Below are 69,878 nucleotides of genomic sequence, written 5' to 3'. Positions count from 1 at the left end.
CAGCTGTCGCTCGCTCTGCAGCCGCCGTTAAAATTCAGTGCACCTCCAGAGCGCGTTGAGAACGCGGCGCGAGCCCGCAGAGGGCACCTTGTGCAGAGAGACGACACACACTGACAGGGATTTCCTCCAGCCTCCTCACGTCGCCCGGGGCCGAGTCCTGCTCCACCACGACAACAACAAAGGGCCTCTGTCATGAAAGCCCCAGATCAGAATGAAGTGCATGCTGTGGCCATCACACACACACACACACACACACACGCACACACACACACGGCTGATAGAGGCTGGAGCAACTCGTCAACATCAGGACTATCACAGCAAACGCCGTTTTTACAAGGAAGGAAAACGCACTGATTAAGTCTACGGAAACATTCAGAGATACGTTTTTCTAACAAGCTTGAAATAATCAGGACAGATTTATCCCCCCCTGATGCTAGCTAGGCTAAATAGAGCTAATTGTTCTCCTCTCCGTGAATTGCCGGGTGGTTAAAATGTCATAAAAGTGTTAATTGCATTTCTTTGATTCCCCTGAGGGAAACAAATGTCTCCACTGATAGTAGAATAATAATAATAATAATAATAATAACAGCAGCAACAGCTTGGATTTACAAAGCGCCTTTCAAGAAATCCAAGGACGGGGAAACAAAGTCGAAAGAAATCACACAGAAAGAACGAAGGCCGGCTGCTTCAGTGAGCAGGCGTTGGTTTGAGAAGTTTGTTGAAAATGTCCAGAGATGCAGCCGTGCAGATGTTTGCACTGAACTCCACTCCAAAAGTCCAGACAGGAAGTGATGAAGGCGTGAACGAGGGTCTCTGCACATCTGTCTGTAAACGTGGAAGGATTTCACCGAAGGTTTGTGTTGACCTTGAAGACGAGGGGAAGCCGAGCCGTCAGGATGTTTGCGCTGAGTGCTGGATCCTGCTGTGCCGCTTCTTGTTTGTGTGCAGAGTGAGCTCTGCTGCATGAGTCCAACATGAAGATCTGTCACAGCAGCATGCTGCACCATGCAAACACAGGTTTGTTATACGTCAAAAAGAGGAAACTGAGAATCATATAGAGCAAAGAAGAGTGGATGGCCTGCATCAGATGCTGCACAGTGTGAGAGACATGCTCCTCACACACACACACACACACACACACACACACACACACACACACAGGCCTGAATCACACACACATGTACAAGCAGGAGCTGTGGACATGCATTAATGGAGAGATGTCGTTGTTGATGAGCTGGTGGGGGTTCGGTGCCTTGCTCAAGGGCACATGGAAAGTGCTGGAGAAGTGTGTGGGGGGGAGTCGTATATGCAAAATGAAAGTTATGAACATTTCAAAGGAAACGTTTCTGCACGGTGGCCTTTAAGCTCTCACACTGGATTCATCAACAACATGGAGGCCGTCCGCTTCGACCTCTCGGCTGTGTTTTTTTCTGCTTCATGTGTACAGGGCAGCACTCACAGGGTCGCCCGTGTCCTCTCCTGAGTGGGTCAACATGTTGAACACAGTGTTAACAGCGGCAGAGATAGAGGCTCGGCTCCCACCGGACCAAAACAACACGCATGCACTCTGGAGTCCACCAGGAGCTCAGGATGAAAGTGCAATCCAAACGGCATTAAAAAAGAGGGATAATCCTGGTGGAGAGAGTTACACAATACACACAGGGTGATGTGGGGGTGGGGGGGGGGGGGTCGATGTCACAGGAACACAGACCCTTTTAAATAAGGCTGTGAACTCTGGCTGGAAGCAGGACTATAAAGCTTCTGTTCTACAAGCAATTAAAAATACATGATAAGGAAAGAAAGGTTCAAAAGGCAAACAGAGTCTTTCTTTGAAGTGCTCCAATTACAAGCACTTGATGTCTTTTTCATGAAGAAACTCAGACGCCTTTTATTTTCTTCCTGACTTTAAGAATGATTCTACAACGCTTAATCTGTATTTGATTTTAATTGAAAAGGCCAATCATCTCTCCTGACGGACATGATGACGCTCTCTTCCTGTGTGATCATGAAGGAAACCTGCTGTGTTGAAGCTTCTCTGACAACAATGCAGCAGCCAGTACGTCCTAATTTCTAACTTTAGATTCTGCTCCTGAATGCTCTGGATTTGATTGGACCAGAGAAGGTAGGCGGGGCTTTGAAGGCCGTTTTGGACGCCCCTGGGTCTGAAGCAGTGGAACTTCTAATAAGCTCCAGCAGCAGAAAGCTGCTCAGACTAGGATCAATGTTGGAGATGCTTTTGAAACATGGAGAGAGGTTAGAACGCAGAAAGCTTTACAGACCCATGCAGAGCTGGCTAAACACTGAAGCTACAGTGTCCACCACATGCAGAGCTGGCTAAACACTGAAGCTACAGTGTCCACCACATGCAGAGCTGGCTAAACACTGAAGCTACAGTGTCCACCACATGCAGAGCTGGCTAAACACTGAAGCTACAGTGTCTCTACATGCAGAGCTGGCTAAACACTGAAGCTACAGTGTCCACCACATGGTGACCTGTGTGAGAGGAGGGGGCGGAGCCAGACGGCTCTCTGTGAGGATTAGAGTTTAGACTGCAGTACCCATTTTAAACACTAGAAGTCAGAGTTACGTACTGCTCCTTTAAACAGGATAACCTCGTCGTAATTAAAAATCTCTTTGTCAACAAAGGCAGCGGCACAGTGACCTCCGTTTCCATCCGAAGATGAGTCGCCAAACTCACAAACACATTTTTAAAAAACGGCCTCTGAACCATTCTTCTCTTGACCAGAAAAAAAGTTCTGTCAAAGCCAACGATCCAGTCAAATTCATCCCAACCTTAAGCCCCGCCTTCTATAGTGTGATTGGTTCTATTCCATTTCAGTTTTAAAGACATCACGCCTAAGCACGCCAAATTACCTTTAAAGTTGGTTTTGGTCGCCACACTTCCCTCAACACTGCAGGAGCGTTCTTATCAGGCGTACTCCTGCAGTATTAGCCATGACAACTGTTTAGCACATCACAACATGTGTATTTCATGTATTTATAGACTTCCATATATAGACAGACGTCCTACTTCTCCGTGGCTCTTTGAAGTTTGTTCCTTGTGAGGCTCCTGCGTTTGGAAATCATCCTGAACGTCTGATCCTACACATCACACCGCTTCTCAAAGTTTGTTATTGGATTACAGGAATTCAGTATTTTTGTCAGCTTGCGTGTGCTTCTGGTCCCTGCGCTGTTCAAAGAGGCTCTTATGTGCCAGTCCAAGACAAACCAACACGCCATGTTTCACTGTTTGTTCGGGTTGAAGCGGCATGAGTTCACGTGTTTTTGGCACGGAGGAGGACAATGTTTGCTCTGCTTGTGTGTTGAACATATCCTCCATACATACAGGCCGACATAATGAGTTTGTGCTGCCTTACTCACATATCTTCCACCACGTTTAGAACAAGTCCAAAATCAGATCTCTTAAATGTCTTAAAACAAAAACTCTGCAGGCTGTGGAAAGAAGACACAAACGTTAATGTTTTCACACCTGCAGAAAACTCCTGACAAAATCTATTTTATGTATTTCCAGCCTTCATCTGAAGTTTCTCCTGCAGACCCGCCAGACACCAGTCTGTTCCTGCAGGGGGCGCTGGAGGCTCATCGGCAGCAGCCGCCATGCTGGAAAGGCTTTCAGTCGAGCTAACGTCAGGCTGAGAGCTGCAGCTGAGGCTTCCTGATGAGTATCACACCGCGCCCACCTGTCAATCACATCAGCTACACGCCTAACTATGGATAACACGCATCATTCATACAATCAAAACGGATCATTTCAAAAAGAATTAACCGCCGTACAGTGTGTTCCCATGAGGAGAACTAATCAGACCGATTTTGTTTTCTGTACCGGGCCATAAACATGTTTATTTATGCTGTAAAAATGTCTTTTTCCCCTGCGGTGTGTGTATGTGTTGATTTCCTGTGTTCATGGCGCCAGCCTCAAGTGGACACTTGATGAACTGCAGAACGCATAGGCTTCATTTTTCAAGCGCAGAGGTCATCGCTTGGATAAGACCTCAATCATCCAGTATCTGCTTCACCTGCCTTTTAGTAGGTTTTATTTCAAAAAGCGAGCTCGCCATCATTCGCTCAAGTGTGGAGTAATTCCACTTGAGTATCTTCACTTTGACTCAAGTAATAAAGTGCGTCTGCCCACCACATGAAAAAACTAAAGTGTGTTTGGCTCAAATGTAGGACATGGAAGACATCAAATGTCACATTTTGTTCTTTCTTAGATACAATAAGAACATGTTTATTAGCTTTCAGTCAGTATAGATGACGGAGTCTTCTGCACACTCAAATATGAAAGTCTGCACTTTAATTCATACATCATAAACTACAGAAATATTTGTAAAACCTGCTGAGCCAAATTTCTTAATGAAGGCTGTTTCTCAAGGAGGAATTCTTACTTTATAACAATCTCTAATTTAAAAAAAAAAAAAAAGTAAGTTAATTAGCCCTTCTCTAGTTGGGTTTTTTTGTCCAATGTAAATAAGTTCTCTCCATCTTTCTTTATCTCTCAGCTCATCAGGTTAACGTGGGAATCTTCCCAATGATCACCATTAAGAGGAAACGGACAGTTTCACAGCAGAGAGGTTGGAAAGAAAGTGAAATAAAATGCACCTTACCTGTCCTGACTCGATGTTGTGTCAGCCCCGTCAGCTCTTCTTCATCCTTCACAGCTTTCATGATGTCCTCTAAAAAACACGTCGAATAATCTTCTCTTTCTTCTCTCTCCCCCCGCCGGAATTTTCCTCCAGAATCCAGGCGGAAGCAGCAGGTTTCCACTAAGTTACATTAAAAACAGTTAAAGTAGACTCATGAAGTCGTCACCAGGTGTGGATGACAGCCAGCGCGCGCTTCAACTGGTGACCCCGCCCACCAGCACGAGGCCGATGATTTGTAAAGCTGCTTGTCTGTCACCTGCAGCTGCGTGGATTCATCTTGAAAAGCTTCAAGGTGAGAGTGACACCTCAGATTAAAGCTGCAGTCTACATGCAGGTGGCACATTTTAAATACACATTTTGATTCTTATCAAAAAATAAAGAATAGTAGCTACAAACATTGAAAAGAAATAAAGAGAGGAAATGGGACTCTTAGCCCAAACTTCAGGTAAATCTCATACGATTAAAGACGCCTTTGAAATGAACCCTAAAGTAGCGGATAGTTAGTCTTCTTATGCCACAGATTTATTTCTCTTTGTATGTTTTTCCCCCTGAACACCTTTTTCTATCTGTAGTCTCAGAAGCTGAGTGACAGATGCATTTTTATTTTATGAGCTGGACCCTCTCGACATTTACAAATAATCTAAAATGCAGCTGTCAGATCCATTTCCTCTGCATTAGCGTGTGTGTCTCAATAACTCAGAGTATATGTTATTATCTTATTCTTACCGTGTTATCTGACATACCAACACAATATAGTTAATGCAACACCAGAGACATTAAAAATAGGCTCATTTTGAGGCAGCAGTCGCTCTGTCTGGGACTTGGCTGGTCCCCGGTTCAAGTCCGGTTGTGGACTAAGTCTGGAAGTTTGTTGTAGCTAGCTGGACTGGTGCCAGTTCACTCCCTTGAGCAAGGCAAGGCACCGAGCCCAAAACAGCTTTTATACACAAGGGGAGGAGCCATGTAAACACGGATGTAACAACAACACAGCCAGCGGGACTCCAGCTTCTCCCTCGGTGTAGACAGTCAGGACTCACTGGATTTCTGCTTTGTTTATGTGGACCATTATTCTCCCTTTAAACAGCTGCAGTCAAGTGAACGAGCCGAGTTCTGGGCCTCAGAGTTCGGATACTCGCAGAGGTGCTTAAATGATTTTGTGCCCCCTCAGGTCGATGTTCTGCACACAGAAGCTCCTCAGAAGGCGTTTACAAAGGTTGAATCTCAGAATATCTCTCTCATACAGCTTTTATTTGTCTGTAGGAGGGAGCCAAAGCTTTGATCACCAGTAGTAATTATGCACTCCGTGACTTTCTCCTTCTTTTTACCTCTGATTAAAAAAAATCAAACGCGGGAAATGTTTTCGGTCACGTCTCCAGCTGCTGCTTCATGACAGCAACTCCGCGGCAGCAGCTAAAATTAGCTTCTTGTCGTCTAAAAATATCAAGAATCAGAGGTCTTGTGTTCACAAGAGATTTAAAGAAACTGATCACGCCTTCATCTCCAGCAGGGTTCAATGGACTCTTGTTCTTGATCTACTTTTACGAAAAAAAAAAACACGTTTTGACTGCTGCTGCTACAATAACAAGAGCCAACACATTTGAGTACATAACACCAGCTCCAACTTAGTTATAGAAATGATTTCAAAGTGCTTCTGCATAACAGCCGGAGGGCAAAATGTGCACTGATGTATGTTTGAAAATATGAACTCAGTTGGACCCTCAGATCACAAGGAAACAGGTTTGCTGCCTCCGGTCAGAAGCAAACATGGTAAAGATGTATTTAGTTTGTGTGCAGCCCACAGGAGCACCATGATGATGATGTTATCCAACTGAAGTCACCTCATGCCCAAACTTAAGGTCATCCTTTCTCTCCCACACATCTTACTTTGATTTGATTAAAAATAAAGCCTCTGCATGTTTCTAATAAGCTCCAGCAGCAGAAAGCTGCTCAAACTAGGATCAATGTTGGAGATGAAACATGGAGAGAGGTTAGAACGCAGAAAGCTTTACAGACCCATGCAGAGCTGGCTAAACACTGAAGCTACAGTGTCCACCACATGCAGAGCTGGCTAAACACTGAAGCTACAGTGTCCACCACATGCAGAGCTGGCTAAACACTGAAGCTACAGTGTCCACCACACGCAGAGCTGGCTAAACACTGAAGCTACAGTGTCCACCACATTGTGACCTGTGTCAGCATCCACTCTAGAGAGGATGGGGCGGAGCCAGACAGCTCTCTGTGATGATTAGAGTTTAGACTGCAGTACCCATTTTAAACACTAGGGGGCAATTTAAAACTTAAAACTAAAATGTTTGAACGATAACTCTGATTTTGAAATCAGCAGCTCAGTTGGTGGCATAAATACATTTGGTTTTGTGTGCTTTGGCGCCCCCCAAAGGTCTCTTTGTGCAACTGTTCAACCTCCCCCTCTTAGACAACATGCATTTTATTTACGAGCAGAGGACCGGACGACGGAAAAGACATCGTAGGACTCTAAAGAACCGTGTCGATTCACAAGGTATCAACAGATTTTGTGTAAATGTGACTCTTCAAGCGTCTCCAGCGCGCTGTCAGCGGACTGTTTCCAGGTGGAGCGTGTGTTTGTATGTTCAGCTGTTGCCATGACAACCATACAGTAGGCCACGCGTTACATGCTAGCTGACATAAGTCTGTAATGTTCCAAAGTTATAAAAACAACTCAAAGCTCGACACAGAAAAAGTAGTAAAATAGATTTATTGATTCGTTTGAATCAAACCTGATGTACACTCTCACGTCCTGCTCTCTCTCTCTCTCTCTCTCTCTTCTTAGCTTCATCCGTTGCCGTCCTCTTCCCCTGAGCCGCAGCCACTGAACCAATCAGCCTGCCACTAAATAAACCTTTCAAACTTCTATTTTAAGCTGTAAAAGTTGCATATTGTTGCTTTCAAAGGTTAAAAAGAGTGTCCCGTTAACATGGAGGAGGCAAGGTTTTTTTTTTGACCTTTTACCGCAGCCAGCCAGCAGGGGGGGTGCTTAATCTCCCGGCTTTACTCGCAGGCGGCTGTTGCTCCGTCAATCTTATTGTACAAAAGGTGTAAATCCACGCACGGCCTTTTAATTTCAACGATGCAAACACTCTGAAATGAATGAGACGCCCTTCTGTTGTCTGATCGTTGAATGATGTGAGTGGCTGCTGATTTTTGGGATAAACAACAAAGAGACTTCTTCATCTAAAGCTCAAGAAGTCCAAAGGAGCTGCAATCCATCTTTTCTCAGAGCCGCCTGAAAGCAGATTAACGTTCCCCCTCTACCCTTCCAGCCTGCAGTGATTTCCTTTTCATTCCTGTGCCATATCATCGCTTCACATCTCCCCTCCATGTCGTCCACCTCTCCCGGAGTTGGAGAGATTCCCTCCCTGCCCCTCTGCTCTCCCTAATAAGCCGGAGCGAGATTCCTTGGCTGACAGCTGTTCCAGATGGCATTATTACTCCTCGGTTTCACAGTCAGCTGGCTCAGGATCCACCGCCAGCCGAGGTGGCTATCCCTCCGATGTGCCCGAGCTTCAACATCAACACCAGCATATGGCAGTGTTACGTAATGATGTATCTGTGGGGTGATATTTGATGGCGATCATCCAACAGATTCTCCTTCTTTCACTTTATTTTAGCGGCGATTTAATTGGATTAAAGCTGAATTCAATGAACACGTAGAGGAAAATGAGTTCAAAGTAAAGGTGAGAGAAAACATCCAACAGGATGGAAGCACCTGAGCTGCACGTACAAGGTGACCCTGCTTTGATTGAAACCATTTGGGAGTTTCTTGATTTCGGCAGGGAATTAACCCTAACCAAACTGGGTGACCGGGCCAAGAGGGCAACCGAGCAACGGCAATTAAAATGTAGAAATGGGTTCTCAGATGAAACGATAACAGTTCAAAAAGACGTCAGGCACTGTCCGGCGGTCTCATCGTGTTGTTTGTCTTTGAAGGATTCAAGTGAAACGAGGTCGGCCGCAGACACGAGGAGCAGTTTACAAACATCACAGGAATTCAATGACCGCTGCTGCATAGATTCTGCTCGGGGAGGTCGCCTTGAAGAATTAAAGAAAGGAGAGAGAGCATCGGACCTGCAGAGCACCAGGTGTCTCCAAAATAAACATCGAGATGTTGCAGCCACCTTACGTTTCCTGTCTCCGTGGATGGGCGTTGAAAGTCCATGACCGTCATGTCAATTTCGTTCTCATCAGATTTTTGTGCACTCATAGGATGGTCTGTGTTCTCAACTGTAGTAAATCAGCAGTGCATGTATGTTGCCTGTTCAGCAGTCTCTCGTTTTCAAACTGACCAACACTTTCTCAAACTGGAGCCGACTCTGAATGGAGTTATATGTGTACTTTTGCACGTGTTTCACAGACACAGGGGCCGACGCGTGCGTGTGTGCTTGATGTTCATGTGGCACTTATCGTATGCCAGGCCTCTTCGTGAACCCTTCTGTCCCTTTCTTTGAACCTCTTTTGTCCAATCCGACCCCTCCATCGCACCCGACACGTGGCTCACGCCCTCAACTTTTCCATCCATCCGTTTACGCCAAACCAACGCTCACGCTCACGGTCCATATGGTCACATGCCGACATCCGCAACCCGACGCACCAACGTTTACAAATTCACCCCCCCCCCCCCCCCCCCATACACACACACACACACACGTGCAGCAGTGTGCATGTGTATGTGCTGATTAGCAAATGCATGCACAGAAACACACACAAGCACATCAGAACATGAATCTGTAAAACACTCACTTACAGATACACACACACACACACACACACACACACGTCACACTCCTGAGTTGGGGCTTACTCTATTGGCTGGTCTTAACTGCTTTGTAGTATTTTTAGGCCTGTTATTCTGGGGCCTGTCCTGGCAGGCCACTGGGAGAGTATATAAGCTCCCCCTGCATGTGTGGACCACTGAGAACACACAGTGGAAACATCTCCGCCTGGCACTCCGGACAACATCCAGCAGGCATTTTCAATCCCCCCCCTCAGGGTGAGTAAACGTCGACTCTAAGGGATGTAGCCTTCAGAGAGCGGGTCTTCAACCTCGATGGAAGAATACATGGGGGTTTGTAGGGGAAACTTTTATTGTGTTGGAGGAATTCCAACGTGTGTGGTGCCTTAAAGAAATCCTTTGGGACTTTGACTACAGTTGCAGTGGAGGAGAGGCAGAGGTCAGGGTCAGCTGCAGCACACTGCCCACAGAGCTGATGGGACTGAGTGGCCTGCTGAAGGACACTCGAGCCGGGCAGATACATGCCAGCATGGGGCTTTAAATTGGGGTCGTCCGGTTGAAGGACGGTCAGTGTGATTACTCTGCCAACCGGGCTCGACCTTTGAAAAAAATAAATAAATAAATAAATTTCAACAGTCTTGTTAAAGTGCTGTTAATCCTTACTGAGATTTCCATGTTGTAAAGAATAAAAATAGACTTCAATCACAGTTTGCTGAAAGTTGTGCTGACACATGTTGCACACACAGCCATCAGTCCGAGGCCTCCTCACATCACATGTAGAGACAGAGTTATAAGGTCGGACTAAATCTGTGAAGGCTTCGACTTTTTTTTTTTAGCCTGGACAGAGACTAATGAGTCCAACCTTTGCGTTAATTTCTGGTCATGAATAGACATGATATAATTGCCAATTCATCACTGTCGTGCACGCAAAGTACGGTATGGAATATACTTCCTGCTGCACACTCGTGCAGCAGTGCTTTGGATCTTTTGTGAAGAGTCCCCACAGCAACTTAAGCTATCGAACAAAGTGCTGGAGCTCTACCTGCTCACAGGATTAAGAGCAGGGACTAAAAATAGCTCTGAGAAAATGCAGAATGTGTTCTGAATCCTGTCTACTTTCTCTCTGGTTAGGACGCCATGCTTCCAGCATAATGTCGGCTAAAGTCGCAATTCAGAAGTTTTCCTTCCCCTTCTCCTGCGCCGCACGTCTTTCTCAGCTCGATGAGGTGACCGAGAAAGGATGCGTCCAGACGAAGGCCCTGGCGCTTCACGCCCTTCAGGAGAATCCAACAATAAGCGAACCGAACCTGGTCGCAGTGGTGGGAGCGCTGGCTCATGACGAAAAGCGAGTCCAGGAGAGTCGTCCAATGGGAGCGGAGCGTGCAGAAGCTTCCCTGAGCGATGTCGTCTGCAGGCGGAGCGTCTTTGAGAAACTGACTGTAGAAAATGAAGATCAGCGTCCCGCGGCGAAGAGACAGCTGTCGTCCGAGAGCGCAGCCAGGACTATCACCGTGGTGAAGAAGAGCGCGGTGAGGAAGGAGGCCGAGGAACAGACGCACTTAAAGCTGAAACCACGACTTGGACAGCGGGCGACACCGTGCCCCGCAGCCACGGGGAAGAGGAGATGTCGAAAAGACCTCTTCACCAACACGGAGGTGTTCCACCGGGTCGACTCGCACGCCATCCGAGCGGGAGCTGAGGTGACCATGATTATCATTCTTGCATCACACGACGACGAAGGTGGACGCATTTTTAGGCAAAACGCACAACCACTCACCTTCCCATCGTTAGCCTTAAGACCGACAAACATCGTCTGATACTCTCAAGAAAACTACCATTGTATTGTCAGTCACATCTCGGCTCCTTACATACAAAAGATCGCAACACAAAGAATCTACATTTGCAGCAGGATAAAACCAAAGCTTCCTTTAAAAAAAACAAACAACCGAAACAAAGACAGCACAGAGACGGGTCTGTGTGTCCCTGAGCTCTGCAGTAAAAGCACTGACGGATGAAAACATCTCCTGCTGCATTGCAATGAAAATAAAACAAATATTGCAGCACTCACATCCTTGAGCATGAATGGTTACTCAGTTCATTCCATCCACTGAGTGACACTGAGAAATACTGCCGAATAGGATGGTTGAACAAAAAAAAAAAAAAAATCAGAAGAAAAATGGTTCCAGAACAAATTTGCAGAGGCTGCCTGTAAGTGAAAAAGTGAAACTTCCACACTCATGTATCCTTCTAACTTCTTGTGCATATGTTTCAGCTGAAGGAGAAATGCGTTTACGACGTGAAGACAATCGCACAAAGCGTCACACAAGGAGCGAGAAACGAGCTGGAGAGGGTCCGAGCCATCTGGGTCTGGCTGTGTCACAACATCGGTGAGTATTTCCCTTCACGTTACATCTGTAATGATAGATTCAACCGCAGGTCACATGGTAATCGTTTGTGTCGACTAAAACGAATTTGACCTTCGTAGAGTACGATGTGAGCGGGTACCTCGGCCACTCGGAGAAGGTGAGCTCCCCAGAGGAGGTGATAGCGACCGGGCGCGGTGTGTGCTGCGGCTACTCCAACCTCTGTACAGAGATGTGCAGGTATTCATCCATCCATGCATCCATCTATTCATGCATCCATCCATGCATCCATCCATCCATCCATGCATCCATCCATCCATCCATGCATCCATCCATCCATCCATGCATCCATCCATACATGCATCCATCCATCCATGCATCCATCCATCTATCCATGCATCCATCCATCCATCCATGCATCCATCCATGCATCCATCCATCCATCCATGCATCCATCTATCCATCCATCCATACATGCATCCATCCATCCATCTATGCATCCATCCATACATGCATCCATCCATGCATCCATCTATTCATGCATCCATCCATCCATGCATCCATCCATGCATCCATCCATCCATCCATGCATCCATCTATCCATCCATCCATACATGCATCCATCCATCCATCTATGCATCCATCCATACATGCATCCATCCATGCATCCATCTATTCATGCATCCATCTATTCATGCATCCATCCATGCATCCATCCATCTATCCATGCATCCATCCATCTATCCATGCATCCATCCATCTATCCATGCATCCATCCATGCATCCATCTATTCATGCATCCATCCATGCATCCATCCATCCATCCATGCATCCATCCATCCATCCATGCATCCATCCATGCATCCATCCATACATGCATCCATCCATCCATCCATACATGCATCCATCCATCCATCCATCCATCCATGCATCCATCCATGCATCCATCCATCCATCCATACATGCATCCATCCATCCATCCATCCATCCATCCATCCATCCATCCATGCATCCATCTATTCATGCATCCATCCATGCACCCATCCATACATGCATCCATGCATCCATCCATCCATCCATCCATCCATGCATCCATCTATTCATGCATCCATGCATCCATCCATGCATCCATCCATCCATCCATCCATGCATCCATCCATGCATCCATCCATCCATCCATCCATGCATCCATCCATGCATCCATCTATGCATCCATCCATCCATCCATGCATCCATCTATTCATGCATCCATCCATGCACCCATCCATACATGCATCCATGCATCCATCCATCCATCCATCCATCCATGCATCCATCTATTCATGCATCCATGCATCCATCCATGCATCCATCCATCCATCCATCCATGCATCCATCCATGCATCCATCCATCCATCCATCCATGCATCCATCTATCCATCCATCTATCCATCCATGCATCCATCCATGCATCCATCTATTCATGCATCCATCCATGCATCCATCCATCCATCCATCCATGCATCCATCCATGCATCCATCTATGCATCCATCCATCCATCCATGCATCCATCCATCCATGCATCCATCTATCCATGCATCCATCTATCCATGCATCCATGCATCCATCCACAAAATGAAAACACCAATAAATAAAACCCATTGAGAATCTTCCAGAAACACTTACATTACTGCGTATTTAAGTTTCAATTAGATTTTTTTTATCCATCCAGCCATTCAGAAGTGTGACTCATCCTGTATCCTTGGTCCCTCTGAGTTCAAGCTGGACATTTTTTATAGTTTATAGAACATTGAATTAATAATCAACAGCGTCAACAACCTTGAGCACGAGCATAACGACACGGGAACTCAAAACAAACAAACAAACAGCGAGCACATTTTTCTGTTTGTTTTGTGTTTACAGGGAGGTGGGCATCGATTGCCAAGAAGTTCCGGGTCACAGTAAGGGCATCGGGTACCGTCAGGGCCAGAGCCTCAAGAATGTGAAATCCGATCACCTGTGGAACGCCGTGCTTCTGGGAGGACAGTGGTTCCTATTGGACGCCTGCTGGGGAGCGGGACGAGTAGATATGGAACATGAAAGCTTCGTCAAAAGGTTTGAAATGAGGGGCCGGGGGGATAAATGTTTTCTGTGAAGTACACCCAATGCAGTAATAAAAAGAGGGATCAGGAAAATAGCTTTTTGTTTTTAACTGCAAACATAGACGCTGCTTGCAATCATAACGAGTCTGAGCTTGCTCTTTAGTGGGTTTGCACACAGCCCACACCAGCAGCGAGTGGGGTCTCAAACCAGCCTGTTGTCTCCATCTGTTGCCTTGAAGGTTCGATGATTTCTATTTTCTAACGGACCCAGAGGAGTTCATAGATTCCCACTTTCCCGATGTGGAGAAATGGCAGCTCGTGGACGTGCCCATTACGCTGGAGGAATTTGAGAGGAGGGTCTTCAAGACCTCCACCTTCTTCACGATGGGGCTCAAGCTGGTTCAGCCTCATCACGCTCACATTGTCACAGGTCTGTCCTTTGGGTTCGTTGATTCGATAAGGGGGATGAGAATTCCGGGTTTTTTTTTTTGGTTTTTTACACCTACTTCTCTGATTTCCTCCTTAAGACGACGGCGAGGCAAACGTGTGCCTCGGCTTCTCCAGACCTGCAACATTTACCTACGAGATCACGCAGCACCGGGACCTTCTCCACTGTGGAGCTTCGGAGCAGAAAGAGTCCAACAACTCCTCCTACGGCCTCCTTACCGTCTCCCACCGGAGCATGAAGCTGCAGCTGCTGCCGCCTGCGAGCGGCGTGTACGACGTGAAGGTGTTTGCCAGACCGGAATCGGCCACCACGCCTCTGTTTTGGGTCTGCTCCTTCACCGTTGAGTGTCCGACCCCGAGGGCCATGGAGGAGATCCCAGAGAACCCCTTCTTGTCCTGGGGCCTGCAGACTGCTGCGGGATCTCTGGGCGTTGCAGGAAGCAGCCAGGGCAGCGAGGTGGCAGAGGTGGAGCACGGCGTCTTTGAGTTGGCGTTGAAGACGTCCCGGCCTCTGATGGTGCTGTGTGAACTGGTGCATCCAGAACTGGAAAGTACCGTGGCCAAGCGCTGCCTGGCTACTCAGATTCAACCGAATGTCCTGACTTGCCACGTCTTGTGCCCGCTGCGTGGCTTCTACCGGCTGACGGTGTTCGTGCGGGACTATGAGAAGACAGATTTAAAGTTCCAGAACGCTGCGAATTTCCTGTTGCACTGCAAAGGGAAGGTGGTCAGCTACGACGAGCTGTTTCCCCCGAGCCTGGGATCAGTGTGCGGCCCTGGAACACGCACAGCCGAGGCGGGGCTGGTGAAATTCAGCCACACGGCTGCACTGTTGAGCACACAGCAAGGGAAGTGTAACATCACCTTCCACAACCAGCGGGACCTCGAGCTTCACACCGTGCTCAGCCGAGAGGAGAAAAAAACAGCCGGCGTCCCGCTCTCACGGCACCTCTTCTGCACATACACAGACACCAAAGTGACGGTGAGTGTCAGCCTGCCTGACGCCGGTGTGTATCGGCTGGGCCTGTACGCCAGGATCACCTCCAGCGGAGATTTCAGCCCCATGTGTGACTTTGTTCTGAGGAACAGCTGTGATCAGCCGTGCCCTCCTTTCCCCTGCGTCTACTCAGCCTGGAGGAAAGGCTGCGTGCTCTTTGAGCCTCGCGTGGGCCTGCTGGAGCCCCTCTCCTGGGTCCGCTTCAGGGTGCGGGTCCCTGGGGTCCAGAGGGTGAGCGTGGTCGGGGAGACGAAAACTGAACTGAAACTGAACAAGAGCAGAGTCTGGGAGGGCGAGGTTTTCAGCGGCAACAGTCTCCAGCAACTGAAGCTAGCAGCCGCCTCGGGGGAGTCCAGCGACATGGCTGTTTTGATGACCTTCGACATCAAGCAGACAGATGGAGAAGTGTGAAATCAACAGGATGGCAGAGTTTTTGATATGGACTCTTTCAAACCAGACTGGCTTTGAAAATATTTACAAAAACCCCAAGCTCATAATCTTTCAGGTTTACCAGCATCAGCAACACTTGTTATATGAAGATCAACATTATTTTTCTGATAGAGCTCCGGTCCCAGACGACGTCTTTCTGACAGAGCTGATCTTCAACACTGCAGTTGCTGCGAGAGCTTTCCGACCCCGATGAAAGAGACGGAGCCATCTCACAGCCAGTCCTAAAAATCGGATCCAAGATGTAAACTTTATAGAACGAGGTGGGACGATACACCAGCGAAGCCACCTGGCAATTTTTGAAGTATTTTTTAGGGAAGCTATTCTTTTATTCTTTTATTATTCTTTTTACCTCTAACCTTTAGTCGAGGTTAGAGGAACATTTAAAAAGCCTGACGATGGTGCTCAACAGTTATATAAACCAGAATGAGAGTGCATTTGATTATTGATGTTATGTCATTGAAGGTTAATCTGCTTTTTTGAAATGATGGTTGTGCAAAGGAATGAAATAAAAATGAAATGTGAAAACAGTATCCATATTTGGACCGCTCTTTTTTTTTTTTTTTACAGGCATTGAGATACAGATGACCTTATAATGACCTTGAACATTTTGAAGGCTAAATATTCTCCTCCTCTTCATCCAGTGTAAATAAGTGTCAGAGCTCCTCTTCAACATGCGTGTGAAGTTTCTGACAGGGCAGATAGCCAATCACAGCGTAGAATTTTTTGGGGGCGGCTCCTGGGATGGAATATAAGTTGAACGGAGGACGTAGCTTGAAGCCATCTTAACATGCAGCCTCCAAACATGAAGGTCCGATTCATCACAGGTTTGTTATTTTTCTAATGAACTGGCCGAGGAGCGAGAAGACGTTAAACCAGAATTAAAGGCTGCTGACATCTTCTAAATGTCTCTACAAACACGTCCCATGAAGTCAAATAACTCTCCCCGCTGTACACTGAGCTTTTGTTGCAGTGACCTGGGTCCACTTGGCAGGCTTTGGCAGACGCCAGCGAGAGCGATGACTGTTTACATGCGGCTTTCATAATAGCCCACAAATAGCCACAGCTCACTGGCTCAGTAAAGAAATACAACAATAGTGGGGCGGGTTTGAGATAAGGGGGCGGTTAGCGGTGGATGTGACGGACTTTGAGTGTTTTAAGTGTTGGAAGTGTATCTGGGTGGGCGAGGGAGGGGGACTTGAGTCGCTGGGGAGAAACTGGCGGCACAGTGGTCGCAGAGAGGCGAGGAAACGCTGATGTCAGAGGTTAGCCATGTGAAGGGCTGTATCTGCCTGGCAACAATACAAAGGACACACACACAAACTCCATCTTCCTTTCTGTTAAACACACACACAGCGTGAGGAAACTGAGGGCTCAAACTGTGTTATGTGGGCAGGATTCCTCACATTCTCTCAGCTGCCATTTCTCTTTAACAAAGTGAGTTAATAGCCAAACCACAACACACACACACACACACACACCCTGCAGACAGTTAGTGTTTAGTCTACCTCCCCCAATAACACAGAGCTCCCTGTCTCAGTTGGTGCTGATACAGGGTTTGGAAGCACAGAGGGAATCCATGCTGCTTCACCAAGTGATAAATCCACTACTATGCTGAACGGGCGGCGTGTGTGTGTGTGTGTGTGTGTGTGTGTGTGGCTGCTGAAATCTGAGCACCGAACAGCCAGCACACATTTCACAGCACAAACACACAACGCAGACCTTTGAGTGGATGCTGCAAAAAGTGAAGAAAAAAAAAAAGAACAGAACCAAGTTGGTCAACCATATAAATATTTAATGGATTACATGGTGCAATAAAAACAACAAATATATTAATATAAAAGCATCAGTCACAGGAAAAAAACAGAAGTTACAGTAGCTTTGTGCAAATGCGATTAAGTTGAGCTCACCCGCTGTGAGCGCCCTCGACGGCGCTCACACGGCGGTCAGTTTGGCACTTTCCAGGTCAGCCGATTCTTTGTTTCTTGGCTCCTCACTTCCACAGAGACGTTCACTTATTTATATACGTTCTTTTCACTGAATTTGACGGCATGTGAGGAGGGGAGAAGAAATGAGCCCCCCCCGCCGATCTAATTCTGTCATCATGACAACAAACACCTCCCACTTTGAAAAGGAAATGTTCCTTTACACAAATAACTTCTTTATTTCATACTTTGCCGAGGAGCCAGTCGAGTTTGTTTTGCCACAGATCGTGATAATAACCACCACCGTCTTCTGTTAAACAACTTGTTTTTGGGAGATAATAACACCTGAGCTGATTCCTCTGACGGTCTGCGAGGACCTCGACAGAAAAGGACAACCCGAACAATTAGTGCCGACAATCCCCCCGAGCAGTGAGTCATATTTGGACCATCAAAAAGGGATTTTTTTTTTTTTTTTTTAAGCCGCTTTCCTCACAAATAGCACATAAAATATCCGCTTCATCAAGAGGTGCCCTGAATGTCGCCCCTCTTGAGCACTGGAGCCAATCTTTGAATGTAGAAAAGCACCGCTGTATCACAGTGCAGTACAAGAAAATATCCCCTCTCATGTAGAAAAGCAGTTAACACCAAACTTTGTTTTTGTCCTATAACTTCAGCTACAGAATGGCTCGCCTGCACACACAGGATGAAGACACCAGGGTGCTCAGTCGGCCAGAGAGCTGCGCAGTGGTCACACTCAGAGGTTATGGAGGGCTCTTTGGGCCCCCAATGTGCAATGAGTAGGGGTCACCAAACTTTAGTCATCTTCCTTCCATCTGTACTCTGACACAAAACTGATTGGAGGTTTTGCATCCCGACTTGGGGCTGGACTAAGACACGAGCTTCCTTCAAGTCTGTGCACGGTTCCCTCAAACACGGAAATCTCTTCACGTGTTCTGAAACTAAATAATTCAGCGTGAATAATCCTAAGTACCAGAGGTGTTCGAGTATCAGTACTCGCTGTGCCCCCAGCCCCTTTTTTTGGTTTGTTTTACAAAAATACCTGATTCCCTGGAGCCCTCCAGCTGCCTCCCCCCGTGTGACCTGGCCTACTTTACCCTCTGGCTCAGTAAATACACATTGCTTAAAACGAACGACTCCGTGGATTCCTTTCACCAACACTGTTGAAGGACGGATCCTTGCCTGACAACACCTCCTCCCTCCTGTGACAGCGAGAGGGATGGAGCTTTAATCTCTGCTTTTCTTAGCCGTAGCCAAGGCACTGCTGGATCAGAGAAACCTGACGTCTCACAACCAATCAGATTCTCTTTTAGGATTTTTTTTTTTCCCCAACAAGAAAAAAAAAATTGCATCTGCTTTTTGCTTTTTTTGTAGCTTGTGCGAGAAGAGACGCTTTGCTTCAATTCAGTCTTACAAAAATACTATTTCGACATTTTGAGGTAATTCAAATTTTTAGCAGAAATGTAAAATAAACCTTTTCTTTTTCCTCTCTTTGTTGTACCAGTTTGGTGAAAGGCAATATATTCAAAATACATGTGGCATCATATTAACATGACATCTCAACACATGCTAAATAGTGTAGACGCACTAAGTAGTAGTATATAGGTGTTAGTGGTTATGTTAGTTTGAACATCACACACCTTACAGAACCCTCCGCTCTTTAAGGACACTTCTTCTCTTCCTGTCGGCCAATTAGGGCTTCAGTTTCTCGCTCTTTGACATGTGCGCTGGGATTCAGACTCATGGCACCTCGGCCTCCCATACGTCAGCCTCACAAATATTTCCCTGTCAATCAAGGTAACTCTCTGCAGTATTACGTAAAGACAGAGTGACAGCAACTGTTGCTCGAAACAGACTGCTTTGGGAGAACATTTCTGAAATACTGAACGAGAGGATGCAGCTAAAACAAGAATCATCGCTTTGTCAACAAAGGACTTATGTTACGTATTAGACTGCCCTACTTTAAGTAACAGCAGTGTAATCTCAATGCTCCATCAGTCATTTGTAAGCACAGCTTGGTGTTAAGACACTGAGTCAGAATCCAGGGAGAGACTGAGGCCTGAGCATCGTGTCTGTCCTTAAAGAGCTCTTTGAGGGTGCTGTAAGTAGAGTCTAGGAAACACAGGTAACAATTGCACTTCTTTGATACAGTTAGTGGACTCTAAGAGAGCTGTTAGTGTGAGTAAACTGGGGGGGTCGTGAACCCCTCCTTCACTGAACCATGCCAGGGAAACACAGTTAGAAGCACACTTCTTTGCTATGCTAGGTGCTATGCTATTACATGTAGCGTCCTTTGAGAAGACATGTAGCATGAGACGGTATGGCTTGTTCAGATCGACGGATGGGGCCAGCAGTGTGGGGTCGAGTTCATTCTCAGGATACTCGGATACTAACGGATCGTCGGAGGGAAAGCCCAGCTCACATTATGTCTGTCTGCTGGGAACAAAACACCTGATTCTTTCAATTTTACTGCCTGTTGACAGCACGGACGCACAGACATGTAAAACATGGCATGGCGTTGTTGGCAACCCCAAAACACACCGAGGTCCCGGCTGATCTTTAAATAACTGTTTGGATAAGAGTCCAATAACAGTCACTAAGTGTTTTCCCCGCCCTGCTCAGGAATTAGGTTATGGACTTGAAATACATCAGAGGCGGATGAAACTTCCTGTCTTATCCGACGTGGTCAAGATGTCCGTTTGCTCATGAGAGAATCTTTAGCAGCAGCAGCAGCGTGACTTTAAGTGACCATCAGGCTGCATGTTCACACTGCTGACCCCATGACCAACCATCGCCCTGTTCTTCACGAACTGTCGCAGGGTTTCTTCACAACTTCAGCTTTTAAATTCTTTGTTTCCACCACATTTGACCTTGAAATACTTGTGTGGTTAGACTTAAAATCATTTAACTGGGTTTTTAAATTAAAACCCTTTTTCCACTGCAGGAAAGAGCCCAGCAGCATTACGCACAGGTGATGATCTGGAGAATTTAAAAACCTGTGTAGAAACCCTGAATAGAGAAAGACATGCATAGAACATTAGTGTGACACACTTCAGAGGAGACTTCTCGTTTAAACACAGGAAGTCGAAGGCTCTGTAACGTCTCATCAACTGTTACGAAACCTTCGGACGGTACATCGCTCACTAGGAGCTCTACTCAGGTTTAATCAGACAATCTAGTATTTTTTTTATTTTTTTTTTACATTTCTTCTTTTCCCCTTTTCCTACCCCAAACAATAAAACCAATATTGGAATGTTTACTTTTATAACGGATGTTGTGACAGACTAACTTCTGACTAAGATGAGAAATAGGGAGATGCACACCTCTGTTTGCTAGCTGCATTATGTAACAAAGAAAACAAGGCTTAAAGAAAAGTTGCTGGAGTTCAAGATCTCAGAATTTAAAGTGTTCTTGGAAACCCAGCTGTTTCCTCGAACAACAACAATTTGCTGCAAGGACTCGTCTGCTTTATTGCACTTCCATTAGATTCACTTCAGGAGTCTTAAAATAAAGCACTGAGATGGCATTTAGCTATGTGATTAATGGTATCATTCATCAGTTGTTTGCAGCCAACAGGCTGTCCAATGTTTACGGCGCTATAGCCAAGCGCTCCCTCTGCTGCAGCGTGGCACGCAGACAAGATAACAGGTGGGCCACGGATTGGGTGACAACAGAGGAGGAGCGATTCTTGAGAAACCCCACCAGGGAGCCCACCAGTATCACACGGCTATCCATGCATGTCCCGAAATAGAGGCATTAATTTGCCAACTGTGATAAACAGAAACGCACAAGCTGTAGGAGTGCGTGGCTGGAAATTCCCTTCAATTGTGAAAGTCTCTGAGCTCGCAGGCTTTGTGCTCTAATCACCACGGTTTAAAGATGGACGCTGGTGTTGTGTTATGTTTCACATTTGTCTGCGAGCATATTCAATTGGAAATAACACAAGTGAAGTGACCCCATCACTTTGTCACTTTCATTTGACATACATGATACTGGACGTGCCAAAGTGCTAACTGCACAGTGACTGGTGATGCAGCTTGAAGGAAGGCAAACAGCCACGCTATGACGTAACCTGCTTCTGACGGGTGATGTCATTGTGAAAAAAAAACAGCTGCACTCAAACTTTTCAAAGAAAGAAAAAAAGTGACATAGTACATGCGGTAGAAACGTAAACCCCCCACCCCCTCCCTTCAGTGTTTCCCTTAAATAAAACCCAATGAGGCATTGGACATACACACAGATTGTATCATGGATCGAACAGATCAGCCTGTCCTTGCAGCTCCAGCTGACGGTTGAATAGCTCGATCTCTTGGTTGGCCTCAGTGATGTACTCTTTAATGAACTCTTCCATGTCTGCAGAGAGAGTCATGTAAGGGACAAAGCTGTACCATCGCCACACAACGAGACCGCTGTAGACCTCCTATTAGTATGTATGTATCACACGCACTTTGACTAATTCATGCATACTGTGTGGAAGTTCTTCATGTAGCTGATTGTGCTGTATCGACTGTTAGCTGTTGTATTTGTTTAACTCTCTGACACAGAGTTGAAAGCTTGAATAACAACAGGACAAGGAAGGATACTGGGATGGATGTCCCTTTTTTCTCCAAAGATGTCGACGTATTGATACCCGTTGTAGAAGAAGCCAGCTGGGAGTGGGTCCGAGTGCCTTTTCAGCTGAGCAGAAATGTGAAAAAATATCAAGATCACTTCAGGTTATTGACAGGAAACTCGAATGCAGGTCCTGCAGGCTCTCTTAGAATCTCGAAAGTAAAGAAAATGTGACCACAGAATGGACGTTGGATAAAGTCTGAGGAAGCTTCTGTTCAATATCAAAGAGTTTATTCTCTTTGGCTCTAGCAGTGACATCAAGGAAATATTCTTTGAAGATAGAATGTGGAGTTTTCTTGTAGACAAACCCAGAGTGTTTGGGTTTGTTTGTCTGAAGTTTTGATACATGTATTTTATTCTAAACTTAGAGAGAGAATTGTATGGCGAATTTCCTTAAAAATTTCAATCCATGTTTGCATCCCATACAATGTTTTTTCTTCTCCGTCTTCTGCCGGCAGCCTTCTGAATTCATTCAGCCACAAGCGCATATGTTCAATGCATGCATGATAGAAACACAATATGGGTACTAAACTCAGCAGGTGTAAGGCTTAAGAACACGGCTCGGAGATCTCTGCAGAGATGCTTTAATGGCCTCTGGGGAGCTCTCAGGAAACATTCCAGTTGAATCAGATTTATAAATGTTGCTGCATCTCACCAAGATTTCAGGAAGTTTCCCTGAGTTTTGTGCATGTGTAAAAAGGGTGAATAAATCCAAACACACTCACATGTATGTCCTTGATTTCCTGTAATGAAAGAGAATATTTTGTTTTCTTCGGCTTCTTCGTCTGCCTCTGTCATCAGAAACAAGAAACCAAAGACTCAGGGTTACAACCTGAATGAAATACTGGATGTTTCTCAGTCTCTGTTTGTGTTGCCATTAAAAAAGCATCACATCTACCTGCTTGGCACACAGTCTGAGCCACTCCTTCAGTCCTTCCTCAGTGAGGCCAACACCATCAAAGAGCAGAAAGGAGGACGTGTTGGTCTCTTTGGGGCCTGGGGTCACAGGGTGCAGCTTCTGGACGGGGACGATGCTCAGGCTCCCACTCACAGTGTTGTAGCTCACCTCCACCAGCTGCTCCGAGTCTGGAGGGTCCACAAATGAAGGAGTCACACGTACAGCTCACACCCTGTGTAACACCTGCTGCAGCAGCTTCATATGGTAACAGCATGGTGTTGGTGGGGTGTTAATGTTGTAGCATCCACACAAACTCTCTGCTCCCAAAATGCTTCACAGAACTCACGTGCAGTCGGGAAACAACGAGAAAGGAAATGTCAAACATGTCTGAAGGTGTGCAACGTCTGAACAGTACAGAAATGTAAATAAAGTAAATAACTCAAGATAACGTGATGTAAATGACACACTTCCCTTCTGACAGTGACTGAGGCTCACACTTCACACTCTTGGATATTAAGTATTAGGTTAAGGATTACACAATACAGCTTCACACTCCTTCCATTCTGCGTCATGTTCCCAGCTCTCTACAGCACCTGCACACGCTCTGCACACCTCCTCACAGCCACCTGCACTCTCTCTTCATGCACAAATACTACACAGCTCTGCATATGAGAAAAGAGTGAGAAAACTATGTGGAGGAAACCAAACTGGTGGACTATGAGCTTCTATCTAAACACCAGACACCAGACCAACAACCGAGCAGTATTCCTACCGTCAGGAGCTTCTTGCCTGCCTTGAGGGAAACTTTTCCTCAAATACTTCCCAAAACTGGGAGATGCAAATGCAGGTAAAATGTAATACACCAAAGACACAAGTCACATTTGTTCAGGAATGCTTAACAAGAGCAAAGAGTCGAGCACATCTGACCTGGAACATCAAGATGTTAGCAAAAGTGATCATGTGTTTTAAGAGGTAAAAAAAAGTGAATATTGATTAGAAAATTCCTACCGGAGAATCGCACTTTTCCCCAAACATTGTAAACGTTTCCTGTAAAGGGACTTGGCTTCAGTGATGACTTCAACGCTGGAAAAAAAAAGGGAATCATGGGAAACAAATGGTGGGATTTCACATTGTTTGTTTGACTTAACATTTTTCTTTAAGCAAAGATGTAATGAATGCATGCTTTGTGGAGATGGATTACTGCACAGCAAAGGCGAACAAACACTTAGAGACCTCTGTCGTCTCCATATTTGGAGGGGCTGGCAGCTTATGTAATCATGCACAAACCCTGCCAGCTCATATCTGAGCTTGTGTCACGTGTACGAGTGAAAGAAAGGGGGGATAGTTTCTTTCTATCTCACCTTTACAGTGGGTGACAAATAGGGGCCTCTCGAGGGGCCGCTTGAAAGCCACGCGCTGCTGGGTAAGCACCAGAGACCCAGAACCAGAGAAGAAGCGCCCTTTGCACCTAAAAAAAAAACAATCAGAGCGTATGCATATAACACAAATGTGAGAGAGTTAAGTTGAGAACAAGACAAATGTTTTCTGTTGTCTTTGGCTGGAAAGTTGTTTACTCTAGCAGCTGCCGACAGGAAACAAGCCAGTTTATGTGATTTACTGGTCGGGCTGTGGAAGAGGATAATAAAAGTGTACATCTCAATACTGGCGTCGGCAGATTAAAAAGGTTCTCGTCTCGGTCAAAGAGTTGAAGTAGTTAAAAGCATCTCTTCCACATGGCAAACAAGGCTTGAAGATGAGTGAATGAAGAGTGCCAGACTCTGGACAGATATCGAGTGTATGATCTGACAGGAGGATTTAGCAGAAGTTCATATTAGGCTGACCACTGTGGCATGAAGGCTGACTGGACAAGGTCCAAAGGGAAGGAGACCCCTCTGTGTACATGGCAACTGCATGGCCAACAGCTTGTTACTGTGCTGCCAGGAGGCAGCTGGTGATAGAACACAAGACGCCCTGAGGGGCTTTACAGCAATCAGCAGCCGATACCCCCACCACTGCAGCCGAGTGGCAATTAAACAGCAGAGAAGGAGACGAGGCAGGACTGAGCAACGGCAAGCAAAGATTCAACGCCAATCTGTCGTTCAGAAGTCAAAAGGTCGAGCGTGGAGCCCGGGTGACACATGAATGTCAAAGCAGCAAAGTGGAACATCGGAGTAAGTTCTTACCATCCAGGGAAGAGGACATAACGTGCTCTGAGCATCTGTGGCTCATTGAAGCTGCTGTCAGAAAGTATCAGTTTCACATCTTCATTCCTGTTAAAAGATAAACAACAATACAGACTGAATGTGTTGATCAATGTCTGCAAACCCTGATGAAAATGTATTCAGTCCATAACTAAATAGGCATATTCAAGCGAACAATGCTCCTTCCACACTGATGTGTAAGCCCAGCAGCTATGTGATACTCCAAAAAGCTGTGAACGTTGTCATCAAAGATGAAAGCAGTAAAATAACTGTTTGCAGCATTGATCACAATTCTGAGAGCGCCTACCTGGTGACAGCTCCTCTCTCTGCCAGTATGAAGGCTGCGGTGGGGTTGGCAGAGCGTACCAACTGCTGAACATGCTGCATGAGAGGATGCTTCTGCTCTGCTGTCAAACCAGTGAACACCACTGTACTCACAATACCTGACAGAAAATGAGACACAAAGAGGGAGTGTGAGTTTCAAGGAAATCTGGTTCACTTTCTTCAAGATTAAAAAAAAAAAAGTATCAGTATTGGCTGCAGAAATTCTGCGGTCTGCGTTAACATTAGTAACTCTGTTGTGTGCGAGTACACTGTGCCCAGTCTGATCCAGCAGACGACAGTATGCACATATTTGGTTTGTGAGTCCGCCAAAAAATCAGTAAGAAGAAGAAGCAACCATGGCAACCACTCGCTCCTGAGTCCATCCTGCTAACTGTGGATGTTTTCGATGTTTTTTGGTTCTTGCACATCGATCGTGCAGCTCAGAGGACGAAAATGAGCCCAGGCCATGCGTATATTAAATTTTTATTAGAGACAGGATTTGTTTAGAATCACATCATATAGTGGTCCACCGTACTCGAGTACAAGTGAATTGACATTAAGAAAACTGACGTCCATGTTTATTGCATGATTATTTTCACTTTTGATTGACTTCATTTAACCTGATTTATCCAGCTTCGTCCCTTTCAGATCAGAAATCTCTTTTTTACGGGAGACTTGGAGACTTTGGATCTTGAGTTGCTTTCTCTGCGCAAGTTCCCCGGTTAAGAGATTTACTCAGGAGACTGTTGTGTTACGCTTTTATTTTGGAATTTGTTGCGTTTTAATCTATGGGTAACTTTACTTCCTGTTTGGATAAAAAAACATTTTATTCGTAACGTTGGTAGATTGAAATTTTAGACATTGACCGTTAGATCGAAAAGTACTGACTGTAGGAGCAGGAAGATGCTACTGTCATTCCTCAACTTCAACTATTATGTGATTGTATCTTTAGGCTGAGTAAGGCTGAGTTGAGCTGTTTCCAAGAAGCAATACATTTCAGGAAAACAATCCAGTGCCTTTAAGAATTAACATCTCCTGGAAAAAAGTTCATCCCCGGTGAGTTCTGTAGTTTAGGAACCTGCAGAGGTGGACACTCACCTTGGCTGCACTGCTCCAACAGTTTAGGAAAAGCAAACCTAAAAGGGAGACATGAAAGAGAATGACTTCATATGAACAGTGAGCTGATCACAGCCATCACTTAAATGAGTGAAGTTGTGACCTAAACCTTAAAACACATGTATGAGCTGTGTTGTTCACTAACTCACTTAAAATAACTCTGCTGCAGACTAATGGCTGCTTGTGAGCGCAGTGCAGAACTAAACGGGACAGCTCCATGTTACAGGCCTGCGCCTTCAGATTATCAAACCTGAAGCATTTTTCAGCGGATGACATCACGGCTATGACTGCAAACTAACCAATGTAAAAGCTTTCTGTAATCTCATTTGATCTTAACCTAATTTATTCCTAGTGTTCCAATCGATCATTGTTATACTCCACGATCAGAATAACTATTGTGAGCCTGCTCCTCCCCCAGCCACCACAGACCCTCCTCTGCCGCTCGCAGGGAGCCTGCAGGCTGCAGGGCTCGGAGGATCAGCGATTCTGAAAGGCATTTATCTTTCCTGTCCTGATGTAATGAACTGTCTAAATTCATCACAAAGAATGGATCATGACTGACTGATGAGCTTCAGTGAAGAGGGTGCGTTAGTTGCACATGTGGACCTGGGGGGATTAAAGGGCTCTGCTGAGGGGGTTGACAGGCAGGTCAGGCCTAAGCTGGGCTAACCATCCCCAATTAGCACCATAGTGGGGGTCCACAGACCTCAACACAATCTATGGCAACAGACAGTGATGGGGGGCTTGTTGAAGATGCCTCAAATGGAAAAGTCAGTGCTAACCACATTGCTAACTAAACCTCTTATAACACATTTTTCCATTGCTGAGCCAAGTGGGGCTTGTCAGAGTTTGAGGGGAGAGTCATCACAGAATGTTTTTAGCAAAGGATCTAAATCATATTTATTAGTAAAGCTCAGCTGGCGAGACACCCACCTCATCTGAGAGGCTGTGCTGAAGTTCAAAATAGAACTTTTACTCAGCATTCATTGTGAATTTTCCAACGCACAATCAAATCATTATTACTCCTGTTGTAACAACTTGGACCCCTAGTCACAGTTCATCTGTGTGTACCTATCTCCTGGCTGCGCAGTGGAAAGCAGCCTATTAACCGGAGTGGTATGTCATGTTGTGTAGAGCAGCTCAGTCAATCTGCAACAGTGAGAAGCTCTGTAAGCTACATCTAAAGCCTATAACAAAAGGAGAGTGAGATTAAATGCAGGACTGATCCCATCTGTGAAGCGACCCTGCCTTGAGCTTCAATATCCAGAAGTGTCATGTGACCTCTTCCTGGAAACCTTGAATGCTTCTACCGTTTATTAACATCCACGCCTGTCTGTCATCAGAACATGTTACATGAAATATAAAATGAACAATTGAACCTTTTGTCCCTGATGTGTTGGAGCTCATATGATCTTTTAAACTTGGATAAATACACAGCTAACATTTGCTGCCACTCTGCAGTTACGCGTTCATTCCAATGGTTGTACATGAATACTGTGCAGGGACCAGAGACAACCTGTGGGTTAAGTTATGTTTTTGGAATACACTAGGCAAATAAAATGATAAGAGAAGAGCATACTGATGTGGTGAGCTACACAAACAGCAGGAAAAACCAGCATGGCCGCAGCTTGAAAGAAAAGGTACAAACAAGTTTGAGCCCTGTGGCTTCCCTCCTTCTATCAGAGAAGTGCAAAGAAACAGCAGGTTAGTATGCGTCATTAATTGGGTATAAAAATGTGGTTGAATTTTTCAGGCTGTTGTACAAATCTTATTGAAACAGCTGCTTAAAAACTCAATCTACCACTCATCTGGGAGTCTAATTAAAAGATTGTGACAAACCAGGAGGCGCTGCCTGAGGACATTTACTTACTGACTGAAGCAGCTGCACGACTGTGACAGTCACTACAAATATGAGTTCAATAACTGCGTCACTAAGTGTGCAAGCAACAGAACGGGATACAACTCTGCTTTAATATAATAACTGCGTTTATAATAACTCTTACATGCTGAAGTTTAAAATAGGTGAACTGAAGGTTTTATTCATGTGCTCGCCTGTGAATATTTAATCTACTGAGACATCAGAGAGTCCAGTTAACCACCAAGTGTCACTTTTTTTTCATTGGACATGAATAAATCTGAAACATGTTTTTTAATTTGATTTTGTCCTCTAAACCTCAGAGAGGTTAGAATCTATTCTACCTAAGGTGAAATGTACCTGTGCTCCATGCAGGAGGCCAAAGGGTTCACACAAGCAGTGACAGCGCCGATGGTGAAACACGCTTGGACTACTGGGTCCGGGTGGAAAAGCACAGCCTGGATGATATCCAGAGCGTCTGTGTATCTGAGTGTAACATTTACAAGAGAAGACAAAAAAAAAAATTAATGTCATGTCTAGTCTTTTTCTTTCTTTAAATATCACACTGTATTTATATGTTCAAGCACCCACAAATACTCTGACTGCTAAGATAGTCATAATAAGTGTGTTGTGATCCCTAATGCTGACATTTGAAGCACTGGAGTGATTTATAACGGTAACACAAGCCTTGACTTCCATATCAGGCTGATCAGCGACTCTTCTTACCCAGGTGAGAGCACCAGCAGACGGGGTTTGCCTCCTGAACCTCTCTGGCTCTCCAGGAAGCCAGATAAAAACTCCTGCAGGTGTGAAGCTGAGAAGCTGTCAGAGCCTTCAGGACTGGGTTCATACACCACCCACCTACTGATTAAACAACAAACGGATTATAATGGGCTTGGTCTTGTTTTGACATTTTCATCCCTGTTTTTTTATAAAATCAAGACTCAAGACAGAAACCTCACTGGAGGATCACTCTCTCACCTTTCACATTCTTTGCTCATCTGGAGCAGGAAGTTGCAGAGTCTCTTCTTATGGCTTCCTGGCAATCCAGTGATGATGGTGATGACAACCTTTTCACACATTCAAAAGCCAACATGAGATTTTGTTTCAGCTCATCTTAGAAAGACTGTCACAAGAAAGACTCATTTGATGGAATCACAAATGTTTTTTTCCTTTCTCTGCCTTTTTTATTTTATTTATTTTTTTCTATATAAGGGAGTATCAGTGCTCACCTTGTCTCCCTGGCTTTTCACTGGATTCCTCAGCTCTACAGAGGGGAAGAGCAACCCCAGGTGGTCAAACAGAATGGGCTCCTGACCAATACTACTCAAAGCAAAGTGCTGAAGAAACCTGGCACAGACAAGAAAACTGAAATCAGTGAGTGGAAAAAGGGTTGAAACAAACAGGCGCCACTAAATGGTATACTGTCATTCTCAGTTCTTGAATGTGCTTCAGTCTCTGCAGTAGACACGTAAGTGCAGGAAATCTGTTTTTATCCCTGCTGGAACTGTGAACTCAGAAATGAGAGGGTAAATACTTTGATGTTAATTTTGGGTGCAAATGCTTCAAACAGTTGGATGTCTAATTATGCTAGACGACAGATTTAGGGCAGATTTTGGCAGGCCAAGATGCCAAAAGATAATGTGTTATCCTGGTGTCCGATCCTCTTTGGGTAAGCAATACAGAGAGGCAGGAAAATATGAGTTCACTGTTAATATCGAGCCATAAATCAAAGTTCTCTCAGCAGAAAATAACTCGTTATTTTGGATGGTCACCAACGATTAATACCCTGTATCAAGAAACACAGGCTTAAATGTTGTTCTGGCGAGACATACTCAATATTAAGCAATACCTTCTATCATGTTCTATAACTCGCTCTGGCCAACTGTTGAGTAATCTACTGCGTGATTTAAATGTTCAGCACTAACATGTCCTGCTCTGGGAGTTGGGAGTATGAAGTCTTCAGGCTGCCTCTGCGTTTAGCCACCGGCGGCTCCTGACTGTCGTGCAGCTTCTGCAGCCTCGTGTGCCTGAAATAAAAACAGTCATTAAGAGTTGTTGTGTCACCCTGGGTCTGTGTACATGACAGACCGTAAGGCTTTAGGAAACAGAACCTAACCGACTCATATGAACTGATAAAAGGTTACAAAGAAGAGGAAGTTGTCTCACATGTTTTTCTGGTTCCAGGTCAGGTGGAGCTGCTCCACCATCTGGAGAGGGAGTCCAGATTCAGACTTTTTCCACACTGATAGAACCTGAAACCAAGAGAGAAAAGAAGCAGCTTTCATTACATCCTTACTAAAATGATTTGTTTCTTACTTCTTGAAGCCTTGTGTTACTGCCGTCACTTACCTTGGAATAGAAGGCCCTGTGGCTCTTGGAGCGGGGCTGGAGAGCGAAGACGAGACATTGATCCGAGCTGTGGAGAGCGAATGGAAGGTGTGGGAGCAAGCTGCTGTCGTACTCCACAAAGAGAGACGCCACACCGATGGAGTCCTGATGACAAAACACAGAAATCATACAGAAGTTTACAACAATGGTGACTTTTTTAAGATCTATTTTGGGTTTTTTTTCATAATAATGTCAATAATAATACATTTTATTTATAAACACCTTTCATGTCACTCAAGGTCACAGTAGAGTAAAAACAAACCATGTGGATTACGTGTTTATTGTAGAGACAGGAGAGCGGATGGAGTCAGAAATCAGTTCCAGAGAGAAAGAGGAAGGACATGAGGATGAGGAGCCACAAGCTGCACCTTTTCAATTTAATAAAACAGATAATAAGTTCAACAGAATTGTGGTGGTGGTTGGTACACATGCCCATGTGTGGAGGCTGTGCTCCTCTCAGCGGGCGACCTTGGTTCGAATCGCACCTGTGGCTCCTTTCCTGCATATCATTCCCTTCTCTCTCGCTCTCGCTGATTTCTGATTCTCTTCACTGTCCTGTCTTTACAAAAAAGCCCCGACCCACCCCGGAAAGAAAACTACCAAAAACTACTCATCATTTGACATGACAACACCGTAAATATTTTACCAGATTAAAGAACTTGATGGCCTTGATGTGATCTTTGGACAGGGTGATGCTTCCATATTGAGAATGGACAAACAGGATTCCCTCAGAGAAGAAAACGATTTTCCCTAGGATGGATATTTGAAGAGGGGTTATGTTTATCTCAAAGATTAACATCATATAATAAAGGGTTTGTAAATCTGGCCTCACATTTACATTGACAGTGTTAGAATGCTCATTGTTTCCAGGGTAAGTTATTCATTTCAGTTTCTCTCTTTCTAAATGAATGTTCATAAAACTTTGCTACATGGTGGAAATGTAAAAATGACTGTAGAGTCACCTTCTTCAGGTGTGGACAGCTGACTGCTGGAGAACATGTACGCAGCGTCTGCTAGAGTCAGAGCAGTCCCCAAACAAGTTCCTTCCTCCTTTTTGACACACAAGAGAAGGTGTTGGTGTTGCACATTTATACACAGACAGAACATGTATGAATGTATGAATGTGTCTTGGATACATCAGGTTTGTACATTTACCTTAGTGAGATGTTGTGCTTGCTCAGACTGCTTGACATCAGATTCCATCTACAAACAACATGACCACCAGACTTGTGATTACAAACACGTTACAGATATACAACCAACAAACTGTGATTGGACTGTCTTCATAACGAATGATTCTAATCGTGGAGGTTTAGGGGGCAGCACTAATCTAACATTCTGTTTGTCATATTCATCTGAAATAGACCAGCAGAACCACACGTACCAGCCAGCAGGCATAGCGAGGCACAGTTGTAGTGAGGATGGTGTAGCAGCTGTCTGAGGACACAGTGCCATCTGCAGGACAGAAACAGACTTCTTTAAAATGAAGCATAAACCGCAAAGCCAGAGAATGACAATCCCAGAAGATGAATCCCAGATATTAACCTGAGGGCAGGAAGTCGTCTAGTGCTGCATTGTTTTAAAATGACTTTCACCTTTTTTTGTTTACGCTGACTAAGAGATTTGCTTTTCTTATTACATATACCACACTTTCTTTGTGTCTTTGACTCAATCAGCAAGTTCAATATTGCACCTTTCTGCTGAATGTTGATGCTCGACTCCAAGAAAGATTCAGAGAAGACGACAGAGCCGAGGTCCCCCCCGCTCCACTGCAGGTCTGGGATGTCATGGACGATCATGGAGGCCTAATAAAAATGAAAAATAAACTGAATGAGGCGCGATGGCAAAAGGCTTAAATGTGAACAGTCATTTCACTGTCCGAGTCTGATCAAGTTAAATAATATTGTTCTCTAACTTACTGTTTTGACTACATAACGGCTTTCTTCATCAGTCAGTGGAATGATCCTGAAAATAGAAAAGAAGGGTCTTTAGGTCTGAAAGGATTTTAATGCTGAATGTTTGAGGATGTCTTTTTTATCCCTGTGGGAGGGCTTTATGTTTTTCAGTTAGCTGCACAACAATCATTCATCCAGCCAACGATGTAGAGGTAAGAATAAGTAACTGTCTACAAGACAACAAATACAACAGGTTAAAAAACTTTGCCAATGGCGGCTTGCAGCAACAATCTGACAGAAGTCACTTAAACGCTGCAGACCAACGATGGCGACAATCAGCCGGGAATGGAAGGGCCTTATTTTAAACTTTGTACAGGTGTGTTTTGTCCCTCATGGTCAAACTAAACAGTTTAACTTGCTGTGACAAAGGGAAAGTTTCAGATTCAAGAAAACGGCAGTTTTCATAAAAGTGGTGTCAGCTTTAAAGTTCACACTGCACACAGTGAGTTGAAAACAACAGGAGAGATGACTGCACTCGGTCATCTCTTTAGTTTGGGAAACATTTGCGTCCGGGAAGGACGACCTGCACCAGTCAGCACATTCTGTCACGTTTGGGACTCTGCAAACATAATGACCTGAGGCGTCTCAGAGCAGCTCCAGCACTCACTAGTAAACAACTCAAAGAGGAGACCTAAGTTATGGACAAATTCGAACCCACCTTCCTGTCTTATTCACTGCTTGAATGTTGAATTCACACTTGGACCTGAGCAGAGAGAACACATCATCAAACTCCTGATAACATCAGTCAGATCGTTCACACTGAGCTGGCTGATAGAGACATGTCATTCCATACCTGAGAGAACTGCGGTACTGACTTAAATTCATTGAGTCCAAACCCAGGAGGAAGGTGTTCTCTGCTACATCTTTGGCCTACAATCACACACACGTCTTACTGAGTAAACATGCAAGTTACATTACAGAATGAAATGAATGTACTGGAGAAGGTTTCACCTTGATAAGACTTGATGTACAGGAGTAGCATTTGATTCCTGATAGGACGGCCTGAACAGCAGCTGAGTAAATCTGTGACAACAGCCTGAAAAAAAAAAAAAAAAAAAGATTCATAAACATTTTACAAAAATGGAAGAAACAGCCAAAGAATATTCTGGAAACAAATAAACAGAATGACTCACAAGACTTCGGTTTTGTTTTGCTCTGTGTTTTGATTTCCTGTTTTTTGTGGATTTTCTGAAGCAAGCAGAAACAAATGATTTACAAACATGTGACAGTGAACCACAGATCTGATAAGACTTCTGATAAGAGTCTTTACCTCTAACATGTGATGCTAATTACAACAATGTAAACAACTTAAGAAAGAAAAAGATGAAAATCACGCATGCACTGCATTAATGCTGAATAAGCAGAGCCGTACTGTAACTCTCACCAAGGTACGGCGTGTGGGTGGACCCAAAGAAGTATGTTCGAGAACATGCCAGAGGTCCTTTGGGAGCCACACACTGCAGAATCTAAGGGACAGAAAACGTGTTACTTCAGAGAGATATTATCATGTTTTCATTCTTTACAAAGAAAAGTGCTGAAAATAAAATTATGTAAATATTTACAGGGATCATGCTCTCAAAATGATCCGTCATAACACTGCTCTGCACAAAACTATCCATTAGTACCAGATTACTCCACCAGGTGGTGCTGCAGGCCAGTGTGCTTCTTTAACTTGAGAACTGGTCATGACATTACAACCAACTGTGCAACCTAATGCTCTCCAGCACAACAACTCCATCACTAATTCTCCTTTAAAAGTCTTTTATTATGGCCTATTTTCAGTCACTGTTTACATGGCTGACACAAGATTCTGCTCTCCATGTTCATACGCGAGGTGAGCAAACGAGTAAACCGTCTGAGTCTCGATGCATGGGGTACATTTTCCATTTCTGCGTGCAATGTGTGATGGTGGCAGCTGTTCCTGCATTAATGACGCTGCATGTGTGTTTTTAAACTGGTTTAATATTTCCAACTGGTAGAAAGGATGCAACCAAATGTTTAGATGAAAAATGGCAACACAAAGTGTTTCTTACACACCAGATTTCACAGTAAGCAGTAACCATGTAAACAAAACTGAATATGTAGCTGCTTCTTAAAGGAGGAATTTAAAGTAGAGCTGTTTTTCTGGATTGCACAGGTGGTCATAACATCATGTGTGATCCGTGTAACACTTAATACAATATGACCATACATCAGTGCTATTTGGATTGCCGGAGGGTTTCTCAATGTTTCTACTTGTTTAATGTTTACATTGTAAGGCTCTCATCCTCTCACATGACTGTGTTTACATGTCAGATGTCTCACCATGTGTTTGGCTGTGGAGTCTTTGGCTCCTGTGTTGCGGACCTGATGACTCTCGGAGGGAAAGTTGAATAAATAACTCTCCAAATCCTCGAGAGAGGAGTGCTTCCCGAACAACACAAAGGGCTGCTGACTTTTACTGAAATAAAGACATGATATAAATGTTTAACAAATATAACAGATGAAATTAAAAACAGTACAAAGAGACAGTTACACATAAACGATACCTTTTATCTGTGATGTTGCTTGAGATCAGGCCATGAGAATAATAAGTACGGAATGCCTGTGGAGTGATGAAAGCACAACTTCAATATTTAAAGGATTCTGCGCTTGGTTTGTTGTCAGTTATCAAAACTGCTGAATAATCCCGTCACACAGCTAAAGCCAATAACACAATGTAAGGCCTCTGCAGACAGATCAGAGGTGACCAACCACCGACCTCATAATGTCTTTTCTTAACAAACTTTAAGTCTTTTTCTGCCATGTTTTTCATAAATTCACTGTAAACACATCGTTTCTCCCACATTGTATTTAGTTTTACATATTCAGAAACTAGAAACTAGACCTCAAAGGAAATGTAACTGTTTCTCTGTCGCAGTGCGATGTAATATTGTCTGCTGTCCAAAAACTAAAATAAAGAACTGTTACAAACTAAACAAGTGGGAACACTTCATATATTTGTGTTTGTAATGAAAAAAAAACAACACAATTTACAGTAAGGGCCAAGTCAGTAATGTTTTTGGTGGATAATTGGAAAAAGTCGCACAACGCACCTCTCCTGCCTGCGCTTCAGACAGCTCCAAGATGGAAAGATGGCTCTCCAGGTCCATTCTGGAGAAAAACCCACTCCACTGCTTCTCAAAGTACACCAAATCCTAACATACAACAAACAACCCCGAGGTTAGAAGATATGTGTTTATCTGAAAACACTTCAATACTTATAGACAAGGAGAAGTACTCATTGGACGATTTCGGTTTGAGAGGTATGTTGTGGTTATATTCGACAGAATTCTGACAATTCAAGAAGAGCGTCTTCTTACCTCTGTTAGGACATTATCCAGGGACACTGGGTCCAGTCTGTTGTAAACCTGCCACAGCTTCTCACTCATGTCCATTAGCTGCAGAAGCAGGAATATAAAAAGCAAGCTCAAACAAAGTGTAAAAAGTGTGAGAGAACGAGCGCCAGATGCTTTAAGATTAAATGGCATGTTATAGTATCTGTATTCAGGGTTCAGTGTCAAATATGTGTAAGTGGAGAATACTGGCTGATACAGGGTAGCAACATGACACGGTGGAGGGAGAAGACCTGCCTACTCCCTCAGGTGTGTGGGGAAACTTCAGGTTCACAGCACGGTGTGTCATTGGAAACACGTCGAACATGGTAATGAAGATTTGTATTTTTTTTTAAGGTACCTTGTATCTTATGGTAAAAAAGCTTCCTCCACCGATGCCTTCCAGAGCAAATGCTTGAATCAGGGGCCACTTCTCCACCATAAACATGTCAAAGGTCTGGAAATGTCCTGAAGGAAGCAGTAGAGAAGGCATAATTACTGCTACGGTTTGTTGCTGTAATTACACAGTAAGCTGCTGTTGGTGATGAGTTTGTAAAACTACCTTGTGCTCTGACTTACTGAGAAATAATGAATGCAGTTTTCACCATCTCTTTATAACATGTAGAGCATAGTCTATAAATGTGTAGATTAAAATGTGAAGATATGTACCCTGGGAGCTGAAAGGTACTCCGATACGATAGCAGTCCTGCACCATCGTGACAAAACTAGAGATTTTAAATTCCTCGGCTGCTTCCTCGTCTTCATACTGTGCGCAGAGAAGTGAAACGATAGGGGAAGACAGAAGAGATAAGGGCATCAACTTAGAAATAACACTGCTACAAAGAGTCAATCACATGCAAAATGTAATCAATAATCTATGAACATAGTAAGAGCTTCAATACACAAAACGCTCAACAACAGCAGGTACACTGGTAAACACTTTAACACACTTTGTCTTTGCTTACAGTTGATGTGCTGCGTTCACTGTGCAACTAGTAAGGACAAGTTCAATCTGATTTACTGACTCTAGTATATTAAGTGGGTGCTTGGAAAAGCTCAACTGTGTAGTCAACATAACCCAATCAGTGTTTGCTCCAGGCTGATCTGTTGATGGTGGCCTGGCTGGTCCCTGGCTCCCTGACAGTGTTGATGCTGCTTTTACTCTTAATAAGGTTCCTTTCACTAGATGAAACGGAAATGTTTGCCGAGTTAGGGAGGAAGAGAGCCTTCTCACCTCTGCCTTGGTCATGCAGTAGAGATGCAGGTTCCTCCAGTGGGACACGTAGGGCAACAGGTAACTATAGTTCATCGGGTTGCAGTACAGATGAACACAATCCGCCTTGATCAGCAGGATTACATCTGGAAAGCAGAAAAGTAATGTGTAAGAACAGATAAAGTCTGACCAAAAACTTTGATAAATAGATTAAATACTATGTAAAAAAACTCACCATCCAGCATTTCTTCAGGAAACTCCTCAAAGGCATGTTCCAGATTGAGCTGGTTTCTTTCATAAAGTCCATTAAACAGGTATTTTGCCAACTCTGTGCAGCCATCATTATATCGGCTGTCAATTCCTGACAAAGTTAAAAAACAACATTAAAGTTAGCTCACTGGCTGTGTTGGAATCACCATCTGTTTTGAAAAATCTTTGGCCTTTGCAGGCGGCAGTACAATTGGCGGATTCAGATAAAGGAACAAAGATTAAAGATAAAACTGTTGGCCACTTTACATACCAAGAGAGCACAGGATGCCATCAGGAGTGGCAGCTCCCCCCGCACAGAGAAGAGACTGAACCTGACGCAGGCGACAGCAACTAAAAAAATATTCACAATAAAATAGTTACAGTCATGTTTAATGATCTACTATATCTTCAGGTAGATTTGAGGTAAAACGTACCAAATGTCTTTGCATTGGCTGGTTGTAGTGCAGGATAAAAAAAGCAGCTATAAGTATTTACATAAGGAATGTAGTATTTACAAAATAAGGTGCAGACATCTATAGATGTAAAAACAAAAGCTATGTGTAAAATTACTATGCAGCTAAATATATTGCACGTTTTTTGATGTATGTAATATAGGTAGATATCAGTACTGACCTAGGTTATGCATATACATAGTCAGATATAAAGGTAATTGAACCTTGTTGACCTATAACGTAATGTTAAAAAGCTCATTGGAAATAGTAATAATAATAATAATAGTATTAATAATATCAATAATAATGATAATGTAGCCTGTCGCTCGCTTGACACCGAGCCGTCGTTAGCACCGTTGAAAACGGTAAACGGTTTTTAACGGCTGCCAAGACGCTCGCGCTTACGATAGCCGAGCTAGCTTGACAGCTTCACTGAAGCGTTTTCTATTCGACATTACCTGACGGATGGATTGACTCCCGAGATTTTTCCGTTTACCCTCCGAAGACCAGCCATTGTTCTCGTTGCAACGACTCTCACAATTCACGTTTTTTTTCTTTAGCCGAACGACGCTAAGAATTTAGTTATTTTTTACACCGAATAACTACATCCTCTCCATCACCCTGGAGAATGTCTACACAAAATAGCATAGCAACGGAGTGGACCACTTCGTATTTAGGGGCGCCAGGAATATTATGGTGTATATTTCTGATGTAGTCGTGTTATATTTACCACTTAGTTTGATGATTTAAAACATCTTTCATCAGTTATACAATCACAGTTTGTATTGGTCGAATAAAAATGATTGTTAAACGGGAATTTATCCGAAACTATGAGACGGTTTCCCCCATTTTCTCTGTGGTAGCGTCTTGTTTTGGGCCGTTCAGGCAGCGGCAGGAATCACTGCGCAGCCGCACAGAGAGATGGTGCAATCCCTCAGTAATCTCAGTGAGTGTAAAGGGGAACTCTTACTGCAACTCGATACATTCGATTAATTTATGAATTAATTACATTAATATGGTGTACATGATATCTCAATTGCTCTTATTTTCCTTCATTATAAGGATTGTCTCCTCTTTTAAATGGCACATAGGCTAATATGAAAAATCCACTTTTGCCATTGATAATTTCAACACAATTGAACTACAAACGGCAAAAGATATATTTTTCAAACAAAACACTACATACTTTCTATTTGCTATGTAAGGAATTAATGCTGTTAATAAGAACTTAAGCATGACTTGAACAGGAGAAAGAAGCACGAGACCAGGAGCTTGCTCATTCCATGGTTATACAGCAGCACTTCCTTGACAAAACTGTTGGTCCCCATCAAGAGGTGTTGTAATGAGGAAACATCTTCTTCCCTCATAATACAGGTTTTAGAGCCAGAGGATCCAGTTTCTTCGGTTAACTTGAGCAGACAAGGATCACAAAGCTGACCTGTAGGAGCACCGGCAAGAGACATGGCAAAACATAGTAAGTGATTCTTGGTGTTTCCCAACATATGTTCTGCTAGTTATCACTAATAATGAACCTGCAATTTTAGCCTTTAAGGTCCAAAAAACCCAAACATGCAGTAACGTTATAAAGCTGCACCTACCCTTAAAAAAAGAGAATGATAATGTAATTTGGTGTGTACATTTACAAACATTTCCAAATCATTAAAAAAATCATTCTGTGTTGTTTTGCAGATGGTGTGAGGAACTCTGCTCAGATGATGGTCATATCCTCAGTGGAGGAATGGTTCTCCTTTAAGTCTCTGCTGCAGAACTGCTCTAATGAAAAACACCTCCAGCTAACTTTTAGTTCACTGGGATCAAATCAGGTCTGCGACTTGGCAGTGGATGGTCGCTCTTTTAGCTTGCACTATGCACAGTTAAAACAAGACATGACAGAGGAGGGCATCAGGCAGGCAATAGAAGGCTGCTTTCAGTCCTGCACTGATGGAATCTGCACTTTTCTGCTGCTGATACAAGGTGGAAATTATACAGAAAGTGAAAAGAGAATGATTGAGATTCTGCAGACCCACTTTGGAGCTGAGGTTCTGAAATACTTGGTTGTTCTCTCTCTGGAATATGGAAAAGTTGCTGAAACAATGAACGTCGCCCTCCTGGAGTTGATAACGATGTGCAATAGAAGGTACTCTCAAATCACAGCAGCAGCAGCACATGAAAAACTGCGCTCTCTACTCGACATGGTGGACCAAATGCTGACTGAAAACGGCGTGAAGGGCTACACTGAAACCATGCTGACTGAGGCGAAGAGAAGGAGCACAGAGGACTCAGCCATGAGGATGCTGAAGGAGACGGTGAAAGAGGCCGGGGGGAAGGAGCAAGTCTTTAAGATGTTGGTTCAACGAGAGGAAGAGAGACGGGCCAAAGAGATGGAGGAGCTGAAGGCAAGACATGCAGAGGAGCGAAAGAAGGAGGCAGCTGAAGGAAAGACATTTGAGAAGAGGAATGAGAGCTTGGAGGAGCCTGCGGTGAGCCACAGAGACAGGCTGAATGACACTGAGGGTAAGGTATGTTCTTCTAGTAACTTTTTGTGTTTAAATCAGACATGAGGAACAATAAAGTTTCACATTTTATTACATTGTGTTGTATAGTATGATATTAAGAAAAAAATACACCAATCTTGCCTGTATACCCCAAACACAACACATTTTTATATTTAATATGTAAAACAGTATAAATGGAACAGAAAAAAAAAAAAAAAAAGATTTCTTTGGTTGTTGTTTTTTTTTTATAAATATTTTGAAAAAGGAGTAACCAACTGAGAAAAACTTCAACTGATATGTGAGAGAAATGTTTTTTTTAGTAAAAGAAAGAAAGTAAACACTATATGTCAACATTTGAAAAGACTGTCATGCAGCTGCTTCCACCACTAGGAGGGGATATAGTTACATATTAACGTCAGCAACAACTGAAGCGTTTATGCTTTAACAAACATCTTGTGGAAATATTTTAAGGTTCAAATCTTCCAAAACTGTTTGCTAACACCCAGTTTTGTTTTTTGCATGTAGATGATGATGACACAAAGAAGATGTCGGCCCTTCTGTTGGGTCTCTCCGGCAGTGGGAAGTCTTTGGCTCTGAATCTAATTTTAGAGAGAACAGGTAATAAATACTCAAATGATGAGTCGAGTCACAAGGCCACACAAACCCTCACCTGTGAGAGAAAGCAGTTGTTAGCAGCAGGGAGGAGGATGATCTTGGTGGACACCCCAGAGCTATGGGACGAGGACGGAGTGGAAGATCTGGAGCTGGTCAAAGACGCTTTGTCTTTGTCTTTACCTGGACCCCATGTCTTCCTGCTGGTGCTCCAAGTGGGCCGTTTCACCCAGGGCGAGTGTGAGATGCTTCAGCTCCTGCAGAGGATCTTTGGACGAGAGTTTACAGAGTATGCCGTCGTCCTCTTCGTCAGCTTCGATGGCAGCCAGCACAGGCCTCAGGCGATCGATGACTATGTGATCAAAGCCCACTCGACCCTGCAGGAGCTGATCAGGAAGTGTGGGAGCCGGTACTATGAGCTGAATGCTGCAAAGTCCCAGGATGCTTTGAGCTGCCCTCAGGTGGAAGAGCTGCTGTCAGGCATCAACAAACTGGTGGCTTCACATGGGGGCCGACCTTACCCAGTGAGGAGATTTACTGAGCAGGAGCTGCAGAGGAGGAGAAGAGAGATCGAGGAGAGGAAGGAGGATCCTTTGGAAAGGAACTACTTATTGAAAGACGATTGACTTCAATAATAACAAATGTACGATGAATTGTGCAAAACAATCAAATGCACAAGGAATCAATTCTGCAGGGATTTGAAAATAGTTGTTTTTCATTGCAAATGGTTACGCTTTGGGGATTTACTAAACTAAACAAAGGAGCAGAACACATAATCTTCTTTCATTGTCTTTGTTTATAAGCATATGGGAAGAGCTGATAGGGGGAAAAATGTGTTTACTTTCCCATGAGTATGAGGACTAATCCGACTGGTTTATGAGATTTGTGTGTTGATATCTTGATTGTGCAACAGTTGTCTTCTCAAACCTTATCTGTCAGATGTATGAAGCCACTGAAAAACAAGACTGATGCAGATTTATTAAAGCTCTTACAGCGTAATGAAGGATTTCTGTTTTTTTAATCAAATATGTTGTAATTTCATACATTTTTATCTGCTATATACTGAGCATTTGTAACATGTTTTAGAGGTCACATATTATGCAAAAGCCTCCTATATTTGTGTCCCTAGTCTGTCTGCAAACCCCCCAATGATGAGAAAAGTCCATCCTCTCCGTCTTCTGCCTGCTCCACTTTACAGAAAATGTGTGCTCAAACAGGCCGTTTGGAGATGCTCCCTTCATGACATCACAAAGGGCAGTAGCCCCTCCCCCAGGTGGGTGACACTTCCACAGCTAGGTGTTTGTTCTGCCCTCTGAGTCTGCCTTCTCACGACCTTCCAGAGAGGGGGGCGTGGTCAGACACATTTACATTTACGTTTCTCGACATGATCCGATACAGGATCAGAGTGGGACATGTTTCGGGGAGCTCTGAGACGTATTTACACTTGGTGGAAAGGAGTGTAATATGTGACCTTAAAGGAACAGTCTGTGTCTATTTTCATATCTACAAATCTTTGCTGCATCTTACTACCGTACAAGACTGCAAACAAGTAAGACACACATTGTATGAACTCAATAAACTGACCTTTAATGATTTCTCAGTACAGTGTATTGATTTAATTGTGTGAGATATATTATCCTGATGTGTCCATATCAAAGTGATCAAAGTGTCATCTGTAAGTTCAGGGGACGTAGGATTGTATTGGACACACGGCTGCGATGAGGGTAACGCCTGCTCTCCGTCACTTCTTGTTCTGTGTAGCGTCCGGCTGCGGGGCCATGACGCCGTCGATCCACTCAGTGTAGTGAGAGATGATGGTGTAAATTCCAGGCTTTCTGATCTGGCCACACTTCATTCCTCCGTTAGAGGTGATGCCCACTGCGATGCCGTTGTAGAGCAGAGGACCTCCAGAGTCACCCTGACAGACAAACACACACGAGCAGAGTCAAAGAGCCTTCGTCGAGTGTCTCCTTCAGGGCTGCAGCTGCAGACGTTTCATGCACAAAGACTGTTTCGACAATTGTTTTTATTGCCATAGATGACAATTAAACCAACAGTTTTGAAAAATGATGAACACAATAAACGTATTGACCAAAAGGAAAGGAGCTAACACTTACATCACAGCTGTCCTGTTTCTTGTGGGGTTGGTCACAGGGGTCTGGACACACTTTATGTGCACAGATCATGTTACTGGTGAACTTTCTGCCGAAGTAGTCGCCACGTCTGCATCGAGAGGGTCTGACCACCTCAACCACTACCTCCTGGAGCTTGTCTGGTCTGGTGCCCAGGTTATTCAGCGATCCCCACCCGGCTGTCTCCACCTCTGCGTCTTCGTCAGGGTTCGTGCCGCCTGCTCGTAGATATTGCACAGCTCCGACAGCCTCAGACGCGTTAAATGGACGATCCAGCTGCGAATACAACCCAAAAATATCTTTTAGCTTTTCTTTGGTACCTCCATCACTAGATCAAGGTATGCATTTTGACTCCGTCACCATCAGACACAAAAAATAAAACTCTACATTTACCTTAATCAGAGCGATGTCGTTGTCATAGTTTGAGGCGCTGAAGGCTGGGTGGTTGTGAAGTTCCAAAATATCAAATGTCTGCTTTGTGTCTTCAGGTTCACTCAGAGAATGGACACCAAGAACTACCTTCCTTCCATTTGGCCTGTTATCACAAGACTGAATCAAAAGATCTCCTCTGACATAATAAACATTTTTCTCCTGAGAGCTCAAAGAAGAGCTAACACCTCCTTTTCAGACATTGTAAGCAAGATTTATTTTGCTGAATCGAGTTGAATTAACTTTCACAAAGAGTGTTCAGTTCTGGTAAATGATCTCGTGAACAATTACTATAAAATTCTTTAGAGTTATATGTTGTTGTTTTTCTGTGTTCTGACCCGGTTGGCAGACAGTGAACTGCAGTCATCACCCACTGATCAGCGACCACGAACCCTCCACACTCATGCTTCATATTTTCTTCTTCTTGGACCTGGATTGAGGCCATGTAGGGCCGAGAGTGCGGCGCTGCCTCTCTGCCTCCAATGATACCCTCAGCTGAAACGATGCAAACACACAACCAAGAAGAAAACTTTACAATCAAGCATTTCACACTGTGCACGGTAACATACAGAGGATGTTCATACCAACAGGATATGTCAAGAAATACCACAGATTCTCACCCGTCAGCACATCAGAGTTCAGAGCGTTTAGAAAGTTTAGTAGCATATCGTTGAAATATTTAAGAAAGCCATGAACTCACTGTGGGAAACGAGGGCAAAAAGAAAAGCAGCGACCACCAGAGCGTCTTTCTCTCCCAGCATGATGTCAGTTTAACTAAACTGAGTTTCGAAACTTTGGTGTTTTAAAGGCTTCCACTCGAAGGAAAGAAATCATAAATCACGGAGAGATATGGTGCAAGACACGAGTGGGAGTCCGACATCCTCCTCTTCCCTGTTTCCTGGAAGAAAAACAGGAAAGCAAACAACATGTTCTCTAAATTCTTTATCTTGGACAATTCAATTTTTCTTTAGCTGTGTTTTCCTTTACTACTCTTCATGTTGTTGGACCTTAAGTGGCTCATGAGCCAACATACAGAACATAGGAAAATGTCTAAGCTCCCTCCGAATGGGAAGTGGCTGCCTGGTCAACCAGGGGGGCTTTATTGATGAAAAATCCTGCTTTTCATGCAGTGAGATCAGCTGGTGCATCGTGTCCTCATTCTTCACATGAAAGACGATGAACACTGACACACACACACACACACACACACACACACACGTTCTCTGAAAAGTGTGAGCATTCACTGACAGCTGCAGAAAGAGAAATGTTTAATAGCTTATTTTGAGTTATGCAATGCTAATACTTGGACTGAACCTTCTTGACCTGGTGAAACACTTGCAGGCGGGGAACATCATCTTCTTCTCTTCTTCCCGTAAATCGAGCAGGAAAAGAAGAAACAGTCGATTTTTAACAAATAAGTACATTTGACACACTTTGTAGTTACAACAGGATAACAAACTCCACATCACACACAGAACGTGGACATAATAAAAACACCTCTGCTTGAGCGTCTTGAAGTCTTCATGTAAGTAAATCTTTAAGCATGAGAATAGTTCAGATGTGGAGGGAGACTTAAAAAGATGGAGATGGACACGTCGTAAAACAAAACAAAAAAGCGGTGCATGAAAGCGATTTAATAAAGTGCTTTTACGGTCTCTAACACGTTTTATTAACTGACCATGTAAGTCATGCATGAAGCTCTTAGTGGAGGTATGTAGATTCACCTTCACAGGGAAACTTTTTTGGAAGTTGGGAATTCAGTTTTGAGATTTTTTAAAGGTTAAAAATATTTGATTTCTTAAGTTCTGAAATTCATTGACAGCCAGGTCTAATATATCTTGGACAGTCTAACTTTGAGTCAACCTAACGACAGGCTGAGAGCTGGAGCTGAGGCGGGTTTTAAGCCTCCTGACAAACCATAACACCACGACCACCTGTCAATCATGTCAGCTACACGCCTTATTGGGAATAACTCGAAAACAGGCAAATTATCAAAAAATTCTGCTCCCATCTGAATGGGTGTGTATGTGACTTCCTGTGCGTCTGCAGTCAGCCTCTAGTGGACACTCTGGGAACTGCAGGATTTTGAACTTCTTCATCAGAATAATTTGTTCAACACCAGAGGTTGCTGCTTGTTTGAAATCAAATGAGTGTAATCTCTGCGTCAGCTATGATAGACTCCATAAAGCTTTAAAGCCAGCTGACTCTTAAGATTTCTTTGTGTCTCTACAGTACAGATCAGGACGTATGTGCTCTCTCTAAATGCTCCTAGTGCTAAAGACTATAATTGTAGTTCCACAAACAATTCCCATTATGTCATGAATTAAACACTACACCCTTACTTCCTCCTGTTTACCTGCTGTAGTTAAACTGGATGAATCCTGTCCAGACAGACCGTCCCTTCTTGCACATAATTCAACCCATGGATTTGTTTCTGCTCCCACAGCAGCTCTGGGAAATGTTGGTTTCTTCTGAAACGCCTGTCGGCTTGTGTTTGGACAGAATCATCTTATTGGGAACTTGCAGAGAGAAATATTGCCCACAGTGTGGGAACACTTTCTCTGGTTGGCTGATTATTGTTTGAGATGGAGGAACAGAGAGACGAGAGGCCTTCGAGCAGATGCAGAAGTCAAATATTTTACAGAAGGACGCTCATAGAGTAGATGTCAAATTGATTTAATCCCTCTATGCCAGGGGTGTCCAAAGTGCGGCCCGGGGGCCATTTGTGGCCCTTGAGTGGATTTTTTGTGGCCCTTGACTTCAAATCGAAGAATCAGAAGATTTTGGCCCCAGGCCTCATCAGATGGCATATTTCGTTCTTTTTTTTCTGTTTCATGTTAGTGAGGGAGACCTATAAAAGCCTGACTATTCTTTCCAAAAAATTAGAACACAACAGTTTCCCACTGCAATTAGTTATTGTGTATTTACATTATTTTTTGAAGAGGTCAAAATACAAAAAGTTCCTTCCAATATTTTAAAAAAACAAACAAAAAAACCCTGTGGCCCGTGAGTGATTCTAACGCGACAATTTTGGCCCGCAAGAAAAAAAGTTTGGACACCACTGCTCTATGCCCTCGGACCCATTGAACTTGAACTTTCATCATACTGTAAGATTTCTGCGAATATTAAAAGAAGTAATTGATTTGTGTTGGTTTACACTGACAGACAGAAAACACCACAGGTCTAAAACGTTCTAATTATAGACAAACACTTCCCTCTACAGGTGCACAAGAGTACTGCAACAAAAAATAATTCAGAATCAGCTTTACTGGCCAGGTATGCTTAAACACACCAGGTATTAGACTTTACAAAAGTATAACAATAAATAAAGAAATTAGCAAAGACGAATATGTTCATGTTGCAAGTTTGCAAAAAAAAAATCTATCAATCAAATATATTTATTTGGCATATTTAAAGTGTTGTACCTGGAACAAAAGAGAAATACAGAGGAGTAAACACGTCACACACACAACATACTAACAATCAAATGACTGAAATACACACACACGCACACACAGGATCCTGTGGACATGCACTAATGGAGACATGTTAGAGCGGGGCGGGGGAGGGGGGGCTGCACACAGTGAGCTCTTCTGAGCTGGTGGAGTTTGCTCAAGGGCACCTCAGCAGTGCAGCCAGGAAGTAAAATGGCACCTTTTAATATCACATTTGATAGAAAAACAAGCGAAATGATTAGGACTCAAAAGGCCAACATGTGAGGCGGGACTTCCACGGTTCTGTGACTGGAAGCTCAGAAGTTCACTGAATGAATGGATGGGTTTGGAAGAGTTAATTGCATGAGCATGTCTCGTCATGTCGAAACGATTATTAAAATGTTCAATCGTTGCATTAACTGTCTCAGCCTTGGACCTGATTCGAGACTTTAATCAACACACCTAACGTCCTATGGGTCCCGTGGGTGCACTTCTGTAAAGGTGGGAAACGATTATGTCTTTAAAACGTTTTCCGACTCGTGGCTCGTGTACTCGTGACTCATATAATCACAATAACAAGCACGGAACAACATAATTGTCAGAAATTAAAAGGTTCAATCTGACTAAACTTCTGATGATGAGTTCATTTAGCTGCAGAAACACTTGAGTTAAAAATGCAGCCTGCCATCAATAGAATCTGTTCTATTATAGAAACTTCATGCATGTCGTACTTTTATCCAAACCCAGTGACATAATGTGTGAAACACTACATGGCAGAGTTGCAGGACTGTACGTTTGGATCATTAGCTCATAATTGCTGCGCTGCATCAGACTTCTGCTGTTACCATGACTTACAACTACAACTGTACTAGCCTCCAGCAACCAAGCCCACCCAGCCAGGTATGCAGGTGTGTGTGTGTATGTTTGTCTGCTACATGTGTACCCATGTATATGTCTGTGTGTGTGTGTGTGTGTGTGTGTGTGTGTGTATTGGGACATCCATATCAGATCATCCCTGTGTGTGGTCTGGCCCTGAACCAGTTATCAGAGATGAGTTAACAGAGTCATTTTCCACTTTATGTTTTCTGAATGTTTCATTACTCTCTCTCTCTCTCTCTCTCTCTGTGTGTTTTTCTGAATGCCTCTCCTTCCTCTTTCTCTCTCGCTCGCTCGCTCACTCACTCACTTATTCCAACCTCAGTTTTTCATTCTCAGACGCTGACTCAGCGGGTCTGTCAGTTTGTCTGGCAGGCTTTCTCTCCATCAATCATTTATTCTGCTTATCTGTTGTTTCATTAAACACTCATTTCACCTCTGTCTCTCTCTTTTTTTTATTTATTATTTATTATTTAATCTTTCTTCAGTTTCAACCCAAATAACAGTAGTTACACATTGAAGGAAATTTCATTCAGGTTGCAGGACAAAAAAAAGAAAGGTCTGCATGTCGACCCAAACTTTATCCAGGGCGACGCTTCGATCCAAAAGGCCGTACAGAAACCTACAGCATGTCAGAGTCCCAGGCTTTAATGAAGCATGCAGAAACCGTACAGACTGACTCGGTTGTATAAGCTTGATGTGTTGTTCTTGATTTGCACTGAATTACTTCATCTTTCAGAGATGTGTTGAGAGGATAATTATCAAAAAAACATCAAAGACCGAAAACACAGAAACATCGCAGCAGAGAGACAGAAAAATGATCCTCACGTAACAGAGAGGGGACATCACAGACTCTGGTCACATTACGCTTCAGTATGATGAGTCATGATCACAAGGATCAACACTTCCCATCCCACCTCACCGTGACTTACTCACGAGGAGATTCTGAGCTTGCACGGCCACGCACGTTTCTTCAACCTGCACACATGGAGCGATGAAGAGACGACGTGTCCCATGAGATGGAGACGGAGATTTACACCCAAACGGTTGTGTTATTCTTCACGCTGCAGATGAAGGAAATGTGCACTTTGTTGTTCCTTTAAAAATATTTTTATTTTTGGATCACGTGATATTACACGAGCTGTTCTTTGTCGCCAGCAGGGGGCACTCTATGGATTTTCAAGCAGTGACAGAGAAAGACATCGGCCTTATATCGGTGTCTGATTTTTCTCTCTTTTGGCATCTGCCCCAAAAGTTCCACACTGTTCAGGTTCTAGTTTAGACTTTAGATTTAATTTGTATCTTAACGATAGTAGTGGTCAGCCCGAGTCCAGACAGCTTTGTGTATAAAAGTCACCTTTAATAAGTGAATTAGTGAACGTCTGAACTGTGAAGTAGTGACAAATAAGAATGACATGATAAACTCCTCAGGGTGACAGTATAAAGCTTCTTAAAACATAATGAGGATTCGTACTTTAGTGTCAGACGTCTCCGGTTTAGAGCCGCCATGTTTGAAATGTTATAATGGTAAAAGTTTGACTCTTGTTAAAATAATGAACTCTCCACCTCCGCCTGTCTCTCTCTCTGAACCCGTCTTTGTTTCTCCAGTGGAGCACCAGGTCTGGCGTTGATCCAGAGCCGGAGGATTATTGTTAAACGTTTATAATCTCTGCTGTTTCCTCCAGCAGTCCAGGCCCTTCTGATGGGAGCCGGTGTTTAGAAGGGGCTCCACGAGACGGGATGCTCTTTAACTTTAAGCTCACTAATCTCTCTTCTTACTGCAGCCCGGGGTCCCACAGACCCGTCATCCCTGCACTCATCGTCCTCCATGAAGACATTTCATTCACATGACAGTCTGTAGTTCTCACTTTGGGAAATTCTTGCACCTTTAATGGACATGGACGTTGTTATTTTTTTTTTGATCCCAATTTGAAACCACTGAAATAGGAGTGAATGGTGACCATGTTCAGGCGAAACATCTGTCGACGTGTTTTAAGACATTGAAGGTTTTCTAAAAACTTCCTCTAGCTGATCGAACCTTTAGTACACAGTTGCAATTTCCTGATATTTCCTGATATTCTTTCTCAAAGTGAGAGGACAAAGAAACATGTTTGAGGGGAAAAATCAGTTCCACTCCTTCATCCGACATTCTGACTTTATTTGTGAATTAACGAATGTGTGATATTTCATATTGCCATAATTATACGCCTGTTTGCACGTCAGCGCTTCCAGACGGATTTAAAAGGAAATTAGTGTCTGTCCAAGTTTGACTGTGCCTGTGTGTGAAAGGCGTCATCTTGTATTCTCAGGAGCGGTAAGAAGTGTAGAAAAGTCTTTACCTACTATCTCAATATTTTCTCAGTAAACGTGTGTGAAAGCCTGAAGTGCACAAACGTGCGTCAAAGCCTCCTTGTTTCCCAGGAGAACGCTCAATCCGATAAATCTGACGGTTCTCCTGATGGTGGTCCCAGCAGGATCGGCGGGAGATTCCACCTTTCCCACATGGCTCCTTGATCCACCTGACTCCTCCTCGCCTCGCCCATAAGCCTGCCTTTTGTCCCCCATCTGTGCACAGCGCTCAGGCTGTTTGTACACACAGAGAGCAGGCTGAGAACGGCTGACAGTCCCAGAGAAAAAAGAAAAAAAAAGTGTCTCCTCACATTCCCACAGTGGATGTGCTCGTCACACATGAAGACAGAAGGAAAAGAGAAGACGGACATGTCATTCACCTGGAGGGATCAGAATGAATCTCCACACAAACAGGAAGATGTTTCACTTCAAGATGTTCTCCTTCATGTGTTTGAGCTTCACAAATATTTCAACTTAAATCAATTCTTTGTGTCTTTTAATGTCTCACGATGTGTTTCTTGTGTTTGTGCGAAGCTGCTCGTTGTTTATGTGAAACTCTCTCTCTGTTTATTTGGGGGTTTCATGGTTGTTGTTTTTTTCAGGCCGAGCTCTTGGCTAAAGGATCCAGTAGTGATCCTGTAGCTCATGCACATGTGGAGATTGTACTCTTCACATGTTTGCATCAAATAAAAGAAGCTTAAATTAATAAAACACTAAATAAAAAACATCATGACATATTTGTTGTATTTATTCAGACTTAGTTTTTGGTGCTTCACCTTGTTTTCGAGGGTATCTTTGAATACAGAAATGTTCAGCAGAAAAAACAGCGAAAGGAATGAAATGAAAACTGAGATGCAAACATAAATAAAAAGAGAATAAAAAGGATCAAGACAGAGACGAGGACGGGATGTTTGTGTGTTTAAAAAAACAGTTAGGCCTCCTCGGGTCGAACTCGACGTTGCTGGATTGTTTTAGTTTTGTCTTGAAAGAAATCATTTCTCCTAAAAAGAGCAACAACAACAGAAGAGAATATATATATATATATATATATATATATATATATATATATATATATATATATATGCAACACAACATCCCCAAACTAACGAACTGATGCAGAGTTTTAGGAGCAGAGAGAAAGTGTGTGTGTGAGAGAGACAAACTCAACCTGAGCCTGCAGACAAAAGAGGGAAAGAACGAGAGGGATCTGCAACCGCGAGCCTCGTCTGAACACGTCGTGAAAGTGAGGTTTTCAGACGCTGTAATTTACGCAGATTCAGATTCAGATCACTTTGGCAGAACGTGGGACCACCTGCGCTTCAGCTCATGTGAGCGACGTCCAAACTCCTGCAGAGCGAGCACAGGAGACAACGCTGCTTTACTGACGCGAGAGATCTGAGGCCAAAAAAACCCAGCTCACAGCGTCACTGCTCTGACAGGCTGACACCTCCTCTGTGTGTGTGTGTGTGTGTGTGTGTGTGTGTGTGTGTGTGTGCAGGTAGTCTCAGGCCTGAAGCAGCTGTCAGAACTGAAGAAGATGAATTGATTGGAAGCTGTCAATGCTTTCATTGTGTCTGCAGAAAGAGACAATATTTCCCTCTGTGACTCTTTCAGGCCTTCATGTTTCTTTGGCCTGCCTTTAAAAATCTGTGTTTTTTTAAAAGCGTTTTGGTTGTTGGGACGGATTAATAAAGAGAAGAATAGTTTATAAAGAGTAGAAATTTCTCAGGTAGATTCCAAACTTTGAGGTATTGCATGAATGTCGGCCAAGTTCCGATAAAGACAACATCTTCTGGAGCTGTAAGATAATAACGGCTGAGTAATCGGACTTTCCACACTTGCAGAAATCTCCGGATAATATCCGGAGATTTCCCCTCGTACCCGAGGCTTTGATGTGCGGCCTGTGACGGGCCGCCTCCTTTGAAGCTGCTGAGTTTTTAAGTGTTGGATGCAGACGCAGAACACTCAGAGGGGTGAGGTAATACTTAAAGGTCACTCACAGGTGCTGACCCGTCCAAACGCTCTCACACAACACCGAGATTCACTCAACAGGGACAGACCTGTGCTCTTTGATCCCACGGCGTGCAGAGAAACTCACGCTCAACATGTGACACAACAAGAATATTCAAGGATTAGTGACAGGAAATTAAAACGTTCCTTTGGAAAACTGTTAGAAAAATAAACTTTACAGAAATTTCCGATAATCGTCAGTCAAGCAGACACCTGTCAAAATACTTTTGAATCATATCTGGAGCGTGATCAAGGCTCAAACGAATGCCAAGAACAATTTACAAAAAACAATTTGACCCTCTGGCTAGCGCACGTATTCATAAACACACACATTTCTCCGATGTGGAGAATCAGACTGGCATCTTGGAGTGGATAAATCCGCTGTTCTCATTCACAAAAGCTGCAATGAAAACAAAAAACGCAGAATCCAAAGAATTCCCGGTGTCAGTCAGAGGAAAGGCAATCTCTTTCATTTCAATGAGTGTAAACACGCGGGCGATTGTGGGACTAATTTGTTGAACATAGTTACAGTTGTCAGGGTAAAATCTGCCTCATTTGAAGCTGCTCTCTCTGCAGTGTTGATGTTGGAAGTGGTTTTTTTCGAATGCCTCGGGTGTATTATGGCTAGACAGCACAGATTGTCAATAACTGTCACCGGCTCAGAGGGGAGGATGAACTGTCGGGCCCGTATTGCTTTCCCTGCCGCGTAATTAGCACTAAAACAAAATGTTTTGTGTTGAAATGCAGAGACCTGGCACCCCTGCCAAGCGCGCATAACGCGGCGTGTCCAAAGAAAACAGCGATGGGTGGCATGATGGAACATAATTGCCCTTTTCCGACTTCGTGAGATATGCAAACGACGCGGATCTGCGAACACAAAAGCACTATTACAGGCTAATTAAAAACATTTGAACTATGCCATCCATTCTGCGCGGCGGTCTCCTGGGGCGTGTGTGTGGGTTCCACCTGTTTCCCGCAGGGCTCGACGCTAAACAAGACCTCCTGGGAAAAGGAGGGGAAGCCTGCAATCCAAACTGGTAACAGATATATGTGAATATTAAAAGCACTTAATATCATCCTCCCCTACCTGACAAACACAATGGCGCCATTGTCCTCAGTACCTGCCTCTGTTTTCCTCCGTGGTTATTACTAATGGGAGTGATTAATTCGGCTCTCTAAGTGGCTTCCCTCTGGATTCCTCTCAAACAATAACTTCTCTTTTGGATCATCCTCACAGTCGGGTGAGACTCATCTGTGCACACACTGCCAGAACTAACAATTATTTACATGTGCTTCATGTAAGGCTTTGATCCGGGTTGCTGTTGCAGCTGAAAGAGCGTTAAAAACACAAGCGGCATCACTTCATCACTTTCAGAGCATTGAGAAGTTTCCTGCTCCAGGAGCTTTTATACAGGTTCAGTGCAGACCCAAAGGTTTTACCTTTTGGGTAAAGTCCTGGTGCGGACCGAATCTGGAAATGTGTCCGCTAGCTGGAGAGGTGCCAGACCACTTCCTGAGCACTGAATATTGGTCTTTTCCTGACTTTCAAAATGTAGATTGAGTTGCTTTAATTGAATAACTTTTCCGTTGTGGGATGAACTTTTGGGTTTCTTTTGAAGCACAATAGCTCTTTTAGTTGGGGGTTTTGATTTGAGTCATATGTTGCCTTTGAGTGGCGTTAAATTAGTCAAGTAGAGCCTGACAGTCAGGGCCTTAACTCCATTATACAAGCACCGCGTATTCGTCACTACAGGAAATAAAGAGCACTGTCTGAAGATCTTTCATTGCGGACTCTTTTTCTTTAACTTCACCACAACAGAGCATTATAGCAGCTAATCACATGAACCAAAGAGATGACAAAGATTCAGCCCCGTTGAGTTTGCAGCTTTAAGATCGCAGCCTAATAATCCGTGACTCAGGAGGAGGAACAGCGCTGGGATTGTTCAGCAACAATACCACAAGTCAATTAGCCTCATTTACGGAGACAAATCACCAAAATCCCCACCAAATAAAACAAACCTGAAAACCAGTTTGGATGATCACGACGCCACAAAAACGCTCCCTGACAAATTGAGTCAAAGCGAACCACTAAGGAGGACGCGTCGACGTTAATTATGAGGAACCGAAAGATAAAAAAGAAAAACTCTGAGGTTACAGCGCTGGGATCGTTGCACAGATAAGCTGCAGACACATCCATTCTGCTTCGATTCAGACCATCTCAAAGGTTATTTGTTGAGCCTGTATTTGATAAGTGAGCTGAGGAGAGCGTCAGAAGAGAGACATCACGATTTATTCCGTTGTGTTTCAGAACCAGCGGCGCTGCTTGGTGCCCCCGGGCGAGTCGGGACCCCAGGAGGGCTGAAGAACCAAAACAGAGTCTCAGAATGAGCAGGCTTTACAATGACCGTAGGATACGTCCCTCTCAGTCAGGACCACGTCATGACTGTGATTAGAAGGAAAACGCCACTTAACTTCAATTTATATTTAAAATCTGACTTTTACGGCCACAACCTTCCCATTGTTACGGTCTGAATGAGTGACACGCTCGCTGCTTGAAAGATGAGGATTTTTGGCAGGATATTTAAGCTCTTGGTCTTGACTTTGTCCTGACCCATAAATGTCTTGGTCTTGTCTCGGACTCTGAGCACAGTCTTAACTTCAACACTGTTAATTCTGCCTTTTGATGCACATGCAACATCTGAGACCTTCCACATTTTCTGAACATTACACATTCCCCTTGTTACTCCTATTATGAGGGATGTTTACAGATAATCTCATGTAAAAAATGCTTAACCATTACGCCTGCTTTTTACCCTTCTTACCCGTCTACCTGCTCATCAGTCCGATCTCACCTGGAAGAGCCTGTTTTCTCAAGCCTCGTTTGAGCCTGTCAACAAGCACAGGAAACTCCTCCCTTTTTTTTTTCTTCACTCTACTTTTTCCTCTCCCCCTCCTGTAGCACCTCCTCCCGCCTCCCTAAAAACACCGCTTTGATTCATGGGCCTGTCGAGCTACCCGGCCCAGAACGCCGATTCTCTGTAATGAGGGGATTCGATGTAAGGTGCGTAACACGGGGCCGGCTGTGCGACCTCCAGAGAGGGAAAATATTCATAAAGTTGTGTTCTCTGGCTTTATTGGTGGGAACGCTTGTTTTCAGCTTCATTTTACTCATCCAGCCTTGAGTGACGGGATGTTTTGTAATTTCGTTCCATAATTTATGTTTGAGTCATGAACTGAAAATCCACCGCACACAGCCGCTTACGTAGACGAGCAGCTGTTGAGCTTGTTCACATTCGCCCAGGAGCTTCGGCTTCTTCACACAAAGAAATCAACACTGAGGCCATTAAGAGGCGGCTCTTAATGTGTGTGTGTGTGTGTGTGTGTGACACCAGAGAAGTGGCACCAGACCCAGCGAGGTTTCTTTTCACCTCGTCTGTCAGCGAGGACGCTTTTGGCCCCTTTGATTTCCAGCCCTGCGTTGTTTTTCGAGTCTCGCCGCTTGACGTTGCATCACTTCCCCTCTGAAAGCAGACTTGGACAAAAAAGTGTCACTCAACTCGACGTTAAAATGTGCTGCTCTGACAAAAGGTGACTTCACAAGTTGTCTGAAGGCTGAGTGCCTCTGGTCACACATAAGGAAATCAAAGGTTTCTGTTGGAAATAAGAGCCACCAATAAAAAACAGACAGGAATGTGTTGGAGTAAATGGTTAAACGTCATGACCCTCGCTGGTAGGCAGCAGTAATATTAGGCTGCTAAACTTTTATATGCATGCTCTCCACATATTATGATGCAGCCATCCGACACTTGTTGGGGCTGAAGCTCAAGTGGAAAGAAGAGAAGCTCGCCAGCGGTGCAACCCTGGAAAGTGCATTTGAAATTATTTGCTAAATTAAAAAGATACTTTAAATTGTGCTCAGAGGAATAATGTGCAACATGTGCCACATAACTATATCATACAGTCCTGACTGTCTGCACTGAGGGAGAAGCTGGAGTCCTGCTGGCTGTGTTGTTGTCAGAGCTGTGTTTACATGGCTCCTCCCCTTGTGTGTAAAAGCTGTTTGAGTCAAGAAGAAGAAGTAGATACTCACTGATGAGTTGGATGTCTGTATTACTGTGCAATGTTAAGCTATGAGCTGTGTAAAGAGCGCTAACATTAGCCTGCTAACACAACAAAGCACGCCACAGCTTGTGCAAAGGCCAATTGTGTCTGCTCGTGTCCTAATGGTGCGAAACAATAAATGCTCCTTTGTGCAAACTGCAGTGGAGACGGGTTTAAATTAACAAAAAAAAACAATCAAATCAAAGCCTCCCTCTTATTGGTTTAATGTTGTGACTAAGAAATCAGTACGTGTCTCCCAGGATTGACAGACTGACTCGTTATCCGTGCCCAGTGTTGGACCAGTGTCCAGGTCTTGACGTTAATGCGATGATGGACGACAGAAAGCCTCAAACTTCATTAGGAAGTGTACGAGATGAATTGACAGATGCTTGGCGAAGGTCGCTGGAAAATATGCCACACACAAGCTTTCAGCACGACGCATGCATAAAACACTTGGCTGTGATGAGCTGCAGACCGCAGCCCTCCATGACTCACTGCCGTCTTTATTAATGGGAGGTTGTTTATGAACCTGAAGAGGTGGATGACTTATTGTTGTCATCAGGTTGTTGACAGACATGTCTGCTCCCCCCCCCCCCCCCCACTCCTTTCTCAGTTAGTAGACAAGCATAATAACATTTCATGCAGAACACATGAAGATATAAGTAATCAATTTAACAAGTGACACTTTTGTAAACAGTCTCTCCTGACGTTAATACAGCCTGCAAACCGAGCTTCAGTTTCGTACACGTCAATGAGTCCTCTCCTCTCACACGACGGATTCTTGAGCGAAACACGAGAGCAGCTCTGCACCCAATGAGCTGCTCGAATCAGCTTTCTGACATTCAAACCAGCGCAAGTTATAACATCACAGCTTAGTGGAAATGTACCTGTGAAGTAAAAAGGTTGTTGCGCCACACAAACTAGTTCTCAGACTGATGATCTATTGCTAAATCCGAAGCTAGTTTGTTTTGTAACAGACTGAATGAACTGCTAATGTGTGACCTACATCCAGCGAGACGGCGAACAGATATGACCACGTCTGGTTGACGAGTCCGCCCTGACTTTTGATGTGATTCTTCTCGGTCATTTATTAAGTCAAAAAAACAACAACAACTCCTCCATTTTAAAGGTTTATTTTTGGCCTTTTTGCCTTTATTGATAGGACAGTGGATAGAGTCGGAAACAGGGAGAGAGTGGGGAGAGACATGCGGGAAAGTGGCCACAGGCCAAACGCGAACCCGGGCTGCCCGCGCGAGGAGCAAAGCCTCGCAACATGGTACGCGCTGCACTCCTCATGTTTTAATAGTAGAGATTTAGAAGGGTTCATTTTCTTCTTCACGTGTCACTTTAGAGGCCTAAAATAACACAGATGGAGGCCGCGGTTTCCGTGGTAACTGTTCGATTTGTCTACATTCATGAATTCAGGGCGAAGCTGTGATCGTGAGTATTCAATCAGACTTGACCTTTTCTTTTTTTTTATTGTTGCTGTTGTTGTCAGGATCCCGTCCAGCTGCCAAGTCGAAGTGGTACACCAGGAATGTGACTTCATTAATTGGTGCTGGCACAATACAGGAAAAAAGTTACGCAATCGGAGGACCTCACATGCAGTGCAGACAAACCGCTCGGTTTAACGCTCGACTCAAAAGAAACACAAGTAGAGCTTTAAGATCTGAAATTCATTAGGATGAAATGATGCATATAAAGACACGGTCAGTAACTGTTTGGTGCATTACAGGCGAAGTCAGGTATCTTTATATGATAGCAGACAGCTTCAGCTAATAGCTATGTATATGCTATATATAGCTAATAGCTAATAGCTAGCTGACAAAATAAACCAGTCAAAAGATTCTTTTGGAGATTTTCTCGAGCTACAGCTAAGTAATGGATTTATTTTTTTTTGTAAAATTTGAGTTTTCTTTTTTCAAATGAAATTCTTGAAATCCTCCAATAAATTATTCATTCACCCCAATCTATGAGCAGTCACATGATAACATTTAAAGGTAGTGTCGGTCATTTCCTTCTGATCCACTTTTTTAGGTTCTGGTTGAACTTGTCTTTAGGTCCTGACAGAAATGAATAACTCAGGTTCTCTGAAAAAGGAACAAAGAAAATTCATCGTCTGTATCAGTTTGTAAGTCTGTAAAAACTTCAACCAATGTCTGCACACGCCTTCCTGTAGAGGGAGAACAGAGGGGAGGGGTCGGCTGCTAGTTTTCGAAAATTACCAACCCTGCCTTTAAAGTTAGCGGAGAGAACTCCCATGATTCCCCACCAGCCTCAGTGTCATCTCTTTGTTATTGTAGAATTGATTGAGCACCCCCTAGTGGTGGAATCTACATATTGTCCTAATCTAGATAAACTAGCTTGGGGTGTTTATGGGCTGTAGTCCTTCAAACGGGCTCAAATCTGACCTGTGGCTCCTTTCCTGCATGTCGTTCCTTCACTCCCTCTCTCACTGATTTCTGACTCCCCCCCCCCCCCCGTCTCCCCAGCAAAGGAACAAAAAGCCAAAAAAAAAAAAACCTTTAAAATGTCAAGAGGTGTGAGGGAAAAAAAAAACCCTCCTCAGTTTTAACAGAGTAACATGTAGTTTGTGTTTTTACGCTTTTTAAATAGGACGTTATTTTTCCTTTACATTTGAAAAGATGACAATAAAAACGTGCTTTTCTGAACTTGTGTGTGTAGACAGACTTTTACTTCCTGTTTGCTGTTGAACATGCGCTGTAAATGTTGCTGTGTGAACTGTATGGCTTAACTTGTTTTCAAAAGGATTAGCTTGGTTTGCATTTCCTCCTCTCACACAACCTGGGAGAAACTTACTATTACTTCCATCGTGTTTACACCTCAGCTTTCCCTGATTAATCCAATACTTTGATGCATCCAACATCAGATTGACATGAACTGTACATTTCCCCCTCTGGGGTTATCCCTAGGCTTGGCACAGGCCAGGTGGCACAGTTTGGCGGGTCAGGGGCGGGGAAGCATTGTGGGTGTTCTGCATCGTCGGGGCTGGACCGGGCTAGCGCTGTCTGTATCTCAGCGGGCGGGTACGTGTTGTGTAACTCAAAGCTGTGGTCGGATTTTTTTCCCACATGAGCTGTCAACTGGCTTCACAGCACGCAGAGAAAACGAGCGAGAAAGAGAGAGAGAGAGAGAGAGAGAGAGAGAGAGAGGGGGAGAGGGGGATAGGGAGAGGGAGAGAGAGAGAGAGAGAGCAGCAGAGGGAACGATAATTAATTCAATTAATTCCCACAGTGACAGTTTTCTTAATGAGAAAACAATTAATCAGGGATATTTTTAAACTTTGTTTTGTGTTTACTACCACGTCTTTGTTTCCATATTTAACTCTAATCCTGGAAATAAATGATCCTCTTCAAACTCATAAAACTAAGTAATCTATTTGCTCTGCCGTCACCTTTAAGGAGTGTAAACCTGAGATTAATCGGATGCTATTTAGCGTAATAAACCCCATAAAATGTTTTACGTCTCTCATAAAAAGCTACACCTGTAATTTAGAAGTTGTTCAGGTAGATTTACCTCCTATTACAAGCTGAAATTTGCCTTGGAGGATGGTGGGTGAGGGAAACCAGGGATTTAATTGGGTTGAAAAGTATTATTTTCCTGCAAAAACTCTACAGGAGAAAGTAGGAGCGAGTGAAAAAAAAACCACTCCAAAACCAGCGTTACCTGCAGCCCGTCCTTTCTCCCCAAACGAGGCGCTCCTTCACGCCCAAACAGGCGGCGGTTGTACAGTTGTGTGAGGAGCAGAGGAGTACAGGGCTGTAATTTAAAGCTGAATTAGAAGCTTTTATAGTGATGCTATATTGTCAACACGGCTCGTAAAACCTCCTCCTCCCCTCCTCCTCTGCTCTTCTCCCTTCAGTTCTTCTTTATTTGTTCTAATTCCAGGGACCGGCTCGGTCTTGCCTGGATTTGGAGAGTGCTTGGTTTCAAAGGGTAATTGACACCTTACCTGTAATTTCATGGTTTCACTCCACCTGCCTTTGATGTCTGGGTCTCTGTTGGGGCCAGGATGCGTAGGGCAGAGACGGTGGCGGTGTGTGCTGCTGCATGCTCTGCCGCGAGTCTCTTCCAGCCCGAGCGCCTTTTCTCAACATGAATGACGTCGCATGCAAACCGGGGTTATTAAAGGCGGGGACGGTGTGGGGGGGGGGCTCCCCACGGGCTGCTGAGAAGCTTTTCTTGTGGTGACAAATAGGCCTTTAGAGATGTCAGGACTCACCAAGAGACGTGGGATCAGAGATGAGTCGGGGGGGGGGGGGGGGGGCAGAGATGATGACCTCTACTCTTTAAACACATCACATGAAACCACAACAGAAAGATGAACTTTGATGGAATTTTTCACACTTTTCTGGTTTTATTTTAAGTTCCTTCACTTTGATCAGCAACTTGAGACTGTTCAATATCCTGAGTAAGACTTTTTTTTTTTAAATGGGATAAATATGCAATGCCAATTACATTGTGCAATTTGCAGAAGAAAAAAAAAAATCACCCGCCAAGATTTTACAAAAATGAAAGCTCAGTTTCTTTGTCTTTGTGCTGTTCTGCATGTTTTACACAATCCCTGTTTGCAACAGCTCCGTTTGGAATTTATTCCAAAATGTCTCTTTTAAAGGTGATGGCTCACTTTAGCTTCATGTGATGGCAAAAAAAAAAAAAGGTGAGAAAGCATTGCTGTTATGCTGAGGCGTCGTCCAGTTGAGAACATGAAGCATGCTGAGGGAGGAAGTTTTGCTCGTTGACATAAAAAACTCCACTTTTCATTAATTATTGCATCTATTTCAAATGTTCGTGGTGAACTTATCAAACTTGTTTTTTTATAATGATGAAATTTGAATGAACTGTGCAGGTGTGGGCGATGGTATAAGTTGTGTGTGCATGCGTCAGAGGGAACATTAAAATCTGCCTTCTTGTTGTTTTTCAGCTGTTTGTGGGATAAAAGAAACACTTTTATGCCGGAAGCTACACTTGTACGAGAAACTATGTCTTTTGTGTGTGTGTGTGTGTGTGTGTGTGTGTGTGTGTGTGTGGTTTTTGGACTAAAGATGCCCCTCGTAGGGGTGAGAGGAAGGTTACCTGCAGATCCAGGCGAGCAGCGATGAGTGATGAGAAGGGAGTGACATTGAAGATTGCATTTGTGCAACCATGAATCATTACAAACAAGCCTTTAAAAGACACCCCTCACTGTAATTACCTCCTCTGCCATGCTCTATTACGGGGTTCTTTATCACCTTCTATTACTCTGCTGTGCCTGCCTTGGCAGATGGAGACCTCACACTGACTAGCAGAGCTTGGCAGGTGAATCTACATGATTTTTTTTATGCAATCAGAGCGGTGGGGGAAAAAGGAGAGCAGAGTTTGATTACGAAATCTGTGACTTGTTGATTCCAACGAAGCTTCAGGAAGCACATTTTAAAAGAAAACCGAATCCACTTAAGCTGCCGTTTCTTGACCTGGATCATGATTCTCTCATTAAATAAAGATGTGAAATATTCTGAGTGAAACACAGACGGATGATTGGTTGGCGATTGGATTCTGCTGTTTGGTGATTTCAGTGAATTGCTCAATGCAGAGATAAACTGTATTTCCTCTGGTATGTACTGGCAACAATGGAGTTGCTGAACCGTCCGGAGGAGTCTAGGCGGACTATGCTGATCACAGAGAAGTGGATCAGTACAGTGAGAGAACAGGAGGTGGGGGGAGAGAGCTCTGCTGAATGAACGAGTGAAAACATATTGGTCATCCTGAGTTCAGCCCCACTCCCCTGCTGTGAGCCCCGACCGAGGGCTGCTTCACTGCTTTGCTGCCCAGGCTCCGCTGGGCACAAATCCAGTTTTCTGTCCAAATTACCAGCTCCGCTTCGCAGAAGAAGGCCAGCGGGGTGAGAAGATCTCACCCTCCACCCCCCTCTGTCTGAACCCCTCGCTGGCCCGGCGCGAAGCTGACGGAGCGTCGCGGATGGCCCTGGATTGCACCTGCACCGGGGGCTTTCCAGCACTTCTCCCTTCACTTCACACACACACACACACATGCACACACACACGCACACACAAACCTCCCAGACCTGAACCCTCTCTCTTTCTATGGTTTGAACAAGATGGTGCACAAATGCACTAAGACTCCAAAGGCTGTAACTGCTGGGACAAACACTTTCTCCAAAGTGTTCCTGCACTAAAGTGAAAACTTCTCCGTAGATTTCATAGCAACAAGTCGTCGTAGTTTTAGGTGTCGTAGGATTCCTGGAGACTGGAGGGAGTGTAATGGTGTCACTACAGACGGACACAAGTTGTTTTTATAACTACAGCAGCTCTGGCATAAATAAAACAGATGCAATCCTAAAGTTTGTAATGTACAGAGTCGGTTATGTATTTGGGACCCCAGAGTGTCTACAGACCCAATGTGAAATAAACTCATCCAGTTATCTGTTCGTGGTCTGCATGATTCTTATTACACAGAGAGAAATGCTCCATTTTAAATGTCCTCCCCTTGTGATGTCACAGTGGGATTCTGGAAGAAAAAAAAAAGCATCCCCTCCCGGCCTCAAGTATTTCCACCCATGGACTCCACCTACAGCAACACTCTCCCAGGTGCAGGTCGGCCATTTTTATTCTCACTAGTACTCGAAGGAGTGACGCCGACTGGGAAAGCTTCACGTGGCTCATCACATTTAAAGAGACACACACACCAAAAGGGAGCGTTCGGAGAGAGCTGGTGCTTGATTCATGTTGGGGGGGGGGGGGGGCGGGGGGGATATGTCCTCTTTAACAAACTCTCAGACAGCTCAGCTGACGAGTCCAAAGTCACATCCCCCTTATGATGCCAAACGTGTTTTAGATTTGTGACCAGTTCCTTCCTTTGTAAGTGTAATATCAATCTCAGGACCGTGAATATTCGACTTGCTGTCATTTTTTTAACCCTTTGTGGACATTCACAAACGGACAAACTTCGTCTGGAGCTTCGGGGGTATCAGTGATGCCGAGCGACCTCCTGCAGCTTTGCTGTTTGTCCTGGTCCCGCCTCAGGGTTGGGGGTTGTGTTTACCTCATAACAATAAGCAACATGGTTTTGATGCTCTGCCAGTGTGCTGCTGTGTAAACTGTAAACAACACACACACACACACACACACACACACACACACACACACACACACACACACACACACACACACACACACACACACACACACACACACACACACACACACACACACACACACACACACTCTTACTGCTGCAGGGAGCGCTCCTGTTCCTTTCCCTTCTCTTTGTAAATGTATCTGTTACTGTTGTAAACAGCGTTTTGCTTTGCTCTTATTTGATCAGGTCGACGGCAGAGTATGACCTTTGAACCTAAAGTGAAGCTTCAGATGTGAACCAATGGACAGTTATTTCCTCCTCTCAGGTTATTTTTTACTTTCATTTATTTCATTGTGGAATCCAAATCAAGCAGCAGAAACATTCAACTGTAATAAAGTTTCTGGTCCGTTATGATGTAAATTAGAATCCTCTATAAAAACATTAATATGTGCATTGATTTTATTTTATTTTAGTTAGTTCTGTTTATTTGATTACATTGGGATTAATTAGATAAAATAAACATTGTGTATGAATCCTTCTGGAAATGTCTCTGAGCGTGCTGGACAGCCAGCATTGTTTGCCCTACATTCAGAGGCTGTAGGCCCTGCAGCAGACAGCCCGGGTTTGACCTTTGACCCTCGTCACTTTGCAGCATGTAATTCCCCTCTTTCGAATCCCTGTCCCCTCTCGCCTTCTAGAATAAGAGACGTAAAAATGATCATCGTCTAGAAACATGTTTCAAAGTTACATTTCAGACAGCTGCTCTTTTCTTTTTTTTTCTTTCCCTCCAGAATGTGACGCCTCATTCAGCCGCCGTGAACCAGGAACTGACCGCCATCTCGTCCGTGACCTCAGAACACACAGGCGGAGCAGTGAACCCGGACAAATGTGGGTGAGGAAGCCCAGAACCAGTGAACCTCTGACACACACACACACACACTCACACACACACACACACACACTCACACACACTCACACACTAACCCCGCCGTCTCCGAACCTTCAGGAATGATGCTCTCTCTCTATTTCATAACCCCTCCCAAACTCGCCCTCTCAAAATATACTCTTGTAAACACACAACCAACTACATTCAAATGCCCATACCCTGTCTTGATGACCCCCCCCCCAACACACACACACACACACACACACCTCCTCAGCTCTTACTTTGCCATGGAGGCTGATTCCGCCCTCTGGATGAACCTTTCCCTGGGACCCTGAGCTCAGAGGGGGCTGGATTAGAGGGTGGAAGGGTGTATGTGAGTGCGGGGGGAGGGGATGGAGGGATAGAGGGGTTCATTTAAATAGACTACAAAGATATTCTTTATTTGGAATTAATTCAAATTGAATTATTTCCCTCCCGCAAGTAGATTCACATTTAATTGATCCTTTTTTTTTTTTTTTTTAATTGTTTGATCTTTTCCAAAAACAGGATAAAAAACTGTGTGAAATGTGTGAAGAAGTTGAGTGTCCAGCTCAAGCTGTGGCATTAAAGACCCCCTACAATGCACACACACACACACACACACACACACACACACACACACACACACACACACACACACTCCCCACTGCCAATCTCTCAGTGAACCACAGGGGCCCCTCCCTGGACTCCAAACCCATCATGCACCTGTTCACAGCTCTGTCCCAGCCTGCCCTCCTTCCCCTGCAGCATTCCTCCAAACACACTTCAACAGACTCTGACATCTTTGAAATCCTGAGACAAAAAAACTTTAAAAAAACAACAACGACTTCACTATTTGGCTTTCCAGCCGAGTAATTACGTGCTGCTCCTATCAACAGACTTCCTCACATTTGATTCATGTCCCTGTATATGAATCCTGCAGCAGACAGGGAGACTCAGACTCTCCTGGTGACAAGGGGGAAAAGTTGACACTCAGCGCTGAGTGTGAAGTCTGTGCATCCCCAACATAAAATACGGCGCTGTCTCCCTCCCTGCCAAGGCTGCAAGCGAGTATTAGCTCCTCAGACAGACTGCAGCGCCAAGGCCTCGTCTAACCCCTTAATTTCAGGCCTGGAGGTGTCGGGACTTGTTTAAGAGATGTAACGTGGTTTAGAAAGGTTCCCGCCTCAGCCCCTTTATGCACAGCTAAGATCCACTCATATTAAAAACACAAACTATGTAAAGACAGATTAACATTGCATGCAGGTATTCATCTTATTGCTGGGGGGGGGGGGGGGTCGTCTATTTTTACTGTTTCCTAAACTTCTTATTGTGCACACTCCATTCAGACATATTCTTAAAGGAGTTAAGGTCTAAACAAATATCTTCATTTATTTTAAGTTCGATTTTTATTAGCAAACACAAGATGAGGATTTTTCATTGATTTTCGATGAATCTGTCCGGGAGCATTTCGGTCGGACGATATATTCAATGTGTGTACTAATACATTTTAAACAAATGAAACATGTCTGAAACATTAATTTGTTTGGTCTGTTTCGTAGAAAATGTTTGAGGATCACATTAAAGAATGGAGACTAAAAATGATAATAAAATAAATTGAGGATTTATTTATGAAAATAACAAAAATAAACATCTAGACTGTCAACACGAGCAGCTTTCTGTCTTATAGCCTCGTCCAGCTCGTCCACTCTGCACTTATCCTCTGCAGCCTGATTTACACAGGTGACACCAATTACCCAATCATGGCCACCTGCAGCAGAGAGCGAGGACAGACGACCATGACGAGAAACACGTGGTCAACCTGACAGCCGAGTTTTTAACTTTAGTTTGATTCATTTTTAACACACACAACAGATACACGTCAAACAGTGATGGGACGGATATGAACATAGATCTGTTTCAGCACGTGTTGATCAGACAACGATCAGTTTGACCGGCAACAAATATTCATGATTCATTGAGTCTGAGTGTTTTGTGGGCAGCTCTAGAAACGAACAGAAGGTTTATTAAATCTGATTGACCTTAAAGTCGAGCTGTCTCTGAGGACACTGTGAACGATCAGCAGCTTGGATTGTAGCAGTGCACATGTTCACTTTAACGTCTAACTTAAACTCTGTTTGAATAGACTCAGAACTGCTTCACTGTCTTTGTAATAAAGTGGAGGACCAATCAGGTGCTCCGCCACAGAGTCATATTTTTGCCAAAGCAAGATGGCTGAACTGAAGGTGTTACAGTTTGTTTTGTTGTTTCCTGGGGGGCAGTGAGAGCGAGTTCACCTCTCCTTGATCTCCCCCCCCCCACCACCCACCCACCCTCCACCTTCTGCAAGCCAGGGTGTGGGCATCCAGGACTCTGAAGTCCAAGCCATAACAATAGCTGGACTGTGCTGTCCTGAGTCCCCGTCCCACACAATGACCACGTCCATGTCGATTAGTGCGGGGAAGCGACGGAGTCCGGTCCGACTGGGGCTAATAGCTTATTAAGCAGCGTAAAGTGACAGTGTTATCTGGAGAGGTGCCAGAGAACAGGCCCAATTAAAGGAGAAAAGGGGGGGGGGGGGGGGTGAGGAGGGGATGGGGGGGTGAGGACGAGGGAATCAACGTGCATTCCTCCCAGCTTCAGTCTAATTTGCCCATGACGGCTTCCCTGGGGACCGACACCCTCCTTCGCTCCAAAACACACATCTGAAACAAACCCCAAACACACACACACACTCACCGGCTACGTTACCGCTGTGCAGTTATCTGTAAACAATGCTGTTTACTTGTTGATACAGTTTTATAGCAACAGGACACTGAGAACATGTGCGCTGATTTACACCAACATACGGCAACGCGATATGGCGGGGCTGAGTCGTTGGAGACACTTAGAGCCGAGCACACGAAGGTGAAACAGAACATGTGGCTTTAGCTTCTCGTCTTTCAGTGACCCTGTTTGTTGAGCAGCAGCACCTTTGATGACTGATAGGGAGTCTTGTTTTTGGAAGCCCTGAAGTTGCAGGATGATTGTCTTGGAAACAGCTGAGTCGGTATATTTCAGGTCTTCGCTTGAACATCTTGTAAGAAATCTTAAATGCCTTGAAAACGATGAAGAGTGGCCGGTGAACGAGTCCTTCATTCACTTCATTCTTAACATCAGTGACCAAAATCGTCAAGGTAGATTGACTTGTATGATTCTTTTCTAGTCTACTCAGCGTGCTGTGGCGTTGAAGGTCACACCAACACATGGGGCCGCTGTGCTTCACTGGGTTCCTTCTCTCAACCAGAAGGTCGGGGGTTCGATTCCCAGCTCCTGTAACAACATATCCGATGTGTCCTTGGGCAAGACTCTTCACCCTGAAATGCTTCATCAGCGGCTTACGACTGGGATTATTTAATGCTGATATTCAGTTTGGCTGCAAGGGCTGGGGATCGAACTCCCAACTCTACCACTGAGGCACAGCCAGTCACACCACTTTCACACACTGAGGCCACGGATTTAAGCACTGCTGTAAACTTGCCATCATCGACTCAAGAATTGGTTTAATGCCAAGAAGGAAATGAGAGTTCCTGCATGTGCATGAAGCAGCTTGACGGGGATGTGCAAGAATACTGAATTGTAGTTTGGACATATAAACAAAGCTGACTTCACCTCGGTGACATCAGCTGTTGGTTTGTGGGTTTCTGTTTTTAAAACCTCAATTTGTTACTGTGGCAGTAGCCATCTTGGTTTGTTTCCTCTAGGCCAGACGTGACCAGATGTGTCCAACTTGAACAGATTGGTTTGTTAAAAAAAAAAGGTGCCAAGTTATGAACATTTCCACATGGGGATGTTTGGTACTGACTCGTGTTTGGAACCAGCATCAGGTGGCGCGTTGGCCTCATCGGTTTTGGTCCCAGTTTGAAAGAGTCCAGTACTTTGATGGTGGACATGCAGCCTTTTTGGGAGCCTTTTTTTTTTTGGATGGTGGACAGAGAAGGAAATAGGGAGCGAGTGGGGAGCTACATGTTCACATTAGTCAGGAACTGTTTTTTTTTTTTACATGTGAGTCTACATTTCACATCATTTTTTTAAGGGACTACTGCAGCCATTTCCAAAGTAGAATATTTACTGCCACTTTTCATGACTCCTGGAAGTGTTTTAGACATAGAAAAGGACATTTAAGGTCACATTTAAAGACCCTAAGGTTACACTTAAAGCTGTCCTGACACCAACCACTGAATAAACTTACTGATCATCTCAAGTTCAAAACTGAAAAAAGTCCCTCAAAGTCGAAAGCTCCTTTCTTAAGCTGTTTGTGCATTATTTTGTTTTTACCGAAGTGTTAAGTGCTTCAAACAGCCGGCGATATTACACTTTTAAAAAGTCATCACATACTTGAAGAGTGGAGACACAATACTTCCCTTATCGGTGGATAAAGCAGAATAAAGCTGTTGTAACAATGTGTTACTGGGATTTTTCTCAATGGGATGTGGAGTCTGTCAGTTCAATGTTTAAGCTCCGGGAGGAACAACAACAGAAGGGGTTAATGTAATCCATTTCATTGGTGGGGGGACTCTAATAACTGGTCTCTCCCTGCGTCTCCATTGGCCCGCGGAGTTTCCATTGTGCTGCCCGGTGCAGGTGTGGGACATGCTTTGTTGATCATAATCCTCCAGGCAAGGGGAGAGGCTTTGAGTGTGTTTGACGTACCCCACCGGCAGGCCCTTTGCTCCTCGGCCGCCGAGCAGCCACCGTCTCCATCGGCCACTCATGGGATCCGACAGGCGGAAAAATAATGAACAACACCCCAACCCGGAGCTGACCTGGCTCCAATTCACCAGCTCCACACGAGGGGTAAACGAACCACTTAATTGAGCCTTCCAGGATCAAATCATACTCAGGAGCCCCCCAAGCTAACCCCCCCCCCCCCCCACCAACACCCACCACCACCTTAACCTTCTTCCTGGACGCGACCCATCAAGCTGTTTCCTCGCACCCACCACCCCCATTCCTTCACTTTCTAACTTTCTAAAAAAATTGCAACCCACTTACAGTACTTTACTCCCAAAAAAATCTTAATTACGCCAAAAGTGTTTAATTTAAGGACGCTAAAGCCCCGTTTCCACT

The 69,878-nt window shown here is 44.2% G+C and overlaps 4 protein-coding genes across 4 annotated transcripts; 2 read left to right on the top strand and 2 right to left on the bottom strand.

Annotated features, from left to right (window-relative positions):
- The first annotated feature begins 9,315 nt into the window (after positions 1-9,315).
- On the top strand, positions 9,316-16,298 carry ky (kyphoscoliosis peptidase). The gene is made up of 7 exons (XM_079369772.1): positions 9,316-9,690; positions 10,564-11,132; positions 11,705-11,819; positions 11,918-12,035; positions 13,699-13,890; positions 14,117-14,307; positions 14,405-16,298. Exons 1-7 carry the CDS (start codon positions 9,600-9,602, stop codon positions 15,730-15,732), a joined length of 2,604 nt encoding a protein of 867 aa, XP_079225898.1. The 5' UTR covers positions 9,316-9,599; the 3' UTR covers positions 15,733-16,298.
- Positions 16,299-17,542: 1,244 nt separating this feature from the next.
- On the bottom strand, positions 17,543-38,972 carry dnaaf9 (dynein axonemal assembly factor 9). The gene is made up of 37 exons (XM_079369766.1): positions 38,788-38,972; positions 38,149-38,228; positions 37,864-37,989; positions 37,650-37,774; positions 37,085-37,181; positions 36,777-36,883; positions 36,404-36,481; positions 36,137-36,238; positions 35,591-35,646; positions 35,367-35,502; positions 34,447-34,528; positions 34,196-34,250; positions 34,014-34,098; positions 33,856-33,932; positions 33,721-33,765; positions 33,027-33,072; positions 32,801-32,912; positions 32,492-32,562; positions 32,263-32,310; positions 32,070-32,157; positions 31,754-31,857; positions 31,069-31,212; positions 30,886-30,971; positions 30,645-30,746; positions 29,949-30,066; positions 29,698-29,786; positions 29,443-29,577; positions 29,077-29,202; positions 26,844-26,881; positions 25,729-25,864; positions 25,404-25,490; positions 24,582-24,688; positions 24,229-24,303; positions 23,221-23,408; positions 23,048-23,113; positions 22,295-22,388; positions 17,543-22,064 (listed from the first exon to the last, which is right to left on the bottom strand). Exons 1-37 carry the CDS (start codon positions 38,841-38,843, stop codon positions 21,958-21,960), a joined length of 3,474 nt encoding a protein of 1,157 aa, XP_079225892.1. The 5' UTR covers positions 38,844-38,972; the 3' UTR covers positions 17,543-21,957.
- Positions 38,939-42,887, top strand: LOC306840478 (uncharacterized protein). The gene is made up of 4 exons (XM_079369793.1): positions 38,939-39,025; positions 39,704-39,803; positions 40,019-40,843; positions 41,350-42,887. The coding sequence occupies exons 2-4, from the start codon at positions 39,791-39,793 to the stop codon at positions 42,060-42,062; spliced, it is 1,551 nt and encodes a 516-aa protein (XP_079225919.1). The 5' UTR covers positions 38,939-39,025; positions 39,704-39,790; the 3' UTR covers positions 42,063-42,887.
- A 120-nt stretch (positions 42,888-43,007) lies between these two features.
- On the bottom strand, positions 43,008-44,856 carry cfd (complement factor D (adipsin)). The gene is made up of 5 exons (XM_079369827.1): positions 44,698-44,856; positions 44,336-44,492; positions 43,962-44,103; positions 43,554-43,844; positions 43,008-43,354 (listed from the first exon to the last, which is right to left on the bottom strand). Exons 1-5 carry the CDS (start codon positions 44,756-44,758, stop codon positions 43,178-43,180), a joined length of 828 nt encoding a protein of 275 aa, XP_079225953.1. The 5' UTR covers positions 44,759-44,856; the 3' UTR covers positions 43,008-43,177.
- Between the last annotated feature and the right edge of the window lie 25,022 nt (positions 44,857-69,878).

Source organism: Symphodus melops (assembly GCF_947650265.1).
Source record: "Symphodus melops genome assembly, chromosome: 19".
Lineage (NCBI taxonomy): Eukaryota > Metazoa > Chordata > Actinopteri > Labriformes > Labridae > Symphodus > Symphodus melops.
Note: the sequence above shows the minus strand (reverse complement) of the source record. Positions and strands in the feature narration are given on the sequence as shown.

Bases quoted from the DNA above. Each gene is read 5' to 3' on its own strand.
- dnaaf9 (XM_079369766.1), bottom strand. From the start codon at position 38,843: ATGGCTGGTCTTCGGAGGGTAAACGGAAAAATCTCGGGAGTCAATCCA. The intron at 38,229-38,787 runs GTAATGTCGAAT...ATATTTTTTTAG, and splicing joins GGAGTCAATCCATCCGTCAG to TTGCTGTCGCCTGCGTCAGG. The intron at 22,065-22,294 runs GTATCCTTCCTT...CTCTCTCTGCAG, and splicing joins AAAAAGGGACATCCATCCCA to ACATGGAAGAGTTCATTAAA.
- ky (XM_079369772.1), top strand. From the start codon at position 9,600: ATGTGTGGACCACTGAGAACACACAGTGGAAACATCTCCGCCTGGCAC. The intron at 9,691-10,563 runs GTGAGTAAACGT...CTCTCTGGTTAG, and splicing joins TTTCAATCCCCCCCCTCAGG to GACGCCATGCTTCCAGCATA. The intron at 11,133-11,704 runs GTGACCATGATT...CATATGTTTCAG, and splicing joins CCATCCGAGCGGGAGCTGAG to CTGAAGGAGAAATGCGTTTA.
- LOC306840478 (XM_079369793.1), top strand. The intron at 40,844-41,349 runs GTAAGGTATGTT...TTTTGCATGTAG, and splicing joins CAGGCTGAATGACACTGAGG to ATGATGATGACACAAAGAAG.
- cfd (XM_079369827.1), bottom strand. From the start codon at position 44,758: ATGCTGGGAGAGAAAGACGCTCTGGTGGTCGCTGCTTTTCTTTTTGCC. The intron at 44,104-44,335 runs GTCAGAACACAG...TTGTGATAACAG, and splicing joins GTTCACTGTCTGCCAACCGG to GCCAAATGGAAGGAAGGTAG. The intron at 43,845-43,961 runs GTAAATGTAGAG...TTGTATTCGCAG, and splicing joins ACGACATCGCTCTGATTAAG to CTGGATCGTCCATTTAACGC.